Here is a 72,089-nt window from a genome sequence, read left to right on the forward strand (position 1 = left end):
TTAATGGCTTTACATGTTTTTTGATTGAAGATTACATCATAACCGTTATCACTTAATTGACTTATGGATAACAAGTTATGCATTAATCCTTCTACATAAAGAACATCAGATATAGAGGGAAGAGTACCATTACCAATAGTTCCGGAGCCTCTGATCCTTCCTTTCTGATCTCCTCCGAAGCCTACAAATCCAGCGTCTTTAAGTTCCAGACTTTGGAACATAGACTTTCTTCCCGTCATGTGTCGCGAGCATCCAGAGTCCAGGTACCATGACTGGTGTCTGAACTTTGCTGCATAGGATATCTGCAACATACACAATCTTATCTTTTGGTACCCAGAATCTCTTGGGTCCTTTCAGATTAGTTTTCCCAGAGTTTCTTATAACTTTGGGTTTTCTAGCATTTTTAAATTTTTGTTCTTGTGTGTGTGTGTAATGATATGAAAAGGGAGACTTAAGTTGGTTACTGGTAGAAGTTTTATCTTCCTTAGAATCATACCCAATTCCCTTTTTATTGTTTTGACTAACTCCATAAATCATGGATGCCATAATACTCCTATCTATCCCATTTTTCAGAAATTCTTGAAAGGCTTCTTCGTATTTATAAATTATTTTATTTGAAGTTTGTGGTGCTTGAGACAACGCTTCTTCTAATTCTAAGCTTTTTCTTTTCGCTCCATCTCTTTCTAGTGTTAAAGATCTGATTGTATCTTCTCGTGCTAGAATTGTCATCTCAAGTTCACTACATTCTTCAAATTTTGCTTTAAGACAGCCTTTAATGTTTTTAAACTTTTGTTTTAATTTCTGATATGAGCTAAGAGTTTCTGACAAGCAAGATTCTAGATCAGATCGAGAAAGTTCAGAAAATACCTCTTCAGATTCTTCATCTGAGCTACTCCTGGATGTGGTAGCCATAAGTGCCACATTGGCCTGTTCATCAGAGTCAGATTCTGATGATCCAGATTCACTATCATCCCAGGTAGCCATCAGTCCTTTCTTTGTCCTGAAGGTATTCTTCTTGAAGCTTTCTTTTCTAGGGTTGTCTTTCTTTAGCTTGGGGCATTCATTCCTGTAATGACCTGTTTCTTTACATTCATAACAGGTAATATCTTTGTTAGATTTACCTTTTGAAGTTGATTCAGATCGATCCCCTCTGGGTCTTGGTCTTCTGAAGTTGTTGTTTCTCTTTTTCCAGAGTTGCTTAACTCTTCTGGTTAGTAGGGACAACTCTTCTTCATCATCAGAGTCTTCTGGTTCAGAGTCGTCAGCATCTTCAGTTTCTGCCTGGAGAGCTTTGGTTCTGTCAGGTTTCCGTCTTTCAGATCTGGACTTTAGCGCTACGGACTTGTTCCTTTTCTGAGGCTCATCTTCCTCTAGTTCTATTTCATGGCTTCTGAGAGAACTGACAAGTTCTTCAAGACTGATATTATTCAGATCCTTTGACAGCTTCAGAGCAGTAACCATAGGTCTCCATTTCTTTGGCAGACTTCTGACTATCTTCTTAACATGATCTGCAGTTGTGTATCCTTTGTCTAGCACCTTGAGACCTGCAATAAGAGTTTGGAATCTAGAAAACATGGCCTCTATAGCTTCGTCATCTTCCATTTTGAAGGCTTCATATTTCTGGATAAGCGCCAGAGCCTTCGTCTCTTTGACTTGGGAGTTTCCTTCATGAGTCATCTTCAGAGAGTCAAGTATATCTTTGGCTGTCTCTCTGTTGGTGATCTTTTCATATTCGTTGTATGATATAGCATTTAGAAGTATTGTTCTGGCCTTGTGGTGATTTTTGAAGATACGTTTCTGATCTTCTGACATCTTATTTCTGGGAACTTCAGCTCCATTTTCTGAGATTGGAGGTGTGTATCCATCTGTGACAATGTCCCAGAGGTCAGCGTCATAACCAAGAAAGAAACTTTCGATTCTATCTTTCCAGTAATCAAATTTCTCTCCATCAAAAACAGGAGGCTTAGCATTGTAACTATCCCTTTCATTTGAGTGGGCCATGGTTTTTCTCGTACTGGATCTCTCTAGACTGTTAAGTGTTTGATTAGAAAATCAATAACAGAGCCGGAGCTCTGATACCAATTGAAGGTGAGAAAAACAAGAAAGGGGGAGTTTGAATTGTTTGGAAAAATAAGCGTTTTTTCAAAATGAAAACCACACAATGATTTTATACTGGTTCGCTTATAACACAAAGCTACTCCAGTCCACCCGGCCAAGGTGATTTCGCCTTCAACAAGGACTTAATCCACTAATCTTGAAAGATTACAAACAACGTCTAAGAGAAAAATCTCTTAGTCCTCTCAAGTATACAGACTTCACAGAGTCACTTGAGGAAATAAACAAACAATAGATAAAAGATTTATGTAATCTAGAGTGCTTCTAAGAAAGCAAATATTACAGTATTAAGAACAAGAGTTTTTCACGTTATAAGCAAAAGCTTCGTGAAGATCTTAGAGAGCAAGAGTGTTTTTCTTGAGCGTTGATGTTTCAGTATATTTTTGGCTTGTTGGCTTGCTGATACTTCAAAGTTGATTTGTAGCCCATTTTATATATCAGTTGAAGTAGTAGTTGAAACTGATGGATATTAAAATGAGATTACGCCATCACTTAAATAGCTTTTGCAGGATAACTTTCTCTCCTTGAAATGACTACTTACCACAAGTAGTATCTTCTTTATTGAAATTGGAGATTAACGTCTCTTTCTTAATTAGGAAAACCATTTGCAAATCTTTACTTGACTTTAACGTTACTCTTTCATGATTAGCAATTCCATGCTCAGAGTATTTGTGTTTCTGGAGAATCTTGGAATCTTGCTTCTGATGTTGATCTCTTGTGAGTTCAGATAGTTTCTTCAGATAGCGCTGTTCAGAGTCAGAACATCTAGAGCTTACTTCTTGTTCAGATGCTTCTGATACTTTGCTGTTTTGCTCAGAGTTAGACTTTTCTTGAACGTGTCTCCACTTCAGATGCTTCTGATCATATGATACTATGCTTCTGATCTGGTTCTGTATCTGATGACATCATCAGATTTCTTCCTTCTTTCTTTAGAATCCTGCACACTTAGAAACTTTTCGTTAGGGTGCCATTTTTGGTTTCATCCTTTGTTATCATCAAAATCAAGGAATCTGTTGTAGAACAATTTTTGTTCTTACATTAGCACCCCTACGCATCCGTCGTACTCGACGGGATCCACGCTCAGAAAGAATAGAAGAAAGGTTGCTAAATAACTGCTCAAAAACTGCATAAAACTGGAATAGAACATAGATGAAAGACGGAAGAAGGGATACGGGGAACGTGCTCGCTAGGATATCGCATCCTATGCATACATATCTTCTCTAACCAGAGGAAGAATCAGAGCACTCGTAGCTCGGCTAACGCACGCCAAACAAAACGCTAAACGGAGACGCTGAGACGTCAGAGCAAACACCCAAACACAAACTGGAAACGGAATGCCAATCGCTGGGCTTACAACCGACTTCACAAAAGAAACGCAAACAGGAAACCGACTGCCAATCACTGGACTTACGTCAGACTCCAAACAAGCAAACACACACAGGAAACCGACTGCCAATCGCTGGACTTACGTCAGACTCCAAACAAGCAAACACACACAGGAAACCGACTGCCAATCGCTGGACTTACGTCAGACTCCAAACACACACAAGAGGGTTGAAAAAGGAAAAGGGCGTCCGGAGAGATCAACTCATCTCCTGCCTACGTACCTCATCTGGTATGAGGATCAGGGCGACGTAGTTCCCCTTAACAGGGAAAAAACTTCTATCCTAACCAAATACTAGGGAGATAACAGACTACTAGGGAGACTACGATTCGAGCCTAGAAGTTGTCATGCATACGATCCCTATGTTGAGGTCTCTAATCCTAACCCGCACAAGAAACAAGCTAGCCTAAACAGCAAATAAGCAAACACAAACACAGGAGAGCAAGCACACACACTATATGCAAACAAGTGGCTCATACAAGGTTGGGCTTTAGTCGAGGGGTCAAATCAACCTCGACAAACAAGCCAGTTCTGTTATGGGTGTTTTGAGCTCTTAACCCTAACATTGAGAGTTAGGGTGAAGCAGATGAAATGGGAAATGAGGATCAGACCTCATAGCTCTTAACCCGGCCTGGGTGAGCTTGAATCAATGAAAGTGTGGGAGTCCAGAATGGGGAACTCTACTCCACATGACTGACTCGATATACAATGATCTTGGGTGTTTATTCAAAATGCATCAGCACGTAGTGCGAGCAAGATAAAAGACTCAACTGAATAGCAGGGGATGGATTGCACATCCCTTCTATCTGCCAATGCCTCTTCACTTAGGAGGTCTTTGAAGTACATGGCACAAACATAAACAACCACAAACATTGCCTCTTAAGGAGGGCTTCAGACAGGTTCCTGCCAAAAGAACATGACAGGTCTTCCAGACTACATGGAGAATAGGAAGTTACCTAGGTGGTATGCCAACCACAAGCAAAGCAAAGCAACTCAAACAATGAGTTAAAGCTACTAAAGTACCTGTGTAAACAACCAATCAATCAGTATGGTATTCAAACAAACTATTAACAGACAAACAGACAGTGGTTCCAATAGACACAACAAGTCAAGCCAACAAGTAAACAACTCAAATGAGTTCATCTCCAAGGAACCTACAACACAACAGATGTTAGTGGAACACATAATTTTGCATCTCAATTTATGAGATCAACATTATCCATCAAGTCTAGAAGCTTGAACCTGAATTGCACAACTCAAAAGATGAGTACAAACCACTAGCACCAAGGCTAGGGTCAAAGGTAAGGCAAAAGGTCAAAACAGCAGCTAATACTCAACATGAAGCATGTGTAATCAATCAAGAACATGTCCTAAAAAGGACCATGTCAAAATCATTAAGCAAGGTCATCATTCAACCAAGAGAAGGCAAGGCAAGCAAAAGGTGCATACAATTGGTCATCAAGAATCAAAATTCCATATTAAAACAGAAATGACTCAAACAATTCTGGAAATTTTTATGAGCAATCAACATGTCATACATAATCATCATGCCAAAAATTGTAAACAGAGGAGCTCAATTGGCAAGGCAATGAAAATGAATAAGATCAACATCAAATTGTGTGACACACATTGTCACACCATATTAGCACATGCCTAAAACAGAAATGAAAAATGATAAAAATGCACAATCAAGCCACAAAAATCAATCAACATGTTAGGAATCATCACACAAAATTTCATGGCAATTGGATCATTATTGAGCATTTCACAATAGGATGAATGAAACATGTCACATATGCACACAAGTCCAAAGAATCAATCACAAACAAAATTCCAGCAAGGCACAATTCCAGAAATCCACATCAAAAAATAGAATACATTCATATGATCATGTAGAAAAAAACTTGGAATTAATTGGATCATCAAGCTATTTTTTAGGATTTTTTGAATATCATGCATAAAAATGAAATAAACATTGTAAAAACATGAAAAATAATGAAAATGGATATGGCAATTTGGAAATGTACCAGGCCAGGATCGAAGTGAGGTGCGCGCTTCACTCAAAACGACGCCGTTTTGATGCGCTACAGTGTATTTCCAGAAAACCCTAGCGCTAAAGTGACCAAGGCCATGCACGGTGGTGCTCACGGTGGAAACCACCGTCTCCTACCTTGAGACGGTGGTGAACAGTAACAATGTAATAATTTTTTTTTTGCAGAATTCGCTCATGAGTACATCATTTGAAAGCTTACAACATGAGGAATTCAAATCTATCATTATTTCATCCTAACTACTCGTGAATCAAGCAAATCGATGGAAAGAAAATTTCACATCCAAACTTTAAACTCATATATCTCCATGAATATTGCACCAAATTTCAAGATCTTTATATCAGGAGAATCAGCAAGCAACGAACTACAAGTCTATGGCAATAAAAACAAGAATTAGGAGGTTCGAAAATCTGACCTCTTGAAGCTCCAACAATGGCAGTAGTAAATTCTGGTGATTCAAGGCTTGGCACGTGTGTAGATCTACTCCTGAGCACTTGTTATGAAGCTTTAGGAATGAATTGAGGCTTGGAGAGGCTTAGATCTAGCTCAAACAACAATTTCCATCTTCATGTTCTTGCTTGGAGTATGCACAAATTCTGGCCAAAATCAATGATCCAATGCTTGATTCTTCATCCACTACACTCAATGAACCAGAATATGGAAGAAAATTGCAATGCTATGTGGAGAATTTTCAAGTTTTGATTGAGAGAAAATTTTGGAGGGAAAAAAGTTTGAGATCTAGAAATGATGAATCATCAGAATTCTGTTAGGATTTACTTTTTATACCATGTGTTAATCCACTTGCTAATCATGCTTAGGCTTGGTTAATGGAATTTTAAGAAGAAAAGAGGTGTATGACCAAAATTGATTTTTCACCTCATGCATGGCAATCCCACGTGAACAGTAGCCAATGGCCATGCAATTTCACTTAAAACCATTTTATGAATATGTTGGAATGGTTACAAAGCTCCTATGATGCACCAAATTCAAATTCATGATTTTCCCTCCAAAATGAATATGAATGAGCATATGGCCATGTGATGAAATTTCATGCAATGTGATGAATGATTTGGAAAATACATGTCATGAGAAGAAATATGCAAAAAGAGGCACTCATTTTGGAGTTATGAGTCAAAAGTTATGGCTTGTTAAAGTTCCATGCACACTTTGCAATGATTTGATCATATATCCTCAACCATTCTTGGACTTTTTGGAAATGGGAGAGAAAGATCTTCAAATTTCATGTTGGACAAAATTTCATTTGAAGCTTCTTTGATGTTGAAAAGTCAAGTTGAAAGTGGTCCAAAAACTTGCCATTTTTGGAAACTTGAAATTACAGGTCACTTTCCATTTTGGGAAACTTTTGATCTGGCTTCAAAATATTCAATGTAAATGTTTGACATGATGAGTAGGCCTCTTTGGGACATGAATGAAGTGTCTCAAACCATTTCTCCACCTCATATCCCTCAGTTGACTTTCAGTTGACTTCTCTGGGCCCCAGATGACCTGAAACTGCACTATGGACTTTGAGCCTCCAACACTTGGTCAAGTTGCTTCAAAATGAACCCTTGGATCATATAAGCTCTTGTGAATAATCATGGGGCTTTCACCTCAAGGAAATACTTGGTCTCTTGCACAAATGAATCCTCTTGATGCCAGTCTTGACTGATAAGATGCAATGTACTATGCAATGTTAGTGTAATGTCAATGACCTAAAATGAAATGAATGCATGAATGGAGGGTGAAAATTTGAGGTGCTACAGCTGCCCCTATTCAATCAACTAGGAACCTGAATGGATGAGAGCAACGGCTGTCAGACCTTCAAGGTGCACAGGGATTGAATACCGAAGAACCGTAGAATTTGCACTCTGCAGGGGATGAACAAAAACAAACAGTCGACTTGATATACACTGATATCAAGGAATGCGGGGCCATTTACCGATGGCGGCTTCGACTGGGGGGACAAGATATTTACAACCGGAACCAGACAAGACGTTTACCGACGACTCTACTGGGGATTTTGATTTTTATCAAAGAAAGGATACACGACCAGACATCCACGGATGAATGGGAATAAAGAAACCATGACCAGACGCCAACGGACGAATGGGAAAGACTCAACCAGACATCAACGGATGAATGGGAGAAAGGAACCACGACCAGACATCGAAAGACGATGAATGGGAAGAGAAACCACGACCAGACGTCAACGGACGAATGGGAAAGACTCAACCAGACATCAACGGATGAATGGGAGAAAGGAACCACGACCAGACATCGAAAGACGATGAATGGGAAGAGAAACCACGACCAGACGTCAACGGACGAATGGGAAAGACTCAACCTGACATCAACGGATGAATGGGAGAAAGGAACCACGACCAGACATCGAAAAACGATGAGTGGGAAGAGAAACCACGACCAGACGCCAACGGACGAATGGGAAAGACTCAACCAGACATCAACGGATGAATGGGAGAAAGGAACCACGACCAGACATCGAAAGACGATGAATGGGAAGAGAAACCACGACCAGACGCCAACGGACGAATGGGAAAGACTCAACCAGACATCCACGGATGAATGGGAGAAAGAAGCCACGACCAGACATCGAAAAATGATGATTGGGAAGAACTCAACCAGACATCAACGGATGAATGGGAGAAAGAAGCCACGACCAGACGCCAACAGACGAATGGGAAAGAGAAACCACGACCAGACGCCAACGGACGAATGGGAAAGACTCGATGTTGACGGACATCGAAGGATGATGTCTACATATGTCAAGACAAGGCCAGACACTTGCTAGGGACTAAGTTGGGGATAATCAGGCTTTCTTTTCACGAGCTGGGGAGGAAATAAACCTCTCTGGGGATTACCAATCCTGAATGCTATCAAGAGCAACTGCAGCAAACGTGCCATACAAATGTTGAAAAATGATCCGCCTCTGCTGGGGATACGATCCAATCGGGCTTAACACATGTATGCATATGTTTGAGTTTTTTTATGGCGTAATGCTCCATATTGAATGGAAATGCTACGCGATTTGAAGATGCAAATGCAAATGATTACTATATGCAAGATGCAAAGGCTAAAAATCCCATCTGGGGAAAACTGGTCGCTCTGCTGAGCACACGATCCTGTTTTGATCTTCCAACTCTGCGGGGAGACGCAACAACTCTACTGCGGATGCTAACTGATCCGACACTCTGGGGACGGCAGAGAAACCAACTCAACTGGGGAGTCACCCATTGGGAAAAACACCAACCTTCCAATCATGCTGGGAAATAGCACTGCTGCCGGGGAAACGAATAATCCTCACTGGAGACGACCTCCACTAAACCCAATCCACTCGGGGACTCCGCTGGAGAAAACAACCAATGCCCACCTCCGCTGGGGATAACTACCAACCCATGGGCATAATTAACTCTATTGGGGATAATTTTCACCGAACTTGATCCGCTTGGGGGCCTCGCTGGGGAAAACCATCAAAGCACACCTCTGCTGGGGAGACTGCCCACCTGGAGGAAAACATTCACAACCCTGCTGGGGAAAGGCATTCACAATCCTGCCGGGGATTACAGTACTTCAGACCTGACTGCTGAGGAACAAACTACCCGCAGACACCTCCGCTGGGGAAATAGCAACCTTCAGGCTCGCTGGGGAACTAGCAGTCCTCAGACTTGCTGGGGAAAAGGCCGCCTGCAGACCTGGTTGGAAAAACATCCTCAACCCTGCTGGGGATTGCAATCAACTTCAGGCCTGGCTGCCGAGGAAACACTGGCCTCGGACTCGCTGGGGAGACAAGCTCTGAACTTGCTTTGGACAACCCAACTTCTCACACTACCGGACGGTGCTGAAACACCTTTGAACAAACTGTGGCTCATCTGCTTTAGCCAGCAATCACAAGACAGTGACCTGCAAAACAGCAAGACATACATGCCCCAGGGGATTGTATGGACAAGATACACCCAAGTGCAATCAACATTCAAAATGATTTTCAAATGTTTTATCTTTCTGCACGTTATTGTCCAGCCTTCATGTTTTTTAGATGCAATGTTTATCAAAAATTCGGACGTTTTTGCAAACAAAACAGTAAAATGAAAAACAAGAGAGCAATTTACTGAATAACGACTTTTATTGATTGAAAATGGCCCATAAAGGCGAATACATCAGGAAGCAATTCCTAGGAAGAGGTAATTGCGCCAAAACAAGGAAATAAACTATCCTATTGGCAATGTGAACACGGCATCCACTATTTTCCAATTCTGTTATGACTCGTATATCCTCAATTTCCCCCAAATTCCCTGCTTTCTGAGAAGAATGATTGGACCGATCATATCCTTCAGGATGGTAGACGATGAAGCGCGATGAAGTACAGATAACTCAGACTGTAGCCTTCGCTTTAATCCCTCTTTTGCCTGGATCGCCCTTTCGGGTTTTCAATCCACCGGGATACCCATTTTTGCCTAAGCCGCCCTTGCGGGTTTTCGACTTACCGGGTGTACATATTTTTTCATTCTTTATCCCTAACTTTTGCCCGAACCTTTTTTCTTTTTTCTGGTTTGCCGGGATGCCCTTTTTTGCCTGGACTCTTTTATTCTTTTCGTCCAGCGGGTCAATTTATGCGAAGTATTTTTTGACTACATCTGAGTTCATAGGGGACGAAAAATCTTCACCATCCATAGTTGTCAGCATCAAGGCTCACCAGAAAAGACCTTCTTAACAACATATGGACCTTCATAATTCGGAGTCCACTTGCCCCTGTTATCTGTACCGGGAGGAAGGATCCTCTTCAAAACTAAATCACCTGTCTGATAGCTTCGAGGACGCACTTTCTGATCAAAGGCTTTCTTCATCCTTCTCTGATACAGTTGCCCATGGCACACAGCTGCTAACCGCTTCTCTTCGATAAGGCTCAACTCATTAAACCTAGTCCGAATCCATTCAGCTTCGTCTAGCTTGGCATCCAGCAAGACTCTCAAAGAGGGAATCTCCACTTCAACAGGTAGAACTGCCTCCATACCATACACAAGGGAGTAAGGGGTTGCCCCGGTCGACGTACATACTGAGGTACGGTACCCATGCAAAGCGAAAGGCAACATCTCATGCCAATCCTTGTACGTCACGATCATCTTTTGCACAATCTTCTTAATGTTCTTATTTGCTGCCTCTACAACACCATTCATCTTTGGTCTGTAAGGAGAAAAATTGTGATGTACGATCTTAAAATCTTTACAAAGCTCTTTCATCATCTTGTTATTGAGATTCAAACCATTATCAGTCAAGATTCTCTCAGGAACCCCATAACGACAAATAATTTCCTTCTTAATGAATCGGGCAACCACTTGCTTGGTAACGCTAGCATAGGAAGCTGCTTCCACCCACTTGGTGAAGTAATCAATCGCGACCAGGATGAAGCGATGTCCATTAGAAGCAGTAGGTTCAATCTTCCCAATCATATCTATGCCCCACATTGCGAATGGCCAAGGCGAATTCATAACATTCAGAGGGCTTGGTGGTACATGCACCTTATGTGCATATATCTGACATTTGTGGCACTTCCGAGCGTATTTGAAACAATCGGATTCCATGGTTATCCAGTAATAACCGGCTCTCAACAATTTCTTGGCCATTGCATGACCACCGACATGGGTACCGAAAGACCCCTCGTGTACTTCTTGCATCAACATGTCTGCTTCGTGTCTATCCACGCATCTGAGCAGAACCATGTCAAAGTTCCTCTTGTACAACACATCATCCTGATTCAAATAAAAGCTTCCAGCTAGCCTTCTCAGGGTTTTCTTGTCATTCTTTGACGCTCCTTCAGGATACTCCTGACTCTTGAGGAAATTCTTGATGTCATAGTACCACAGTTTCTCATCAACAACAGACTCAGCTGCAAACACATACGCAAGCCTCTCGAGTCGATTCACAGCAACGTGTGGCACATGATTATGCCAATGGACTTTGACCATAGACGAAAAAGTAGCCAAGGCATCAGCCATCTGATTTTCATCCCAGGGTACATGATACAGTCTCACCGTCTTGAAGAAAGTCAGGATCCTTCTGGTGTAATCTCTGTAAGGAATCAAATGCGGCTGATGAGTATTCCAGTCTCCATTGACCTGGTTAATCACTAGAGCGGAATCTCCATAGATGTCTAGAGTTTTGATCCTTAGATCGATGGCTTCTTCAATCTCCATGATACAAGCCTCATACTCAGTCTCATTGTTGGTTACCTCAAAAGTCAATCTGGCAGAAAAAGGTAGGTGTGCACCTTTAGGATTGATGAGTACTGCCCCAACACCATTTCCATTCACATTAACCGCCCCATCAAACATCAGTTTCCACTTGTCATCAGGATCCGGTCCTTCCTCGACAAGAGGCTCTTCACAATCTTTCATCTTTAGATACATGATGTCTTCATCAGGGAATTCAAACATCATCGGCTGATAGTCATCAATCGGTTGCTCAGCAAGGTAGTCAGACAGAATACTATCCTTGATGGCCTTCTGCGACGTGTACTGGATATCATACTCTGTTAAAATCATCTGCCAGCGAGCTACACGTCCAGTGAGAGCCGGCTTTTCAAAGATGTACTTCACTGGATCTATCTTAGAAATCAACAAGGTAGTATGGTTCAACATATACTGTCTCAGTCGGCGAGCAGCCCATGCCAAAGCACAGCAAGTTTTCTCGAGCAGTGAATATCTTGTTTCACAGTCGGTAAACTTTTTGCTAAGGTAGTATATTGCATGCTCTTTTTGACCAGACTCGTCATGCTGTCCCAATACACACCCCATCGAATTCTCGGTTACTGAAAGGTACATATTAGAGGCCTCCCAAGAACTGGAGGTATAAGGATTGGAGGTTTATGCAAATACTCTTTTATCTTGTCAAAAGCTTTTTGACAATCATCATTCCACCTGATTGCTTGATCTTTTCTTAGCAATTTGAAAATCGGTTCACACGTGGCAGTTAGGTGAGATACGAACCGTGCAATGTAGTTCAATCTCCCTAAGAACCCACGAACCTGCTTTTCAGTTCTCGGTTCAGGCATTTCTTGAATAGCTTTCACTTTCGCTGGATTAACCTCAATCCCTTTCTCACTGACAATGAAACCCAACAGTTTCCCGGATCTCACTCCAAACGTACACTTGTTTGGATTCAGCCTCAGTTTGAACTTTCTCAGTCTCTCAAACAACTTCTGCAGGTTTACCGAGTGTTCCTCTTCTGTCTGAGACTTCGCAATCATGTCATCCACGTACACTTCAATTTCTTTGTGCATCATGTCATGAAAGAGAGTCGTCATAGCCCTCTGATAGGTAGCACCGGCATTCTTAAGCCCAAATGGCATCACCTTATAGCAAAACATGCCCCAAGGTGTAATGAATGTCGTCTTTTCCATGTCTTCTGGCGCCATATTGATCTGATTATAGCCAGAGAAACCATCCATGAAAGAGAAAACCGAGGATTGAGCAGTATTATCAACCAATACATCAATGTGGGGTAATGGGAAGTCATCTTTCGGACTGACTCTGTTCAAATCCCGGTAATCGACACACATCCTGACTTTGCCATCCTTCTTCGGCACGGGTACGATGTTGGCCACCCACGGGGGATAATTGGTAACTGCCAGAAAACCTGCATCCAACTGCTTCTGCACTTCCTCTTTGATCTTGACAGCTATATCAGGACTAGTTCTGCGCAGCTTCTGCTTTACTGAAGGACAATATTCTCTGAGAGGTAGCCTGTGCACCATAAGATCTGTATCCAACCCAGGCATATCTTGATACGACCAGGCGAATATCTCCACATATTCTCTCAGCATGTCAATCAGCCCTCTCTTGACATCTTCCTTCAAAGCAGCCCCGATTTTGATCTCTCTCCTGGCGTCCTCAGTACCAAAGTTAACGATTTCCAACTTTTCCTGATGAGGTTGGATGACCCTTTCCTCCTGCTTCAATAATCTGACCAGTTCTTTAGGGAGTTCACAATCTTCCTCACTCTCCTCTTCGGCTTGGTAAATGGGATTATCGAAATCATACTGAGCCATAACAGAACTGTTTTTAATGGAGTCCGCGAGATCGATTCTGCATGTTTAATGCTTTATTTTAGAAAAGAATTCAAGAAAGTCACAAAAAACAAAAACATTGCCATTTTTATTGTTTTGAAAAAAATGAAAATAAAAACAAAAAGACAGTGAGCACAAATTTGTTTGCAAAACGTCCTTTATTAATGATAATCATTTCAAAACATGATGTGGCCCTACAATGAACCACTATGCCCCGGGAAGAACATAGGGTTTTTGTGCAGAATGAAAAACAAAAGAAAATTACTCTATCTGAAGAGTAACTTGGACTATTTCTTCGGCTGTCCAATTATTCACCATCTCCCCTGGAGCACACGGGCGCACCCAGTTGTCCACATCATAATCACTGTCACCGTCTTCACTACTGGCTGCAAAGACGTCACCATGATTCATCAACCCAGCGCTGGTGAAGGTACACGACCCTTTCTGAACACCTTGCTCTACTGACTGAAGAGGCTGATAACCAATATCGAATTTGTCTTCCTTCACAGGCATGTCAACCATCTTACCCCAACCTTCTGCATTACCAGAGTTGACAACCTCCAAAGCCTGCTTGTATGATGCAATTGAGACCCCCGACTTCTTCTGCTCCACAAAAGCTACCTTCTCAATAGCAATGGTCTCGAATGCTTGGCACAGAGTTTCATGAATCTCGCCATCCATCTCCACATATTTGAAAGAGGATGGATGACTCACAAGAATGTCCTCCTCGCCACACACAGTCACAACCTGACCGTTCCATACATACTTCAGCTTCTGATGGAGAGTTGACGAAACTGCCCCAGCCCCATGTATCCAGGGACGCCCCAATAGACAACTATATGCTGGTTGAATATCCATCACATAGAAGACAATATCAAATACCTCCGGGCCAATCTTCACTGGTAACGTGACTTTTCCAAAAACTGACCGCTTGGATCCATCAAAAGCACGGACAATGAGATCACTCGGAGTGAGGACAACCCCTTCAACATCAATCTTGCTCAAAATCTTCTTGGGCAACACATTCAAAGACGAGCCAGTATCCACCAACACGTGTGACAACACTGCGCCTTTACACTCCATGGTGATATGTAAAGCTCTGTTATGGTTGCGACCCTCAGGCGTCAGATCCAGATCTGTGAACCCCAAACCATGTCGTGTGCTCACATTAGCAATAACACCCTCGAGCTGGTTGACAGAAATCTCCTGAGGCACGTAAGGCAGATTCAACATTTTCAGCAAGGCATTACGGTGTGCCTCGGAACACAACAACAGAGAAAGGATAGAGATTTTGGACGGAGTTTGGTTCAGTTGATCCACAATCTTATAATCACTTTTCTTTATGATCTTCATGAACTCCTCCACATCTTTCTCGAATGAACCCTCGGGCGCCTCCTTCTGCACAGGTCCTTCCTCAACCACAGCTTGCTTCCCCTTTGCCTTAGCAAGAGCTTCAGCATTATCCCTCAAAGTCTGTGGCGCAAACAGACGACCACTCCTTGTAAACCCTCCAGGTCCTCCCACATTGTCCACAGCCGGACCAACAGTTACAGGAGTTTTACTTGGCACGCCAATTGTTACTGGAGCTTGATTCACTGGTCTTGTCTGATTCTCCGACCTTCTGTTGCTGCGGAAAGTATTATCATACTTCCAAGGAACTGCTCTACTATTTTCAACATGTCTTCTATCAGAAGCAACTATAGTGACAGGAGTACCAACCGTTACTGGTGCAGATATAGTCACAGGGGTACCGATAGTTACGGGTGCATTTGGAGCACGTCCGGGACCCTCGGACTGTTTGAAGTAAATGGTGACAGTTGACACCACCCCACGATCTCTCACAGCCCGAGCAAACTGTAAGCAACCCTCATCCATCAAACCCTGGATACCTCTTCTCAATTGCATACAACCATTCTCTTGATTAGCACAATCTGAGCAACCTTCATCACAGCCCGGGAACACTCCCCCTTTCAACAGACGCTCTTTTACCACAATCAGCGACGTCTGAACCTCATCAACACTGAATACCAAATCCAAAGCCTCCACATCTTCCACATTGTTCACCCTGGGCCCCCCATGTTGAGGCATAGGGTTAGTCTCAACATTCGGCACAAGAGCAAAGTTGATCGTCTTAGCATCAATCAGATCCTGGACTTTATGGTGGAAAGCCCGACAATTCTCAATATGATGCCCCGGAGCACCAGAATGAAAATCACAATGAGCACTGGCATCATACCCAGCAGGAATTCTTATCAACGGAGCCATGGTGCGAAGCTCAACAAATTTTAACCTGAGCAGTTCATGAAGCAATTCAGCATACGTCATGGGCAACGAATCAAAATGACAGTCGGGCATTCTCTGCCTTGGTTGAAACGGGCGTTGCTGTTGTTGTTGGTGTTGTTGTGGAGCTCTTTGTTGTTGTTGCTGAGGTTGAGTTGGGATGGTCACTGCAACAACCTGACGATACTGTCCTCTGTTTACATTTCTCCTGTGTTGCACAACATTAGTTTCACCTTCCCTCCTCCTGGGTGCCCTAGAAAATGGCTTCTTAGAACTGGAAGATGAAGAACCAGAATCTTGAATCTTCCCTGCTTTAATAAGGCTCTCAGTCCTCTCTCCACATATAACAACATCAGAAAAGCTACCGAACGGGCAACTCCCCATACGGTCTATGAACACACCCTGCAATGTCCCGATGAACATGTCGGTCAGCTCTCTCTCCAACATAGGAGGTTGCACTCTTGCCGCTAATTCACGCCACCTCTGGGCGTACTCTTTGAAGCTTTCACCAGACTTTTGGAACAAGCTCTGCAGTTGGGTTCTGCTCGAAGCCATGTCCGTATTGTGCTTATACTGCCTCAAGAAGGCTTCCCCCAGATCTTTCCAGCTTCTAACAGATTCCCTCTTCAGCTCCATGTACCAGTCCAAGGAAGCTCCAGACAAGCTGTCCTGGAAAAAGTACATCCACATCTTCTCATCGTCAGTATATGCGGAGATTTTTCTGTAGTAGGCCTGCACATGGGTGCGAGGACAAGAAGTGCCATTATATTTGTCAAAGGATGGCGCCTTGAATTTGTAAGGAATCCTCAGCCCCTCAACTAATCCCATGTTGGTTACATCAAATCCCAAAGAGTTCTGAAACTCCATGGCTTTGATCTTCTCAGCTAGGGCATCAACCTTCCTATCCCTCTCTTCAGTTCTTACAACTTCGTCTTCATCACTAAGGAGAGTAAACATGTCCTCCTGTCTATCAACCAACGGAGCAGGATGGCAAACTGGAGCACGGGTTGCTCTAACCTTAGCAGTCTCTGGAGCAATAGGTTGTCCGTTGATTCTGATACCCCTCAACTCATCACCCACGACATAGTTGTTGATGGGAATAGCAGCAATAACAGTGTCATTGATTGGGCCTCCCTCTGGCAAAGTATGGTTGACAGGTGGAATCGCAGCTTCCTGTCTCTAGACCAGGGCTCGAAGTTCCTCTTGCCCTTGCGCAACCCCTTGCATCATATTCATAAACTGGGCCATGTTAGCCCTCATCTCTGCCAATTCAGCCTGAATTTGATCCATGCTTCTCTGTTGATTCAGTCTTGTCGCGTAGCGGTGCGGACGATGATTAGCAATCCTGCCTGAAACAGGAACCAGAATGAGAAGTCTTCTTCAAGAATACCTGTAATACAAGAATGATATGTGTATGATGCGCATGATGCGTATGGTGCATATGATATGTTTTATCATTTCTCAAGCATTCAAGAGCCTTATTCACTTTTTTGAAAAATGGCAACCTGCAACATAAACATCAAAGAAGCAACCTACACAGGATGATGAGCACAAGGTGAAACATCAACAATCTCATCTATAACCATGAGAAAATAAAGATCATACAAACATATTTCAATCACAAATTCAAATCATCAGAATAGCACAAGGAATCCAATCCAACAATCCTGGAGGTGATTCTCAAGGTAAACAACAAAACAAACTAAGAAGGTCGTCCTCCAGGAATAAGATTCTTCAGGTACTAGCACTGATCAATCAACCGGTCACATTCTGAACATTCGGGTAAAGGGGTGATCTTCTCCTTCAGTTGCCCCTTGAGTTCCACAACTTCTTCTCTGAGCTGGCTCTCTGATGCACGCCTCAGGTCTTCTTCCTTCTTCAACTGCATATCCTTGTCTTTAAGCTGCTTTTCCAAGTCTCGTATCTTCTTCTGGTAATTGGCTTCCGCTCTTTGCAACCTCAAGCGCTCACGGTGTTCTCCATCCAACATTGCTTTTATCTCCTCATAGGACCTCTTTTTGCTTCCCAATCTACTAGCACTTTCACCTTGCACTCCTTTGAGTTTATGGGCCAAACTCAACTTATCAGCTTTGGCTTTGTAAAGCTCCATCTGGATCTCTTGTTCCTTCTCTTTCAACTGGCGATTCTCCATTAAGGCTTGTTTGTAATACTCAGCAGACACATTCTCAGAAAGGATCAAAGGCGGTTGCTCCTGCAATGGTTCCATCCTATCATAGGGTAACAACAAGGTTCCAACTCTTTCCTTGACCCACTCAATGTAGGCAGGCATAGCAATGGCAAACTTCTTCCCCAAAACAGATCCATCCTTGACACCAATATGCTCCCAAGCTTTTCCCACTTGCTCCAATCTAGCTGGGTCACTCTGCTTCTCAAAGTACACACTCTCAGCTATCTCAGCATCAAACGGTCTTCCATTCATGACAAACCCCAACTGATGGAGAGAAAGATCTGGGTTGTAATTGATGCAACCCTTGGTTCCTATGAGTGGAACATTACGAAACCCTCCACAACTCATAATGACATTGCGCACATTCATCCTGTAAGCTTGCCACTTGATATCATAGGATGTGAGTGACATAATCCTCTGAGTCCACTTATGAGTGTTCTGAGTATCCACAAAAGGTCCACTGGTTGGTAGAAAGGACAAGAACCATCTGAGTAGCAAAGGGAGACAACACCTGATAGCTCCACCCTTACCATGCCTGCTGTGTATAGCATGATAAGTGTTAGCTAACAAGGTAGGAACCGGGTTTCCTCCAACGAAAATAGTGATAGCTGCCAGATCCACAAAACTAGGCATGCTAGGGAACAACACAACTCCATAGATCATGATAGCTAACTGGGCGTTGAAAGCTCCCCAATTTCCTTTCTTCACTTCTTCCTTAGCCATCCTTACCAGATACTTCAAGGACAAACCCACAACATCACCACTTGATCTCCAATTATCACTCACCTCCTTGATACTCAAATAAAGAGCCTTAGCAACAACCCTGAAATCAACCTCCTTTGGCATATCCCAGAAGGGCACCTGGTACTTGATCGGGACATTCATCAGGATAGAATACTCTTCAAGAGTGGGAGCTAACTGATAATCCTGAAAAGTGAAACAACGGAGCTCTGGGTCATAGAACTGCAGGAGGGTCTGCAGAGGTACTGGATCAACCACCATCTTCAACAAAGCCAGAAAATCCCCATACTGATCATCAAACACCTTCTGATTACAACCGGTTACCAGATTACTCAACTCTTCCAAAGATGTCAATGGCTCGCGGTGAAAACTGTAGGTGCAAGTCTTCCTCTTCAACTCTGGAATGGTTGTCATCTCTCACTGTGAACGGACTCCTGAATGAACCTGAGAAATGATATGCATGAGCAAATTAGCTTTTTTTTTTCTTTATTTTTTTTCTTCTTTTTTTTTGCATTATTTTTTTTTGAAAATAAACATGCTATGATGCAAATGATGCAATTATGACTGGTTGGCTGTGTATCACGAGGCACAGGATCAGAACTTCAGCATCGGAATCGGAAACCACAAATCAAGGTCATCTGAAACCCATACTTTTGAACCAAGTTACCAACAGGACCAAACTGAAGTCACCAACAGGATACGGTCACCAACAGATCAAATCACCAACAGATCAAGTCACCAACAGTACCTGTAATGATTCATTCCCTCTCCACTCACGGGTGTCATCTAGGCCAGGGTAAGGTCAAGAGAAACGCAGGATAAACGATCCTTTCAAGAATATCATCATATACACACCAGATGTATGCAACGATAATACCCCATCAGAATCTGAACTGCTCGTGATATCATGTTCCGCTAAGTGGCGCTATACCACCCGCTTCCCATGAATCACTCTATTCCTAGGTGTCCTAAAGTTCACTCATAGCCTGGGTATTGGGTCTTTTACCTCTTGTAACTCCCACCCCACAGAGAGACAGATACATAGCCAGCACAATGAAAACATGATGCATGCAAACATAGATGCAAACATATGTGCAAACATATACAAACACAACATAATAAACAAAATGCAATAAATAAAGCAGTAAAAGCAACCAAAACTATCCTAAAGAGCGCTAGGATTGACTCGCTTAGGGAAGATGGACCAGCAATAGGTCAACTTCTCTATTATCCCCAGCAGAGTCGCCAGCTGTCGCATTACGCGAAAAACCGGCGGGAAAAGACACAGAGCCGCCACCGTGCGTTATTTATCCCAAAAGAGGGAAAGGAAACGCTCGAAGTAAACCTGGAAAGGAATGGTCTCACGACCAGAGATTGATAGGATCGGGAGTCGGTTATGCGAAGGGAAGGTATTAGCACCCCTACGCATCCGTCGCACTCGACGGGATCCACGCTCAGAAAGAATAGAAGAAAGGTTGCTAAATAACTGCTCAAAAACTGCACGAAACTGGAATAGAACATAGATGAAAGACGGAAGAAGGGATACGGGGAACGTGCTCGCTAGGATATCGCATCCTATGCATACGTATCTTCTCTAACCAGAGGAAGAATTAGAGCACTCGTAGCTCAGCTAACGCACGCCAAACAAAACGCTAAACGGAGACGCTGAGACGTCAGAGCAAATGCCCAAACACAAACTGGAAACGGAATGCCAATCGCCGGGCTTACATCCGACTCCACAAAAGAAACGCAAACAGGAAACCGACTGCCAATCGCTGGACTTACGTCAGACTCCAAACAAGCAAACACGCACAGGAAACCGACCGCCAATCGCTGGACTTACGTCAGACTCCAAACACACACAAGAGGGTTGAAAAAGGAAAAGGGCGCCCGGAGAGATCAACTCATCTCCTGCCTACGTACCTCATCTGGTATGAGGATCAGGGCGACGTAGTTCCCCTTAACAGGGAAAAAACTTCTATCCTAACCAGAGACTAGGGAGATAACAGACTACTAGGGAGACTACGATTCGAGCCTAGAAGTTGTCATGCATACGATCCCTATGTTGAGGTCTCTAATCCTAACCCGCACAAGAAGCAAGCTAGCCTAAACAGCAAATAAGCAAACACAAGCATAGGAGAGCAAGCACACACACTATATGCAAACAAGTGGCTCATACAAGGCTGGGCTTTAGTCGAGGGGTCAAATCAACCTCGACAAACAAGCCAGTTCTGTTATGGGTGTTTTGAGCTCTTAACCCTAACATTGAGAGTTAGGGTGAAGCAGATGAAATGGGAAATGAGGATCAGACCTCATAGCTCTTAACACGGTCTGGGTGAGCTTGAATCAATGAAAGTATGGGAGTCCAGAATGGGGAACTCTACTCCACATGACTGACTCGATATACAATGATCTTGGGTGTTTATTCAAAATGCATCAGCATGTAGTGCGAGCAAGATAAAAGACTCAACTGAATAGCAGGGGATGGATTGCACATCCCTTCTATCTGCCAATGCCTCTTCACTTAGGAGGTCTTTGAAGTACATGGCACAAACATAAACAACCACAAACATTGCCTCTTAAGGAGGGCTTCAGACAGGTGCCTGCCAAAAGAACATGACAGGTCTTCCAGACTACATGGAGAATAGGAAGTTACCTAGGTGGTATGCCAACCACAAGCAAAGCAAATAAACTCAAACAATGAGTTAAAGCTACTAAAGTACCTGTGTAAACAACCAATCAATCAGTATGGTATTCAGACAAACTATTAACAGACAAACAGACAGTGGTTCCAATAGACACAACAAGTCAAGCCAACAAGTAAACAACTCAAATGAGTTCATCTCCAAGGAACCTACAACACAACAGATGTTAGTGGAACACATCATTTTGCATCTCAATTTATGAGATCAACATTATCCATCAAGTCTAGAAGCTTGAACCTGAAATTCACAACTCAAAAGATGAGTACAAACCACTAGCACCAAGGCTAGGGTCAAAGGTAAGGCAAAAGGTCAAAACAGCAGCTAATACTCAACATGAAGCATGTGTAATCAATCAAGAACATGTCCTAAAAAGGACCATGTCAAAAGCATTAAGCAAGGTCATCATTCAACCAAGAGAAGGCAAGGTAAGCAAAAGGTGCATACAATTGGTCATCAAGAATCAAAATTCCATATTAAAACAGAAATGACTCAAACAATTCTGGAATTTTTTATGAGCAATCAACATGTCAAACATAATCATCATGCCAAAAATTGTAAACAGAGGAGCTCAATTGGCAAGGCAATGAAAATGAATAAGATCAACATCAAATTGTGTGACACACATTGTCACACCATATTAGCACATGCCTAAAACAGAAATGGAAAATGATAAAAATGCACAATCAAGCCTCAAAAATCAATCAGCATGTTAGGAATCATCACACAAAATTTCATGGCAATTGGATCATTATTGAGCATTTCACAATAGGATGAATGAAACATGTCACATATGCACACATGTCCAAAGAATCAATCAGAAACAAAATTCCAGCAAGGCACAATTCCAGAAATCCACATCAAAAAATAGAAGACATTCATATGATCATGTAGAAAAAAACCTGGAATTAATTGGATCATCAAGCTATTTTTTAGGATTTTTTGAATATCATGCATAAAAATGAAATAAACATTGCAAAAACATGAAAAATAATGAAAATGGATATGGCAATTTGGAAATGCGCCAGGCCAGGATCGAAGTAAGGTGCGCGCTTCACTCAAAACGACGCTGTTTTGATGCGCTACAGTGTATTTCCAAAAAACCCTAGCGCTACAGTGACCAAGGCCATGCACGGTGGTGCTCGCGGTGGAAACCACCGTCTCCTACCTTGAGACGGTGGTGAACAGTAACAATGTAATAATTTTTTTTTGCAGAATTCGCTCATGAGTACATCATTTGAAAGCTTACAACATGAGGAATTCAAATCTATCATTATTTCTTCCTAACTACTCGTGAATCAAGCAAATCGATGGAAAGAAAATTTCACATCCAAACTTTAAACTCATATATCTCCATGAATATTGCACCAAATTTCAAGATCTTTATATCAGGAGAATCAGCAAGCAACGAACTACAAGTCTATGGCAATAAAAACAAGAATTAGGAGGTTCGAAAATCTGACCTCTTGAAGCTCCAACAATGGCAGTAGTAAATTCTGGTGATTCAAGGCTTGGCACGTGTGTAGATCTACTCCTGAGCACTTGTTATGAAGCTTTAGGAATGAATTGAGGCTTGGAGAGGCTTAGATCTAGCTCAAACAACAATTTCCATCTTCATGTTCTTGCTTGGAGTATGCACAAATTCTGGCCAAAATCAATGATCCAATGCTTGATTCTTCATCCACTACACTCAATGAACCAGAATATGGAAGAAAATTGCAATGCTATGTGGAGAATTTTCAAGTTTTGATTGAGAGAAAATTTTGGAGGGAAAAAAGTTTGAGATCTAGAAATGATGAATCATCAGAATTCTGTTAGGATTTACTTTTTATACCATGTGTTAATCCACTTGCTAATCATGCTTAGGCTTGGTTAATGAAATTTTAAGAAGAAAAGAGGTGTATGACCAAAATTGATTTTTCACCTCATGCATGGCAATCCCACGTGAACAGTAGCCAATGGCCATGCAATTTCACTTAAAACCATTTAATGAATATGTTGGAATGGTTACAAAGCTCCCATGATGCACCAAATTCAAATTCATGATTTTCCCTCCAAAATGAATATGAATGAGCATATGGCCATGTGATGAAATTTCATGCAATGTGATGAATGATTTGGAAAATACATGTCATGAGAAGAAATATGCAAAAAGAGGCACTCATTTTGGAGTTATGAGTCAAAAGTTATGGCTTGTTGAAGTTCCATGCACACTTGGCAATGATTTGATCATATCTCCTCAACCATTCATCAGATGCTCATGATCTTGGACTTTTTGGAAATGGGAGAGAAAGATCTTCAACTTTCATGTTGGACAAAATTTCATTTGAAGCTTATTTGATGTTGGAAAGTCAAGTTGAAAGTGGTCCAAAAACTTGCCATTTTTGGAAACTTGAAATTACAGTTCACTTTCCATTTTGGGAAACTTTTGATCTGTCTTCAAAATCTTCAATGTAAATGTTTGACATGATGAGTAGGCCTCTTTGGGACATGAATGAAGTGTCTCAAACCATTTCTCCACCTCATAGCCCTCAGTTGACTTTCAGTTGACTTCTATGGGCCCCAGATGACCTGAAACTGCACTATGGACTTTGAGCCTCCAACACTTGGTCAAGTTGCTTCAAAATGAACCCTTGGATCATATAAGCTCTTGTGAATAATCATGGGGCTTTCACCTCAAGGAAATACTTGGTCTCTTGCACAGATGAATCCTCTTGATGCCAGTCTTGACTGATAAGATGCAATGTACTATGCAATGTTAGTGTAATGTCAATGACCTAAAATGAAATGAATGCATGAATGGAGGGTGCAAATTTGAGGTGCTACACCAAGATCAGCTCAAGCAACTTCGAGAACAATTAGAGAGTTAAAAGAAGGAGCTGAGAGAAGAAAGAATCCATACTAAGCAGTTGAAAGTTTCTTTACCTCAACACCAGACAGAACTCGACAAGCGATTTGAAGAGATTCGAGGGTTGAAGGATCAAGCACATAAGATTAGAGAAGATATTGATCAACTTCAACAGGAAGCTACACAATGGGAAAGAAACAATCATCATTTGCAAGTTCTTTTGGATTAGAAGGAGGAGGTGCTACAAGAACTTCTGAGTAGGCCAACTCAGTCTATGTCCTCAAAGATACGCAGTGTTGGTTTACCTGATCGCAGCGGATGCTTAGTTATGTTTGAGGGGTTTCATTATAATCTTGTTGAACACACTTGATGTAGACCTTGGGGGAAAATTGTAATAATTATACTCATTGTTTCATTATTATGAATATAAGAGGGTTGATTCATTATTAGTTTTATCTTGTGCTTTGATTTCCTATTCTTTATGATTGCTTGCGAAAAATAAAAACTCGAGAATTCCTTGGAAAATAATGATAAAAAATATTTTTACATAAACATCCCATTCATTTATATGCACTTTTCTATCCGAAATGCAAAATGCTTACATCCGTCTTCATCCTCTTTAGAAAGACGACGACTCACCGATACTTCACCAGATCCCGCAAATAGAGAATTATGTATAATTTTGAACAAGAGAATGCTACAACAAGGGAGAATCTATCCCTTCTCCTAGGACAAATGGGTACCATCCTGTAACATCTACAAACTCAGAGGGACAATGTTGTTGTTATCAATCAGGTTGATGCTAGTATAGTTACTTCTTCTGCCGACACAACTTTGGCTGTGATGGATCCTACTGTTCTTGTTATTCAACCTACTGTTGTTAGCCAACCCCTGTCTCAATCTGGTCCTAGTAGGTTTGCTGCTACCTACCCGTGGGGGATGCCTCATACCTACAATCCTCAGTTTGCTACTGGAAACCCGTTCATGCTATACCAGTCCTTTGCTGCTGCTCTTGCCAACGTGAATGTTGTTTTCCTATGGGGGATGCCTAATCCTTATTCTTCTTAAGGGGTTGAAACATAAGAGATACATGCTACAAACATTGACAATATTGATGATCAGGAACCTGAGTATAGGGAACCTCCTCTCAATTTCCATATCTCTGCTCCTCATATTAAGCCAAATCCCTATGTTTCTGCAACTATGGTTCCACCTTTTCCTAACAACACTACAGTTCAGTATGCCCATTTTGGGGCACCTCTTTCTCCAAATGTGCAACTTGGGGGGAAGATTACTTAAGATGACACTCAAGCTGCCCAGACTTTGAATCCGACTATGATGTATCATATGTTTCCTCAATTTATGCGACAAGTGCCTGCTCAGGATACTATTCAAACTCCTCCTATAGTTTCTACTCAAAGGGTACCTGGGACCAATAAATCTAGGCCTACTGAATATCAACTTCTATAGGAGCGAATCCGTGCCAATGAAGGTTTCTCTGCTCTTGGGTTGAATGCAAAACAATTGTGTTTGGTACCCAATGTTGTGCTCCCTCAGAAATTCAAAGTACCTTATCTATCCAAATACAAGGGTTTGAGTTGTCCTTGCAGTCATATTATTATGTACTGCAGAAAAATGGCCTCTGACATTGTTAATGACGAGTTGTTAATCCATTGCTTTTAAGACAGCCTGTCTAGAGCATCTTTGGATTGGTATATGAAGCTAGAGTTGGGGAAGATAAGGTCCTAGAAGTATTTGTATGATGCTTTCTTGAACCAGTACAAGTACAATATAAACATGGCACCTACCAAATTACAACCTCATAATCAAGCTCAGTGGCTAACGAAAATTTCAAAGAATATGCGTAGAGATGGCGTGAAATGGCTTCAAGGGTCAGACCAATCTTGACAGACACTGAGCTAATGGACATTTTCATGGGGACACTCCAAAGCTTATACTATGAAAAGATGGTTGGAAGCTCATCTTCTAACTTTACTGATCTAGTCATAACCAGGGAGAGGATTGAAAGTGGTTTGAAGACAGGGAAGATTACCGATGGTGGTAGTCAATAATCTGCAGTAAGAAGACCTTCTGGTGGGTATGTAAAGAAGAAAGAAGGGGAGACGAATGCAGTAATGGCAAGTGATCCAGAATACCAAGTTCCTATGGTTCCTCCACCATACTATCCGTATCCGTATGTGGTCGCGACCCAGTTTCAACAACCGTTCCAGTATCAACCACAATATCAACAACCTCCTCAGGCTCAACAACAACAACAACAACCTCAAGAACAAGCTCCTCAATGGCAGAATACCAACAATAAAGGCCCTACTCCGAACCGTCGAGCTAATTAGGGAAGAATCAGAACCAGAATCAGAATCGCAACTAGAGACGCCCTTAGTATACCAAGATCCCAGTACCACACTTCAAATTGTTCCTTTATCTGGTGCATGTAGGAACAGTTGCTCCTAAGGAGATTCCACCATCAATATATCCATTTGGTCCACATCATAACCCAATATGTCTTACGCATTCCACGCAGGTTATATTGGGCATACAGTTGAGGATTATTTTGTGTTCAAAAACAGAATACAAGACCTCATTGATCAGAATATTTTATCTTTCACTGAAGACAAGTCGAATATGAAGGTGAGTCCTTTCTCAAATCATGGTAATCAGACAGTGAATACAGTTATTAAGGAGGATGGAATAGAGTTGGTCCATCTAGTTCAGGATGTGAAGATTCTATGGTCAAGTATCGCTTTGAGTATGCAGAAGAACTGTGCACTAGCAGATGTGCATGGTAATTGTAAGTTATGCAAGACTGAGCCTAAAAGATGTGAAGGATTCAAGGACTGTGTCCAAGAGTTGATGAATCAAGGTGTCTTGCAGTTCTCAAGAGGCATAACCATGGGGGAAAGTTTAAGTTATCGAGCCCATTGAGATTGTTTATCATAAGAAACAAGTTGAAGCTCCGGTAAAGAAAATTTAGCCCATTGTATTTCATGTTCCTTCACCTTTTTCGTATCAGAATTCCAAAGCTGTGTCGTGGAAGTACAATGCAACTGTGTCAGTTGGTGGTGCAGAAATCCAATTTCCTAAAGCATAGATTGTCAATATAGTCAGTCCAAGGGGATGACCTGCAGTGGTCGCATGTTCGCACAAAAATATACTCCAACAGTGGTTCACGCAACAGTTCCTACTCTTTAGATAAGGGCATCTGTTTGTGTTCCTATTACTCTAGCTGGGGCACCCGAGTCTTATGGTAAGTCAACAGAAGCATCAATTTCAAAAGGAAAGGAATTAGTTAGTAAGAAAGAGCAAGCTGAGAAGATTATTTTTACAGAGGAAGGACAAGAGTTCTTAAAATTGATCAAACGAAGTGACTTCGAGATTGTCGACCGGCTGGGTCAGACTCCGTCAAAGATATCAATCTTATTGTTATTGCTCAGTTCTGAAGCTCATTAGAAGGCTCTCTAGAAAGTTCTTAATACAACTCATGTGATGCAGGATATTTCAGTAGAACAATTTGATGATGTGGTAGCCAATATTTTTACAAGCAGGTATTTGGGTTTCAACAAAGCTGAGTTAACAGCTGAAGGTCATAATCACAACAAAGCTCTGCACATTTTTGTGACATGTGCAAACACTTTAGTCTCAAGGGTCCTAGTTGACACTAGCTATTCGCTTAATGTTTTTCCCAAAAGCACATTAAGCCAACTGCAGTATGAGGGACCAAAGATGATACCAAGCGTTTTAATTGTCTATGCTTTTGATGGATCTTAGAGGGAGGTTGTCGCTATCGGGGTTTCGAGGTAATGAGCAAACTGGACGGACTGAGCAAAAGAACTGCCTCCTCAAAGAGGAGAAGGCAATATCAGAAGAGTCACCACCGAATTTTATTTTATGTGCCTCCATCGGAGAAGGCAAGGGGAAATAATCGATAAAACCCTTAGAAAGATAAGCGCACGGGAAGCAATATAAAAGGATAGGGTATCGGTCTCACAATTGAGATTAGGGTTCGGGAGTCGGCTACGCAAGAGGGAAGGTATTAACACCCCTCACGTCCATGATATTTCATGGGAACCATTTGGGTTAATTTTACATACGTGGGATTTATCTGTCATTGTTTTATTTTTCAAAAGAATGTGTGAAAGAGGGATGTTTTTTGTTATTATAGTGCTCACCAAGGATTAAGGCCCTTGTGCCTACGTATCACTTATTCGGGGATGAGGAATTAGAGCTCTGTAGTTCGGAGTAGAAAATGTTTGCGTGTTTTTTGATTTTACCTTTGAGTAAAAGGTTTTCGGAGTGGTGCCCCAAGGCATAAAAATAAGGTTTGACGGGTTGTGTTGATTTTACCTTAAACAAGGGTTTATGAAAAGAGTTTGTGATTAGATTGCACTAAATTCTATGGGAAAAGGGGATTATTCCAGATAATAATCCAAGCGTCTTGCATCCAGAATAATCAGAGTGAGGGTAGGAATGCTCCATTCTCACTCATTCTCCACCACTTAAGGCTCGTGTCGCACAATACTAATCGTAGTTATTAAGTGCTTTAAGTTTGATTAAGAAAAATCCGCTTGACATTGGATCAAGGGTTTGTTTATTTGATTATGAAATTTGGCTAATGCAATATGAATGCAAAGTAACCGACAAGGAAATAAAGGGTCTCATTGTAAGATAGCCCAAGAGAAAGCCTTGTGTGTGCAAGAGTGACCTATTCTAAACAAAGGATAATGGTCTTACAAACATGTCCCCTAAGGTGGTACCATGATGCCATTCTTACAATCGGAATGTAAGTTACAGATGAAACCCAAATGTTTTAAAAATATCAAAAAGTAAATGGAAAAGGCCTCCAATCAACCCTCACCAAGCCAACATCATGACAAAAGATAGATTGCACTGGCTCTTAACTTCAAGACCCCATAGATCCAAAAATAATTGCTCAAATGAAAATAAATAAAGGCACATTAAATTCTAGAGGCAAAAATAGGGGGAATTTTTCCAAAATAATAAAAATAAAGGGGTTAAAAAATAAATTAAAAGATAAAAATAAAAGGGAAAAAATAAAATAAATAAAAATGACATAGAATATGCAAAATAATGGTCAGGGTGCACTCCAATTCCAAAATCGATGGGAAGGACAAGAATTAATTCAATTCCAAAAAATCCTTTTCACATTCCTCGGTCCACACGAATTCGGAAGGCTTCTTAATAGCTGCAAAGAAATGTATTGATTTACCACCAGCACAAGATGAAAACCGGGATAAGGCAGCTAGCCTCCCTGTTAGTTGTTGGACTTCTATTACTGATGTTGAGCGTCTCATGTTAATGATGGCATAACACTTCTTTGGGTTGGCTTCTATTCCCATGTGTCTCAGCATGAAACCGAGGAACTTGTCGGCCTGTACCCCAAAATTACACTTATCGGGATTAAGTCTCATATTAAAATTTCTTAAATATTGAAAAGTCTCCCCCAGATCATCCACATGCCTTCCTTCCTTTTGTGTCTTAACTAGCATGTCGTCCATGTATACTTAAAGGCTTCTTCCTATTTGCGATGAGAAAAATGTGTCCATTAATCTCTGATATGTAGCCCCAACATTTTTGAGCCCGAACGACATTACTTCATAGTAATAGTTGTTCTTGTCCGTCATAAAAGTTGTTTTGGGGGTGTCGGCCAGATTCATCCGTATTTGATTGTAACCCGAGTCAGCGTCCATGAAGCTGAGCAAACAGAAACCTGAAGCAACATCGGTTAATCTATCAATATGTGGTAATATATAATGGTCCTTTGGGAAAGCCTTGCTGAGATCGGTGAAATCCGCACACATATGCCATTTCCTTGTCTTCTTTTTCACCCTGACCACATTAGATAACTATGTAGGATATTTAATCTCTTGACTTTTCACTCTATTCTCATACTCTTTACTTAATTTATTGGATTTCATCCAACTACGATCCATAATCACACAAAACTTCTAAAGATAAAATAAAAATAGTACACAACCAGCAAAACAGTAAACGATAAGACAATCTCAAAATAATAACAACAACGACGATGACAACAACAACAACAAACAACAACAATAACAACACCAGTAATGGAGAAGTTGTACATACCAAAAATGTTAGAGACTTGTAAGAAAATGTTGGTTCAAGCTTCCTTCCTCCTTGGAGAAGAATGGTGTTCTGTCTTTTGCTAGGACTAAAAAAGTGAATGAGTTAGACTTAACATTAACTCTAAGGGAATACAAAATTTAGAGAGTATTTATCTCGGTTTTACTAAAAACCGAGGTAAAATCTCTAAAAAATAAAGGCATCTTTTTAAGTTCTAAATGGAATAAAATATTAGAGAGTTTTTATCTCGATTTATTTAAAATCCAAGGTGTAATATCTGACGTAAAATCTATAAAAAAAAGACGCATTTTGTTCTAAATAAAACATAAAATTGCAGGAGCTGGGAATCTAGTCTCAAACCCTTAGCAAATATTTATGTCGGTTTTTGTAAAAACCGAGGGAAAAGATTGATTATTTTTTTAAAAATAAAATATGGTGCTCCCAGGACCTATACCCTCGGTTGTTTATTGTTCGAGGTGTAAGCTTCGTCATAAAAAGCATTACTTGTAGTAGTGTGAACTTAAGTATCCAAAATTTAAAATGTATGATTGTGGTGATTAGGTGAGGCTTGAGCTTGGAATGACATTCACCATAAATCTACTTGTTAGAGTTGATGTTAAGACATATACAATAGAGATTAAAAACTCGCACTTCAATAAAAATGATAGTAAATGAATAGTTATCAAGTGTGACTAGGAATGTCCATTTTACATGATATTTAGTAAAAGGGTAAGCAACCAATTTTGGAAGTTGGTGATCCTAAATGATGATCATACATGTCATAAGACTGCCGAGAATAGGCAACCTAAAATTGAGTAGCTAGCTAAGAAGTTTATACTAGTCCTTAGACATACACCTGAAATGAAGCCAAAGGGATTGATTGCAGATGCACTTGAGAAGTGAGGTGTGAAGCTCTCACCAACTCAAGCATATAAGGTCAAACAAGAGAATTTGAACTAATTAAATGTGATGAGATTGAGACTATGCATAGGAACTGAGGAGCTATAATCCTAATAATACAATGATAATTAAGTTTAGTGTGTCTAATATTGGACATGTTTTAAAGAGAATATATGCATGTATTAAGGCGTGCAAATTGCAATATTCTCATATACATTCAGGCCTTTAATTGGTCTTGATGCATGTTTCTTGAAGGGTGAGTATGGCAGTCATTTAATGGTAGTAGTAGAAAAAGATGTAAACAATCAAATTTATTCGGTTGCATATGTTGTGGTGGAAATGGAGACAAGAGACTTATGTCAATGATTCTTGGATCTATTATTAGAATATATAAATAATTTGATACAAATGTCATATGTTTTCATTTTAGACCAACAAAAGATAACTCTTAAACATATGTATGTTTGTTAACTTTGCATATCCATTGTGGTTAAGTTATTAACTCTTTTATGTTTTATAGGGTTTGGTACCAACTACTGTTAACTTGGGACCGAATGTAGAACATAGGTTGTGTGTTAATCATTTTTATGGAAATTGGTAGAAGAAGTATCCTGGTGGACAAATGAAAGAATTACTTTGGCAGGCAGCTAGGTAAACTGTTGTGCAAGATCGAGAAAGAGCCATGCAAAAAATAAAATATATTAATGAAGATGCATAGAAATACATGATGGAACTTTGACCTTCCATGTGGATTAGGTTTGTATTCCACATTGAAAGTCATTGTGATTTGCAAGTGAATAACATGTGTGAGGTTTTCAAGATGGTTATATTGGAGTACAGAGACAATGCCATCATTACCTTGCTTGAAGGTATAAATCATTACATCACGGTTCAGATAGTGAAACAAAAGAATCCCATGAGTCATTTCAGAAGAAAAATTTATCCCAAGGTTGTACAAATAATAAATAGGTTGAAATGGGCAATTGGAGGTTCGACACCAACTTGGCATGGAGATGATGAATTCAACATTATTAGTGTCATAAGTGACATTGACACTTATGAGGTTAACTTACAATGTTAGTATTATGTTTTTCGTAAATGGGCTTTAAGTTTCATTCGTTGTGTCTGTGTGATAGTTTGTATTTTACACAACAAGGATGCAATTTATTTGTATGTTTCACAATATTCTATGTACTTCTTGAACTTACTGAACATACTACTTTATTTACTACTATACATTTGACTACTATGTATTGAACTAATATGTTATGAACTAGCATATACTGAATTTATATGTATTAAACTGATATGGTATTCTCATGTACTCACTGAACTGTTATTCTCATGTGCTGATTGATATGGTATTCTCATGTGCTGAATGAACTAATATGGTCATGTGTTGACTTCTATGTGATGTACTGAACTGAATTTCTACTTACTATGTGTGCAATATTATGTAAACATACTACTAATTACTATGTGTGAAATGTTATGTGAATATACTATATGTATTATACTGAACTGATATGGTAAACCAATGTTATGTAAAATGGTGTATGAAATGCTATGTAATATGTGTCAAATGCTATGAACTAATATGGTAAACTAATTCTATGTGTCTTACCCCAAAGTTTGCCCTATTTTTTATATAATTCGTCTGGCTTATGGTTTTGTTCATTTGCATACTTTTTTCTATTTGATCATGCATTCATCGACATTTGCATATGATAACAAATTTAGTCCAAAGGTTCGGTGATAATATATTTAATCAATTTAAGTGGATTTTCGAGGTGAATATTATTTGGTAATTATTCAGGTTTATTTTCCGTATTACTTGTGGTGGGGACCATCTCTTTATTTGAGATTTATGGTTATCAAGGGGGATTGGATTAATCATCACTTAATTCAGAGGTTTGCTTGGATTCAAAGGAAAGGGAAAAGTTGGAATAAAAAGAAGATTTCATTCATTTATTGAAAAATAATGGATAAAAAATTACATATTTTTGGCATAGTGGACTTTTTAGTTAAACCATTGACTTTTTGGTTAACTGTTGATTTTTGGTCAACTGTCGATCATTGACTCGGTTTTGACTCATGAATTTCCCTAGACCTATTCTATAAGCATTTGATCAAGGGATTGATCATCAATCATCACAAATGACTTATATCATAATTATGTCAAGTGCTAATTTCCAACAAATTATACACTTGTTTTTTTAACACTTTCCAACATTATTTCAAGCCCAAAAATTAAGAATTTAATTCAAGAGTGCTTATTTTCAACACAAAATCATTTCTAAAAAGCACTAAAAGTCATGGATTATGTCACTCAAAGTTCAAGGCAAAAGTGGTGAAAAACTGATCGCGTGACTATATAAGTTTGTCGGATTACTAACTACAAGTGCACAGTCTATCGCGTAGTTTTAAAAGATATCGAACCCACAGGGACTAATAATCAAACTAATGTTATCTATCGGTACTATGTAAAGCTAATATGAATGATTTCTTTGATTAAACGAATAAAAAATTAAACTAAAGTTAACTTAGAAAATATGATAATAATAAGAGAGAGAGAGAGAGAGAGAGAGAGAGAGAGAGAGAGAGATCAGAATATGGATTTCGTGCACCTCAGGGACTTTACAATGGATTGGCTCAGACTTACGGTTAAATCGTGTTCAGTAGAAAATATCAGTTTAAAGACTAAACCTCGCACTCTCACGCTATTGAATAAAGCCACGCTCCCTAACCATGAGATTTTGCTCTCGCTCTCCCATTTTAATTAAGAAACGTATTTTGAAAACTGAACAAGTCCTAATTGATGCCTAAAACACTCTCTCCCTCTTTAGGTTCGATGCCTCGTTCCAACTATCTGGTTCAACCCCCAGGCTCTCGCAGTGTCGGCTCAAACCTTAATTGATTCTCACTCTCGTGACAAATCGTATTAATTTAACTTAGAAACAAAGACCAAAATAGAATTTAATAAAGACTTTAAATCAATTTCATCACCGAGTCCCGTCGGAAACGACGGTCCTCACAAGCCAGACTCAAAATGGTTTAGCTAGACATGAACTTAATTGAAAACAACTTAAACATAGTAATTGAAATTGAAAACAACATGATTAAATAATTATAGAATGTCATAAAAATAATAATAAAGCAATATAATAAAGAACCTATAAATGCGGGACTGGAAGTAAAAGTGGAACTGGAATAAACTTCTATTATAACAGCAAGATTGATGATCCAAGAGTACAAGCAAATCCTAAGACTAGTTCGTGGTAATTTATCGATCGAGTGATTATCACTTGAAAATATAATTTGTTCTCAAACTAAACTGACAACGCTTCACCTATATCTCCGGATATCAAAAACTAGGTACAAGAGCGTCTTGTATAGGGCTACAACACTATAAAACTTCTTCATTCAAGTTCCAAGGTAGTTGAGGAAAAGTAGGGAAGTGGGAAGGAATGAGTCCAACCCACTTCCACATATTCTGTTTATGAAGGCAAATGGCGGTCACCCCAAGGCTCATGGCGGTCTCCATGAGCTTTAATGAGGAGGCTGACGTGTTTTTGGTGCCATGGCGGACTTCATAAGGCCATGGCAAATGCCATGCACCAAAATGATGCATTTTTACACATTTCTTCACCATTTTGCTCCCTTTTCCAATCCGTACATGCATATGCTTCGTAATTAATAAGTACCTAAAACACAGACATAACAAGACGTAACAGTGACAAAACATAGTAAAATAACGATAAATAACATACAAAATGAGTCTAAAAATATGATGCATTTTCACGCTATCAAACTACCCCATATTAGACCATTGCTTGTACTCAAGTAATAAACCAACTCGGATGAAAATGAATTAAGCACAGTTCGAAACAAAAACACATAAGACTCTATCGTATGCGATTTCTAGGCTATGTTAAATAAACTGGGAATAAAAGTCAAGACCAAGGATAGCGTAACGACACATTTTTTCAAAAACTCCCTTTTTATGCATACCAATCTGAATTATGCCGTTATAACTCAACCTATGTCCCTCGCTCTCTTTCGCTCCTTTTCATTCAAGTGCAATCACATTAAGCCCGTTATCCCTTCTCGTACATAGTAAGTTAACCTGTTAGTGTTTAATGATCTCATTTTGAAGTTTCTTCTCTTTTTTTTCCCTTTTTCTCGGCTCATTGAATTCAAAGATTCCGCTCTATTAGGCTAAGTGGTTGGGTGAGAACTACCTAACTTAAAGGGAACATATCCCATCGCTCTTTTTTTTCTATCTCAATTTTTTTTCTCAATTTCTTTTCAATTTGGCTTAGAGATCATACATATATTTGCACCGGTTACTTACGTAGTGCGGTGCATAAGGATGGTGATAACTTATATTATAACCTACTTAGGTGCTACTTTGAAAACTCAGATCCTAAGGTATTGGCATAATGGTTACTCAAATCGATATCACATAACGAGGGGGTTTAGGGTGTCAAAACGGTATCGGTGTTACTGAAACTTTCCCAAGTTTTTCTAACAAGCCTAAAGTGTGACAACCTACATACTTTAAAGTGTGTGCCATGAATCAAAGTGAAAAAAAATTGTTGGGGTTAAATCTAAGGGAATTCGATAACAAGTGAAACAAAATCATGCAAACAAGACTAAACAACACATGTTATGACTCAACTAGAAGCAAATAAAATGAAAATAGACATTAAACTAGAAAGCAATGACTAAAACAAATATAGAAAGTGATAAGAGTTCCTCCCCCACACTTAAACCAAACATTGTCCCTAATGTTTTAACAAAAGGTGGAAAAAGAACTAAAAACCTGGAAATGACGGCTACTAATGGCCTCTACCTCGTGCTTGTCCATGCCCACCTCGTCCATGATGGTAAGGCGTCATACCCATATGATGAATGTATTCTTTCAAATCCTCTAAACGTACCCTCATCTCCTCCATCTCGTCAATCAAGCCCGACATGTTGTGCTCGGTCCTGCCAACATAGTTGTGCTGGTGCAGCTGGATCTGCTGGATGTGTGTTATCATCTCATGCTGTTGAGCTTGTATGTCATGCATCATTTGATCATGTGCGGAATCTAGTGTGTTGCATTGTCTCATCTCAGCAAGGATATCATCAAGGGAGCTCCTGATATCGGCATAATCATCCCTCCTATGGGGCTGGTGTCCAGAGGACGTACCTGCAAAAGTATCAGAAGTACCATCTGCAGTGTGTGGGTGCGTAGAGGTTTCGGGAGAACCATGCTCCAAATTATTATAATCATCATAAGTTTCATGGCCCTCATTAACTTGAGCATCAATGTTATCGCCAGGTTCTGGGGCATTCAAATTAAAAGTCCAATTATGCTCATTTTAGACATCAATCCTTACGGAGAAAGGACGGATGATACTCCTAACATTGTTATTTCTAACCATCAAATTATACCTTCCATCTTGTTTGTTACTTATCATGCGCATACTATAGCAGACATCCTTATCAAGAAAGGGTGTGAGCAATGGCATTAGAATGGCCAGCTCAGCATGAAGATTCATCGCAGGGGCTAAAGAGGTGATCAGCCCTCCGATGCAGATAACACATGTGGTCCTGTGAGAAGTAGATTGTATATGTGCAAGCATAAAAGGTGTGGGATTAACCCGTGCTGGTGCGAGTGTGCAATGCAGAAAATAAAGCTCTTTGGAATTGACTTTACCATTATTTTCTCGTCCAAAACTTGTATAAGCTAGAATGCGGTGTAAATAACAAATTGTTGGGTTGTGAATGCAGGTGGATTTGAGACCTTCCCAATCAGTGGTGGTCTCACCAGATAGTCGCTTCCAGAAGCGGAAAACATCAAGTTCCCAATCGCTTTCTTGGGGCCCTTCGCAAGCCCAACCTTCCCCGCGAGGGAAATGAAGCAAATCAGCATTTTAGTCCTGGTTAAACTCGTAGCTTACATTGAACATCCTATATTTGACAGTACCCGAGATGCGAGCCGCGTTGGGTTGAGTGAAATAGTAGAAGAAACTTAGAAATTCATAAGTAAGACTAACACACATAGCACTTGTCCTAGAATAGAAATCAGACATTCTTAAGTTTCGTAACATCCATCTAACACTATTATACAACCCTAAGTCACGTAAAACAGTTTCGTGAGCATACCTAGTCGACGTGACTTTACGGTTGAATAATTTTACATATCTAGCTCTCTGGTTTTCTCCTTCCGTTCCTTCCGCGAATTCTATTCCCATAAAATCGATTTCCCTTCTCAGTCTAACGACTCTCTGAGGCATTTTGGAGATGAATTGAAATTTGATAAGGATTTATGGTGGAGAATGGAATGAGTTGAAGATGAAGGAAGTTGGAAAAATAAAGGTGAATTAGAGGTTTTAATGAGACTGGATGAGTTAGAGAGAAGTTGGATGGTCAAGGAGGTAGTGGAGAGGCAAAACAATGAATAAGTGGTGGTTTGTGAGAGTGGGATTGAAAAGAAATCGTGGGGGGGGGGGGGATTTTAAAACGTACTCTTCCTCTGAGGCACAATGGCGGACGCCATAAGGCTAATGGCGAACGTCATTGGCCTAAAATGCGTAGTTTTGTTTTTAAATGCTAATGGCAAACACCATTAGATTAATGGCGGGCGCTATGGGTGTTAAGTGTGTAGAAATTTGATTTTTGGCTGTGTCTAGGCTATGTAGATGTTCCTAAGGTTATTCCAATGTGATATTATTCATGTAAGATCGATAAAAAAATATTATGACGATGAGTAGATTATTTGGACTATGAAAATAAAGGAAAGCATATAAAAATAGACAAAAATAATTGATGGAAACTAGAAATATTGCATTAGTAAAATGAAAAGTTGTGGGTTTCCTCCCACGCAGTGCTAGTTTTGTGTCGGTAGCTCGATAAAATTTGAAAAATAAAAAGTGGAAAACAAGGAAATCCTAATTAGAAAGCAATTGAAATCCTAACTTAGTAAAAATGGGAAATAAATGTTTTCTTCCCCCACACTTAAACAACACAGTATCCTTACTGTTCAAATGGAAGGGTCAGAAGTGTGGTAGTATATAATGTGATTAGCCTTTACGGCGTCTGATATTAGGCTAAAAAAATATCTGAATGGAGCAAATTTGTTGAAAAATTTGATCAAATTTCTCATTGGCTACATCCATGAAGCCGTGGAAATCCACGTGCAAAGTGGTGAACTCGCCTCTAAGGCTAGCAACTTCCATCTGTAAGGCGTTAATATCAGCAATATAATCGGTAGGGGGAGTGACATGAGCAGCAGGAGTAAATGAAGCAACATCAGAGAGAGGGGCATCAAAGTTATCATAGATTTGAGGTGTTCCAAGTGGAGAGGGTGATTCATTTTGATCTTCTAAGTTATAAAGCCAATTGTCCTGGTTGTGCACACTCGTCCTTTCATGGTTTGGAAAAGTAAAAAGTTGTACTACCTCATTGTTAATTATAAATTCAAACTCATAAGGGCCTAAGTTTCTTATGATGCCGCAGTTAAAACAGAAGTGAAGGTTCATAGGTCGGATTCCTCCTAGAGGATTGATTCTAGCAAGAGGGTATGTAAGACCTATAACATCAACAATCATATTGACTAGGCCTCCTACAATGATAGGTCCATGTGCATCATATGCAATCCGATCCAGGTTGGCTAGCACAAATGTTGCAGCATTAACCTGCCTGGACTGGGAAGCACAAAATAAAATTAATAGCTCATCGTGGGACATAAAAGTGACATTTTCCTCTCTTTCAAATAAGGTGTGGGCTAGGATTTTGTGAAAGTAACAGATAGCCGGATTTTGGATGTTCACAAAAAACATGTTATTTGGCTCAGGGTGATGGTTTCCAGTAATACTACCCCAAAAGTAGTCAAGTTGAAGTTCCATAAGAACCAATTATTGTCTAATAGTAAAAACATTAGGGCCATTAGGAAATCCTAAAAGTTCAGCTAGTTCACGGTGGTTATAACGGTAGTCAATACCAAATAACCTAAAAGTGATAAGTCCTATGTTAAATCTCATTCCTCGGGTAGGGTCATAGGAAAGTGAACTCAAAAACTCGAGGGTCAGGCTACGGTAAGAGCTAAATCGTCTTCTCACAGCAAAATTGTCCCAATCTAACTGGTTAAGCAAATACATGACACTACCTCTGATTCCTAGTTTAGTTAGGCTAGGTCCATCAGGGTAAATAGTCAGTGCCACCTCTCTCTGAGCAAGAGTTTCAAAGTGCCTCCTCTAGGATCTTGTCCTGAAAGTGATATCCACAGTATCTACTTGTTGCATCTCTAAAGTTAGTAAGATCAATTAACTTATGCTATGTTATCCTGAAAATAGATAAATTATGTTAGTAGTGGTTAATACAAGAGAATATACCGCATAACATTCGGGGAAAAACTAAGAAAAAGTTAAAATTTAAAATCTAAAATTGTGGGTTGCCTCCCACACATTGCTTCATTTAATGTCGGGAGCTCGACATTAATTCAAAGTCCATTCTTGTGAAAGAGAGGGAAACTCTTCAAATTTGTAATTGAAATAATAATCCTTATTTTCTATGTTGTGATAATGCTTAAGGCGTTGCCCGTTTACAATGAATGTCTCCTTTGGTTTACTTTTTATTTCTACGGCTCTGCTTTGAAATACTTTCATAACCTCGAAAGGGCCGGGCCATCTAGAACGAAGTTTGTCTGGGAAAAGTTTTAGTCAAGAGTTAAAGAGAAGTACTACATCTCCTTCATTTAACTCTTTCATTGATATACGTTTATCATGCCACTGTTTAGTTCTCTCTTTGTAGATTTGAGAATTCTCATAGTCATCTAGTCTAAGTTCTTCTAATTCATGGATATCTAAAATCCTTTTTTCGCCTGCAGCAGTATAGTTCAAGTTGAGGGTCTTAATGGCCCAATAATCTTTATGTTCTAATTCTACCGGTAGATGACATGATTTACCATAAACTAGTTTAAATGGTATGGTTCCTATCAGAGTCTTGTAAGCTGTTCTGTAAGCCCACAGAGCTTCATGAAGTTTTTAAGACCAATCTTTCCTAGAGGTTGTAAGGATTTTCTCTAATATTTTCTTAACTTCTCTATTACAAATCTCTACTTGATAACTCGTTTGAGGGTGGTAAGGTGTCACTACTCGATGTCAGACTCCATATTTGAGCAACAGTCTTTCAAAGATATTTGAAATGAAATGGGAGCCACCGTCGCTAATTACAAGTCTCGGCACACTGAATCTAGGAAAAATTATATTTTTTAAGAGTTTAATCATTACCCGTGCATCATTTGTAGGAGAGGCTACCACCTCGATCCATTTTGATACATAAACGACAACAACAATTATGCATTTATTATCGAAAGAAGATGGGAAAAGGCCCATAAAATTTATACCCCAAACAACAAATACTTCTACTTCTAAGATACCTTTCAGTGGCATCTCGTCGTGTCTAGAGATATTGCCAGTGCGTTGGCACCGATCGCAATTTATAACCGTGGTGTGGACATCTTTCCATAGATTAGGCCAAAAGAGGCCATATTGTAAGACCTTTGCACAAGTCTGTGGAGTGCTTGCATGCCCTTCATAAGGTGCAAAATGGAAATGGGATATGATATTATCTACTTCTTCTTTGGGGCACATCGACGGAAGATACCATCAATGCCTATTTTGAAAAGAATGGGCTTATCCAAGTAGTAATGTTTTAGATAATGGACTAATTTCTTCTTTTGTTGGTAGGTTAGATCTGGTGGGAGTACTCCAGTTGCTAGGTAGTTGACAAAGTTAGCATACCTTGGCAGTGTGGTTTTGGTATAAACTGATTCCACAACTTCATTAGTTTTTGTATCATTATAAGTTAAAGAGCATTCGGTTATGTTATTTCCTAACTGGGCTACAAGTCGATCATAAGGGAAAACTTCCTTGATAGACACTTGTTCATGTTTCATATCCTCAATTCTAGAGAGGTGGTCAGCTACTACATTTTCGGTGCCTTTCTTGTCTTTAATTTCTAAGTCGAATTCTTGTAGGAGCAGAATCCATCTTAAGAATCTAGGTTTAGCGTCCTTTTTACTTAATAAGTACCTAATTATGGCATGATCAATATAGATAATTATTTTTGCTCATACTAAGTAAGAACGAAATTTATCTAACACGAACACGCCGGTTAGGAGTTCTTTTTCTGTTGTGGTGTAGTTCATTTGCAAATGGTCTAAGGTTCTACTTGCGTAATAAATTGCATGAAGCTTTTTGTCTTTTCTTTGTCCTAGGACTGCACCTACGACATACTCACTAGCATCACACATTATTTGAAACGGTGTACTCCAATCAGGTGGTTGCATAATAGGTGCGGTAATAAGAGCATTTTTCAAATGTTCGAACGCTTCTAAGCATTTTTCAGCGAAGATGAATTCATTATCTTTCATTAATAAGCCAGATAGCGATTTGGTTATTTTAAAGAAATCCTTAATGAATCGTCATTAGAAATTGGCGTGTCCTAGGAAACTATGTATTTCTCTAACGGTTTTCGGAGGTTGAAGGTTTTCTATGATTTCTATTTTAGCTTTATCTACTTTAATCCCTTTATCGAACATGATATGTCCAAGCACGATTCCTTGTTGGACCATGAAATGGAATTTTTCCCAATTTAGTACAAGATTAACTTTCACGCACCTTTCAAGTACCATTTCTAGGTTCGATAGACATCCTTCAAAACTCTGCCCATAAATAGAAAAGTCATCCATAAATACTTCCATTATGTCATCTATAAAATTAGCAAAGATCGACATCATGCATCTTTGAAATGTTGTGGGAGAATTACATAGTCCAAATGACATTCGTCGGTAGGCAAATGTACCATAAGGACATGTGAAGGTAGTCTTTTCTTGGTCATCAGGGTGAATAGGAATTTGAAAAAAAATCCTGAATAACCATCTAAATAGCAGAAGTGAGAATGTTTAGCCAATCATTCAAGCATTTGATAAATAAAAGGTAGAGTAAAATGATCCTTACGAGTGGTTTTATTTAACTTCCTATAGTCAATGCACATTCTCCATCCAGTTTAAGTACGTTTTGCTACTGATTCTCCCTTTTCGTTACTAGAAACTATAACACCTCCCTTTTTAGGCACGACAAGCACTGGGTTGACCCATTGATTATCAGACATCGGGTATATAATTCCTACTTCTAATAGCTTTTGTACCTCACTTTTTACTACATCACTCATGATGGGATTGATTCTCCTCTAGTGTTCTCTAGAGGTTTTGCAACCTTCTTCTAGCATAATATGATGCATACATATAGAGGGACTTATTCCTTTAAGATATGAGATGTTATAGCCTAGATCTGTATGGTATTCTCTTAAGACATGTAGTAATTTCTCGGTTTCTCTCTATCCTAAGTCCGCGTTGACTATTACTGGTCTTTCAAGCTTTGTGTCTAGGAATTCATACCTTAAATCTTTGGGTAATGTTTTAAGTTGCACGTCATGTTTCTTTGGGCAAGGCATAGGATTAGGAGTTAGTGCTAAACATTCCTTTAGAATGTCATCTACGTATGGTTCACGCTAATTTTCCTCTTCAGATATAGGAGTTACTGGAATCTTTAGTACTTCAGTATACTTAGATCGTCCCATCTCCATTTCTCTAATGCATTCGTCGATAACGTCTCGGAAACAAAATGAATATTCTATAACTGGTGCCTTTAAGAAATATGATAGAATAAATTCAAAATTTTCTTCACCAACCTCAAAGGTTAGCTTTCCTTTCTTCACATTTGTGATAGCTTCAGCAGTGGCCAAAAAGGGTCTTCCTAAAATGATAGGGATGTTGGAATCCTCCTTTATGTCCATTATTATAGAGTCGGTGGGAATATAGAATTGACCTATACGAACAGGAATGTTCTCTAGCATACCTACTGGAAATTTAATAGAACAATCAGCTAGTTGAAGAGACATTCTCGTCGGTCTTACTTCTCCTAATTTGAGTTTTTCACATATGGATAAAGGCATTAAACTAACACTGGCTCCTAAGTCGCATAGAGCTTTGTCTATGACAAACTTTCCGATTATGCAAGGTATAGAAAAACTACCTGGATCTTTTAGCTTAGGAGGCATGTTATTTTGGATTATAGCGTTGCACTCAGCAGTAAGTGTAACAGTCTCATTATCCTCGATCTTTTTCTTATTAGATAAGATCTCTTTAAGTAACTTAGCATATGAGGGCATTTGTGTAATAGCTTCTGTAAAAGTTATAGTGATATTCAGTTGTTTCATAAGTTCTACGAATTTCTTAAATTTCCCTTCATTTTTAGACTTAGCAAGTCTTTGAGGATAAGGTATAGGTGGTTTGTATGGTGGCGGAGGCACATAAGGTTTTTCTTTCTCTACCGCCTCTTTGTTTTTTTCTCCCTCTCCTTTATCCTTTTGTTCTTCTGGTTGATCATCGGTTGTTACTGTTTCAGTTGCTTTACCAGAGTTCTGATACATGGCTGGATTTTGAAGTCTTGGGTTAACTGGGCCATCTAATTTTGTTCCACCTCGTAGCGTGATAGCGTTAGCATGACCTTTTGGATTTGGTTGAGTTTGACCAGGAAATGCTCTAGCTAGGGATGCTGTTGCTGCTTGTTGTTGGGCTACTTGAGAAATTTTGGTTTCTAACATTTTGTTATGGGTAACCATAACATCAAGCTTACTCGACATTTGTTTCATCAGCTCACTCGTGTGGGCATTTTGATTAGTGAAATCTTTGTTTTGTTGAACTTAGGCGTTCATAAAGTTTTCTATCATGAGTTTGATATTTGACTTTCTAGGTGCTTATGGAGAAGCAGGGGTCCTTTCTGATAACCTGGAGGTACAACAGGTGTTGGGTTTGGTGAAAACAAAGCATTTTTGTTTTTATAAGAAAAGTTTGGATGATTTCTCCAGCCAGGATTGTAGGTGTTGGAATATGGGTTTCCTTGGGTGTAGTTTACTTGGTCAGTAGGAATACCAGCCAATAACTGACATTCAACATTAGTGTGCCCAGGGGTTCCGCATAATTCGCAGTTGGGTGCCACAGTAGCTATGGTAGCTACTAGGGTTATGGTTAAGTTCTCAATATTTTGAGTAAGAGCATACACTTTAGCATTGACGTGGTTTATGCCATTGACTTCGTATGTTTTGGTCTTCATAGTTGGTTTTTCTGTAGAAGTTCGCTTACCTTCCCATTGGAAATGGTTTTGCGCCATGTTTTCAATGAGTTGAGATGCGTCTTCATAAGGTTTGTCCATTAAAGCACCGCCAGCTGCAATGTTTAAATTCATCTTAGTGTTGTATAGAAGACCATTATATAAAGTATGGATAATCATCCATTACTCAAGTCCATGATGTGGACAAAGTCTCATCATGTCATTGTATCTCTCCCAAGCGTCGAAAAGAGATTCATTGTCTTTTTGCCTAAATCCGTTGATTTAGGTTCTTAGCATAGTAGTATTGCTTGGTGGGAAATATCACGCTTAGAAAGCTTTCTTCAACTCGTCCCATGTAGTGACAGAGTTGGATGGTAGAGACTGGAGCCAAGCTCTAGCTCTATCTCTTAAAGAAAAAGGGAAAAGACATAGTCTTATTGCTTCGGGGCTGACACTGTTCGCTTTTACTGTGTCTGCGTACTGCATAAATACTGATAAATGAAGGTTCAAATCATCTGTAGGACTAATAGAGAACTGGTTATGTTGTACGGATGACAATAATGAAGGTTTTAATTCAAAATCATTTCGTTCGATGGCAGAGGCAACAATGTTGTTGTGTGGTTCCTTCTGCAAAGGAACAACATAATACTTAAGAGGACATTTTTGTGGTCCTTCAGCCATAACCAATTAAGATTTTGATTTTGATTTTGGAAAAGGAAGATTGTACTTAATTCATAATTTGTGAATTCGGCGTTGTAAGTTGATAAAACGCTCGACTTCGTCAACTGGTTATTCTAGCTCTTCACCTTGTGAGTGAGTGTGTGGCATACAATTGATGATTTAGAAGGGTAAATAAAATAAAAGTTGCCTTAGTCTATACTGCACAATAGCAGAATCACAATATTGACTTAATTAGTCCCCAGCAACGACACCAAAAACTTGATCGCATAACTATATAAGTCTGTCGGATTACTAACTACAAGTGCACAGTCTATCGTGAAGTTTTAAAAGATATCAAACCCACATGGGCTAATAATCAAACTAATGTTATCTATCGGTTCTATGCAAAGCTAAGGCGAATTATTTCTTTGATTAAACAAATAAAAATTGAAACTAAAGTTAACTTAGAAAATATGATAATAGAGAGAGAGAGAGAGAGACACTAGAATGTGGATTCCGCTCACCTCAGGGACTCTGCAACGGATTGGCTCAGACTTACGGTTAAATCGTGTTTGGTAGAAAATATTTGTTTAAAGACTAAACCTCACACTCTCGTGCTATTGAATAAAGCCACGCTCCCTAACCATGAGATTTTTCTCTCGCTCCCCCATTTTAATTAAGAAATGTATTTTGAAAACTGAACAAGTCCTAATCGATACCTAAAACGATTTTGCTTTCTTTAGGATCGATGCCCCGTTCCTACTATCTGGTTCGACCCCCACGCTCTCACAGTGCTGGCTCGAACCTTAATTGATTCTCACTCTCATGACAAATCGTATTAATTTAACTTAGAAACAAAGACCAAAACCTAATTTAATAAAGACTTTAAATCAATTTCATTACCGAGTCCTGTCGAAAACGACGGTCCTCACAAACCGGACTCAAAACGGTTTAGCTATACATGAACTTAATTGAAAACAACTTAAACATAGTAATTGCAATTGAAAACAACATGCTTAAACAATTATAGAATGTGATAACAATAATAATAAAGCAATATAATAAAGAACTTGTAAATGCGGGAAAATAAATGCGGGGCTGGAAATAAAAGCGGAAATGGAATAAACTTCAATTATACCAGCAAGATTGTTGATCCAAGGTAATTGCTCAATCAAGTGACTATCTATTGAAAATATAATTTGTGCTCGAATTAAACTGACAGTGCTTCACCTATATCTCTGGATGTCAAAAACTAGGTACAAAAGCGTCTTATATAGGGCTACAACACTGTAAAAATTCTTCATTCACGTTCCAAGATAGTTGAGGAAAAGTAGGGAAGTGGGAAGGAGTGAGTCCAACCCACTTCTACGTATTCTATTTCATAAGGAAAATGGAGGTCGCCGCAAGGCTCATGGAGGTCTCCATGAGCTTTAATAAGGAGGCTGACGTGTTCTGGTGCCATGGCGGACACCATAAGGCCATGGCGAACACCATGCACCAGAATGTTACATTTTTGCACTTTTCTTCACCATTTCGCTCCCTTTTCCAATTATTGTCAATATGCACAAACCGGCTTTGAGCACATCCCCTAGATTTTATGGATTTCAATTTTCATTTGCCTTGCACGTTCTTATGTTATGTGACTTTGATTCGCATCCTCACATCCCAATTTTAATCCGTGCCCGTCCCGATTCTGCTTCTTTCAATTTAATTTTTGAATGTCTTGTAAATATAACTTGTTGTATTTGTTATTTTCTTCATATGGCCTACTCTTGGGCCTTCTTACAATGAGACCATCCTCTTGCACCTACACTCATGCATTGCTTGTTCGTTGATTGGGCCCAATTTATTTGTTTCATTATTTCGAATCCCCATTCAGCAAAATGTACCCCCATTCCCATGATGTATAATAAGTTTACTGTTTTTTTCTTTATTGTTTGATTGTTTAGTTAGTACTAACATAAGAATAAAATCAACTTCTTTTCAATAAAAATCAAAATAATGACTCGATCCAACGTCGAGTATTTTCTTAATAAACAAATCAATCCATTCCGCTTTCATTCAAACCATTTCTTTTAAATCTTGTCCTTCAAATCTTTCTCAATCGTTCATCAAATGCTTGATCCAACGTCAAGCCAATTTTACAATAAAAACTCAAAAATACTTAATACTTATCAAATATTTTTTTCAATAAAGATAGAAATAGAACATGGTGGATACCACAAGCTCCTGAGACTAAGATTCGAGATGGATATCTCGCCCATCTTAGCTCTCGCCATCATTCAAAACTATCAAAGCGGTTTCTTCAAACCCTTTCTCAATCAAATCTCAAAAACACATAAAAATATCAAACCCTTTTTCAAATAAGATGGAAATGGAACGTGGTGGATACCACGAGCTCCTGAGACTAGGATTCGAGATGGATATCTCACCCATCCAAGTTCTCACCATTACTCAAAATGCATTCAAACCAATCAAACACTTTTTTTCTCCGCCGTGCGATTGATCCTTAAACCATTTCTCAAACGAAAGGTATTTTGTTTCAAGATGATGCAAAGCAATGTTTCATCCACTTGAACGTGTGAGTAAGCTTGCGACGTTACCCACGAATGTTGATTTGTAATCCCATTCGGCTGTGATGCAAACACCCCCTTCTCCACTTGTTTTGGGTAGTCTAACAATGTTTTTGTCGATTGACACTAAGTAGCTTTTGCTAAAGTCGACCAACAAAGAAACATTTTTCTACCCAGAACTACGTAAGCCTTGAGTTCTCTATTGCACCTGGAGATACATAGGAGCAGGATTTGTCAATCTTGTCAGGCCCATTATGAAAAAACATAGGTTCAGTCTCATTCGTTGCGAAAATCCAAAAACATTCTTCTCTCTTCTATTCTTTCTTTCCCACCTAATAACTTGAGAAGCCTAACATTTCAAACTAACACTAACGCACAACTAACCTAACGGTTCCCATTGAGTACAAAGGACGTGAGGGGTGCTAATACCTTCCCCTTACGTAATCGACTCCCGGACCCTGATATGGTTGCGACGACCATAATCATTTTCGTTTTTTCTTGGGTTTTATCGATATTTCCCCTTTCCTTTTAGGAATAAATAAATTTCGCTGGAGACTCTGTTTAGTCCATCATTGTGAGGGTGCGATTGCGCTTCGCTAGGTCGTGTTCTCATTTTTTTGAGGTACGACAGATGGCGACTCTGCTGGGGACTCTGGGGGTCCTTTATAATAAAACCCTAGATCATACCCAATAAGAACCCCGTTTTGGAAAGCAATCAGATTCATCTGTACCTCGGACCTTTGAACCTGTACCAAAAAACATTGCATTCATCCATTAATTGCATAAAAAGCAAAACTCTTAGTTTGTTTCACATTGTTTCAGGAATTCAAGACTTGTTAGAAAAATGAATCCTGAGAGAATAAGCACTTTTCAGTTCAAATACAAGAAAGTGGACTTGTCAACATGCAGAAGTTGAGTGCCAAAGTGACGCTGGTCAAACTCACCAGATTCGTGAAAGACTATGGAAGAATTTTGTACATCTTAGATGAGAAGATGAACATGATGACTGCTGTGACTATTGCCCAGTTCTATGATCCGCCTTTATGTTGTTTCACATTTTTTGGCTTCTAGTTGGCTCCTACCTTTGAAGAATTCGAGAGGATTATAGGTCGGAGTTTGAGGGATCATAATCCATTTCCTAAGTTTGATGAAGGTATTCCTCCCAATAGGATAGCTTTAGATTTAGGTCTGAAGGTTTCTGAAGTCGTAGAAAATTGGGATGTGAAAGGGGCCTTCAATGGTTTTTCTAGAAAGTTCTTGGAAGATCAAGCTTTGAAGATGAAGAAAGATGGGAATTAGAAATCTTTCTATGTCGTGTTAGCTATGTTGGTATATGGGATAGTTCTCATCCCAAATATTGACCATTTTGTGGATCATCTTGCCGTGAAGATCTTTTTCTCTGGTGACCCTATACTGTTTCTCCTAGCTGACCTTCATTATGATCTCCATGAGCGTCATGAGAAGAAGGGAGGAACTATCTTATGTTGTTTGTAGTTTTTGCACGCTTGGTTTAGATCTCACATGCCCGAGGAAGGCCCATTTGTCTCAAAGGAACCCAATCCCTCTCAGAAGTTAGCTTTTCTTACCTCCAATCATGTTAAGTGGTATATCAAGGATTGGGAAACCGAGGATGTTATTGTCGGTATTGGGGACTTCCCCAATGTACCTTTGATATGAACCAAGGGTTGCATCAACTACAACCCCATGTTATCCTTGAGGCAACATAGTTACCCCATGAATGACCCTCTAAGAGCTGAAGCTTTAGAGCCTTTTATCTTGGACAACATTGAAGCAAATCACCCCACGGTGAAGAGGATCAAGAGATCATGGCAAGCAATTATTAGAAAGGGTAAAGAATTGGGTAAAAGAAATGTCATTTCTCGAGAGCCTTATACCTATCGGGTGAGAGAGAGGGTTCAAATGGTTAAACTTCCCTTTCCATTTAATCCTTCCATCTATCCTTTGGTTCGTGAGCCAGGACCCATATTACATGAAGATGTGGAAAAGCTTAATGCCCGAATTAAGGAGCTTGAATTGGAGAATAATGACTTAAGGGTTAAGCCTGGCCGAGTCTCAGTGGAGAATAGAAATATGAAAGATAGTCAGTAGAAGAAGGATAAATAACTTGAAGGTTCCAACAAAAGGGATAGGGAGTATGATGCAAGGAAATAAAAGTTCGGACAAGCACTCCAAGGTACTAAATCTGTGTTCAAGACGAAGAATGAAGAGTTGGATCGAGCTCTACTCCAGATTTAGAAGCTCAACAAAACTCTGGAGTTGACCCTTGAGATGAAGAGGGAAGCACGTTTGATTTTTGAGATCCGTACTTGTAAGCTTGAGAACACCATTAAGAGATACAAGGATGCTTTAGATCGTGAGATGTTGATGACTGAAGAGTCGGAAAGAGCTTGTACACATTTGAATTATCAGTTGGAGCAAGCCGATATCAGGATCCAAACACTTGAGGATATGGATCAGGATGCTGCTTATATGCTGTTGACAAATGAGTGCAGATACTGGAGAAACCTCTATAGAGACATAGAAGTGACCAAGGCTGAAGACTTGCGTATCATTCAAGACCTCCAAGGACTTTATGCTGAGTGGAAGGGCAAAATTTATGAGGTTGTCCAGATTTGCAAATTCCATCATGCAAGAGTTACCTGGGAAATTGCAAGAAGCTGATTGGTGCATGTGTCCAGAGAACACTCTGCATCAAGTTTGTAATTTCATCAAATTTTGTAAGATGATGTTTTTAGGGGCTGACCACTGACCTTGCTACGGTTCGGAAGGCCCATATGCCGTAGGCATTTGCTTGTATTTGAACCTTGTTCTAAATTAATGAAAGATCTCTTTTGGGATTCACTTTATTGTGTTTTATTGCTTTATTGCTTTGAATACTTACGAACAAATGTTGTGGCATTTCTGAAATGAATAATTGAAACTAACTAAGAGTTTTGTAAACAAAAATGCATCCATACATTTTCAAACTAAAGTCCCACTCCGTCCTTTCTTCCTCCAGTTTCAAGCTGAATATTCAACACCTGTACAATACTCGCACCAGAGCAAGGCAAAGGATGGCTGAACAAGAACAAGAAAGCGCTCAAGTTAGAGCTGAATTAGACGAAATTAAGGGGGGCATGTCCCAAATGAGAGAAATGCTCCAATCTTTGACTTTCAGATTTGAAGCTCCACAAGCGACCGTGATTTCGGAGATCATGGGCCCAGCAGTCGAAGTCCAACTTCAAAGGTCTTTACCTTTAACCCTACCTCCATATAGGTTTCCTTACGACTTCATCCCTCGAGCAGAGGTATTGCCTGATATGGGGCAATCTGTCATACAAGATGTGCCATTTCCAGTCTATACCGATGCACACCCAGTCATCCACATTGTTGCTCCACCAGCTGCCTATGTTAGGCCTATTCCGCATTTTGAAGATCAACATCACCTATATCAAACTACTGAATCAACTGTTAGTGGTGATGAAGTGAGATATGAATATTTTAGAGAAGTAAAGGAGAACACGCAACTCCTTGAGAAGAAGTTCTGAGTATTGGAAGGAGACCACATCTTTGGTTCTGCTGCCAAAGAAATGTGCCTTGTATCTGGGTTGGTGATTCCGATTAAGTTCAAAACTCCAGATTTTGACAAATACAAGGGGCATACTTTCCCAAAGAGCCATCTCATTATGTATTACTGTAAAATGGCTGCGCACTTGGAAGATGACAAGTTGATGATCCACTGTTTTCAAGATAGCTTAAGTGGGGCTCCTTCCAAATGGTATTTGAGTATGGATTAGAGTAGGATCAGATGCTTCCAAGACCTATCAGAAGCGTTCATCAAACACTACAAATACAACATGGACATGGAACCTGATAGAAGACAGCTGCAAAGCATGTTCCAGCGCGACAAAGAATCTTTCAAGGAATATGCTCAGAGATGGAGAGAACTAGCTTCTCAAGTTGAACCACCTCTTGCCAAAAAGGAGCTTGCTGAACTATTCATTGAAATTGGCCAACCCCAATTCTATGAGAAGATGGTTGAAAGTACTTCCTTGGGTTTCTCTGAGCTTGTTGCCAAAAGAGCTCGCGTCGAATACGGTTTGAGAAATGGTAAACTTGTAGCTGTTGCCGGAACTTCAAGTGCTAATTCGAAGAAGGTCTCTGGAGGGTTTCCCCAAAAGAAGGAAGGTGTGACTAATGCGGCGTCTATTGTCCAAGGAAGAGATCCTCCAAGAAGAAGACATCAACAACAATATTCACAACAACAGTATGTTCAACAACCTTTTCCATATCAGCAACATGTATATCCTGCTCAGTACGCCCCACAACCGTACATAGCCGTTGTGACGCCCACTTTCAATCAACAACCTGCTCAGGCTTATCAACCAGCTCAGGTTTATCGACCAGTTCCCGTTCATTAATGTTCTCCTGTTCCCCCAGTTTATCAGCAAGCGCCAGAATCTCCTGCCTATCAACAACCAAGAGCTCAAACTCCAAGACAAAATGCTCAGAATCAAAACATGAGACAGAGGGATAGGGCAACCTTCAATCCAATGCCAATGTCATATACTGAGCTTTATCACTCTTTGTTGCAAAAAGGTTTGGTGGTTCCTAGACCTATGGGACCTCCACCTGATCATTTGCCTCCATGGTACAACCATAATGCAAAATGTCCTTTTCATGAGGGTGCCCCTGGGCATGACATAGAGGGTTGCTATACTTTGAACCATCGGGTTCGTGAGCTGATTGATAGTAAGATTTTGTCTTTTAGGGATATGAGACCAAACATGAAGAATAATCCTATTCCCCCCATGGAAACCCTACTGTAAACGTGATTGAGAATGCCTCTGATGGTGTTGTGGTTGAGAAGGTTGATAATGTTAAAACTCATATGGTAGCATTCCATGCTCGATTGGTGGAAGCTGGCCTGATTAATAATTGTCACGACCGTTGTGAAGAGTGTGCCATGCATCCAAGGGGGTGTCAGATGGTACGTGATAATATTCAGGACTTGATGAACAAAGGAGTGCTTCAAATATCCAGTGCTGCAAGAAATGAAGTTGTGTTAGTAATTGAACCTTGTTTCAATTTACCTGAACCAGTTGAAATCCCTTACTATAGTAGGACAATTGTGCCTACGGATAATCATCTGTCACCTGTTGAGATCTGTATGCCTATGCCGTTTCCATATGAGAATTCCAAGGTTGTGCCTTGGAAATATGAGATTACTGTTATGGATAAGATCTTTGAAGGACGTAAAGATGGTAAAGTTTTAGAAGCTGTGAATGAAGACGTCACCAATATTGCAGGAATAAGTAGAATGACCCGTAGTGGTCGAATTTATACTCCTGAATTCAATGTGACTCCTCGAGTACCAGCAAAGGAATCTACAATTATAGCTCCTGCTAAAGAACCCGAAATGGTCCAATCTGAAGATCCTGTTGAATTTTTGAAGTTGATCAAGAGAAGTGATTACAAGGTTGTGGATTAGCTGCATCAAACACCATCTAAGATTTCTATCTTGTCTCTACTATTGAACTACCAAGCCCATAGGGAGGCTTTGTTGAAGGTGCTTGCCCAAGCTCATGTAATACAAAGCATAACAGTAGACCAATTTGATGGGGTGGTTGCAAACATTATAGCTTGCAATACTTTATGCTTTAGTGGAGAGGTATTACCTAAAGATGGACAAAATCATAACCGTTCTCTCCATATCTCAGTAAAGTGCAAAGATGATGCTTTGGCAAGAGTGTTGGTTGATACTGGATCTTCTTTGAATGTGATGCAAAAGAGAACACTTGCTAAGTTCTCTTATCAAGGACCAGCCATGAAGGCCAGTGCCTTGATAGTGAAAGCTTTTGATGGTTCCCGAAGAACCGTGATTGGAGAGGTAGAACTGCCCATATTGATTGGCCCTCATATATTCCTGATTACTTTCCAAGTTATGGATATTAATCTGGCGTATAGCTGCTTGTTGGGGTGTCCCTGGATTCATGTTGCAGGGGCAGTTACCTCCACTTTACATTAGAAAATGAATTTTGTAGTGGACACTCAATTGATCATTATTTTTGGGGAGGAGGACTTTGTGGCCAGTCACCTTTCATCCTTTAAATATATCGAGGCTGATGAGGACGCTTTGGAAACTTCTTTCCAAGCTCTTGAAATAGCCAACACCACTTTCATGGAGATGAAGGACCCTGTTCGGAAAGCTTGTTCATCTTTCGCTTCTATGAAAAGTGCAAAGTCTAGCATTGAAGGAGGAAATCCTGAAGGTTGGGTTCAGCTTATTGATGTTTGTGAGAAGCATGATCGCTTTGGTCTGGGATATGTGCCTTCCATTGCGAAAGGAGCCTGGGTCCTTGCAAAGGACAACAATCAAAGCATCCAGGAAGTATTCCTCAGTACAAGATTCATCCATGGAGATCAGGTCAACACAATTGAAGACAACATCAAAGATGAAGATGTGCCATGTTTGGTTTATCGATGTGAGACAACTTTGAACAATTGAAAGGTGGTTGAGATCTCCGAGATTTTTCCTTTGTCAAATTAATAATTGTTATTTTTCCTTTCAAATCCTTAGCTCTGCCCAAGGCTAATGGATCATGTTGTAGGTCCCCTTTTCATTTTCAAATAATCATTATCAGTTAAAAAACATTTTGTTAAATTCTTATTATTCATCTATTCGCTTTCTTTTAAGAAAATGGCAATCTTTTCAAAAACAATTTTTTTTCCATTTGTGCATCTTTTATTTTTACTTTTCTAAAAAAACCAATCATTCAAACATGCAGAATAAATGATAACTCCGTTGAATCCAATGACTCTACTCCCTCTCATAACTTTGACTCCCCTATCTACCAAGCGAAAGAAGAGGGTGAAGAAGATTGTTACATCCCCGACGAATTGGCAAGGTTGCTCGAGCATGAGTCTAAAGCCCTTCAGCCACATAAAGAACCGATGGAAATAATGAACCTTGGTATAGAGGAAGAGAAGAAATAAGTCAAAGTCGGAACCACACTTGAAGCAAGTGTCAAAGAGAGATTGGTCAAGCTTCTATAAGAATATGTGGATGTATTTGCATGGTCATACCAGGATATGCCAGGCCTGGACACCAATATCATTGAACACAAGTTACCACTTCAGCCAGACTGCCCGCCAGTAAAACAGAAACTTCGAAGAACAAGACCAGATATGGCTCTGAAGATTCGTGAAGAAGTCAAACAACAATTTGATGCCGATTTCCTTGTAGTGGCGAAGTACCCATAATAGGGTAGCTAATATTGTACATGTGCCTAAAAAGGATGGCAAGGTAAGGATGTGTGTTGACTATAGGGATCTAAACAAGTCTAGTCCAAAGGACGATTTCCCTCTACCACACATTGATACTCTGGTAGACAACACTGCAAGTTTTGCTGTATTCTCCTTTATGGATGGATTTTTTTGGATACAATCAAATCAAGATGGCTTCAGATGACATGGAGAAGACCACTTTTATTACCCCTTAGGGCACTTTTTGCTACAAGGTGATGCCTTTCGGTATCAAAAATGTTGGGGGCAACTTACCAAAGAGCTATGGTCACTATTTTCCATGATATGATGCACAAGGAGATAGAGGTCTATGTCGATGACATGATCGCTAAATCTCAGAATGAAGAAGATCATATGGACCATCTAAAGAAGCTGTTTGAATGCCTAAGAAAGTTTAGACTACGATTAAACCCTGGAAAATGCACATTTGGGGTCCGCTCAGGGAAGTTACTTGGTTTCATCGTTATTCAACGAGGAATTGAGGTGGAACCTAACAAGGTCCGAGGTATACAATAAATGCCCACTCCACGCACCGAGCGAGAAGTTAGAGGGTTCCTTGGATGTTTGAATTACATCTCAAGGTGACGTGTAAGCCTATCTTCAAATTGCTTCGAAAAGATCAAGCAATTGAATAGAATTCTAATTGCCAAAGAGCTTTTGAGAAGATCCGTCAATACTTGCAAGAGCCTCCTATTCTAATTCCATCTGTCCCAAGAAAGCCATTAATCATGTATCTAACTGTGCTTGAAGAGTCAATGGGATGCGTACTGGGGTAACTTGACGAAACCGGTTGAAAAGAACATGTTATTTACTATCTGAGCAAAAAGTTTACCAATTATGAAAGTCGATATTCACTTTTGGAGAAAACTTATTGCACACTAGCATGGGTCGCTCGCTGTTTGAGGCAATATATGATTTGCCACACTACTTTGTTGATCTCGAAAATGGATCCAATAAAGTACATCTTTGAGAAACCTGCCTTGACTGGAAGACTTGCCCGTTGGAAGATGCTTTTTTCTGAGTACAACATCCAATACGTAACCCAGAAAGCAATAAAGGGAAGTGTGTTAGTAGAGTACCTCACTCACCAACCAGTTGAAGACTATCAACCATTGAAGTTCGATTTCCCCGATGAGGATATAATGGTGATAAAAGATTGTGAGATCCCAGGCCCAGATGAATGACCAGAACCAGGATATCGATGGAAGCTCCCGTTTGATGGTTCCTCCAATTATAGTGGCCATGGTGTGAGAGTTGTTTTGATGAATCCAAATGGTGTCTTTACTCCTTTCACAACAAGATTGTGCTTTGATTGTACAAACAATGTCGTAGAGTACGAAGCTTGTATCCTTGATGTGCTCATGTTGTAAAGATAATGGAATACTTTGATGATATCACTTTCCATTACATCCCAAGAGCAGAAAATCAAGTGGTCGACGCTCTGGCAACATTAGAATCAATGTACCAAGTCAGGTTCCATGACGAAGCTCTGATTATTCGAATAGAGTAGAGAGATAAGCCTACCTACTATCAACTGATTGAAGGAGAAACTAATGGTAAACCATGGTTTCATGACATCAAGCACTATCTACTAAGTCAAGAGTATCCAGAAGATGCTACGTTGTTGGATAAGAAAACTCTGAGGAGCTTATCGCCCAAATTCTTTTTGAGCAATGATGTGCTTTATAAGAGAAACCATGACATGGCTCTGCTCAGATGCATGGACAGACACAAAGCAGTTATGTTGATCAAGGAGATTCATGAAGGACCTTTTGGAACCCATGCTAATGGACATGCCATGGCCAAGAAGATTATGCGAGCTGGTTATTAATGGTTGACCATGGAGTCTGATTGTCTCAATTACACTAGAGAGTGTCATAAATGTCATATTTACGCTGACAAACTGCATGTACCGCCAACAATGCTGAATGTTTTAACATCTCCTTGGCCTTTCTCAATGTGGGGAATCGACATGATTGGTGCTATAGAGCCTAAAGCTTCCAATGGTCATCGCTTCATTCTAGTTGCCATTGATTACTTTACTACATGGGTAGAGGATGCTTCCTACACCAGTGTGATAAGACATGTGGTCGCTCGCTTTATCAAGAAGGAGATTATTTGCCACTATGGAATCCCAAGTAAGATCATCACCGACAACGGTTCAAACTTGAACAACAAGATAATGACATATTTATGTGAGAGTTTCAAGATTGACCACCATAACTCTTCTCCATATCATCCAAAGATGAACGGTGCTGTTGAAGCTGCCAACAAAAACATCAAGAAGATCCTACAAAAGATGGTGAAAACTTATAAGGATTGGCACAAGATGCTACCCTTTGCTTTGCATGGATGTCGGACCTCGGTCTGCACTTGAACAGGGGAAACCCCATTCTCCTTGGTCTATGGGATAAAAGCAGTTCTCCCAGTAGAAATAGAGATACCTTCAATGAGAATATTGATGGAGGCCAAGCTAGATGAAGCTGAATGGATCCAAAACAGTTATGATCAACTTAACCTCATTAATGAGAAACGTATGACCACTCTGTGTCATGGACAATTGTACCAGCAACGAATCAAGAAAGCGTTTGAAAAGAAGGTCCGTCCTCAAGAGTTCAAGGAAGGGGATCTCGTGCTCAAGAAGATCTTGCCAGTGCATAGAGATTCACATGGGAAGTGGACTCCCAATTATGAAGGCCCATACGTTGTATAGAGAGCATACTCTGGAGGTGCTCTGTTCCTCACAACTATGGATGGAGAAGAGCTCACTCATCCTGTGAACTCTGATGTAGTTAAAAGATACTACGCCTAACAAAAACCCGCTAAGTCGAAAGCCTGAAAGGGCGACTTAGGCAAAAATGGGTATCCCGGTAGACTGAAAACCCGAAAGGGAGGTCCAGACAAAAGTTAGGGATAATAAAAAGTGGTAGCTCGCTAAGTTGAAAACCTGAAAAGGAGACTTAGGAAAAAAAGAACACCCCGATGGATTGAAAACCCGAAAGGGAGGTCCAAGAAAAAATTAGGGACAAAGGGCATAGACTACATCAGTTGTCACTGATCAACACAAAAGAGCCAAAGGCGGAAGATCAATCCAGCTGCTCCTTTAAAAAGTGAGGTTTTGTGGAATCATTCTTATTAGGGATAATAGTAGTCATTGTGATTCAATGTAAACCTTTTCCCGTTTCCATTTTCAAATTTGTAATGTTCCATGGAGCTACACCATTTGTGTGCTGCCATTCTTGAATAAATACAAGTTTGCCTATCAATTTCTATCATTTGCTATTTTTCTCTAATTTTCTTTGTTATGCAAAATGCCATTTATTTGTTAATAATAAAATTTTGAACTTAAAAAGAATTTTTCAACATATTGAGAAACACAATTTTTGCTTTGAGATGTGTAAATATTTAAAAGGTAATCTTTCGTCTTTCCCCACAAGTCTCAAGTTGCAAGATTTCTCCTAGAATAATCAACATATCTCTCTAGAGAGCATAATTCATCATTCTCCGAAAGGATTATTGGGCCAGTTGTAACTGTTCAGCTAGATAGATCCCCCTTTGATGCATATATCATCACTCATTGTTTGAGTTGTTGGTGTTGAGGATTCAGTACCTCCATGAAGCCTTCTCTAAACTCCCAGTCTGCATATTTTCAGCATTTGCATATCATGATCATTCATATATCATGCATAACCCTAAGTACTTCGTGCTCATTTGCATAATCTCAGGTCTCATTGTTGATTGTTATCCCTTGACCTCTAAGTCCAGTTGTTACTAGCGTCATTAGTTAAGTCTGGTTGTCACCAGCATCTTTGATCAAATCTACTTGTAACTGATATCTCTTTAAAGTATGGTTGTCTCCAACATCTTATCTCAAATCCAATTGCAATTGGTATCTCAAGTCCAGTTGTAACTGGCACTATGTTTAAATCCATTTCTAAATGGTACCTTAAGTTTGGTTGTAACCAACATTTGTTTGTAAGTCCAATTGTTATTGGCATTATCTCTCAAGTCCAGTTGTAACTGGAATTTAACTTTTAAAATCCAATTGTAATTGGTATCTTAAGTCTGGTTGTCACCAGCACCCTTGAAGTCCAGTTGTAACGGACACCAATCCGTTTGAAGTTGGTTGTAAACTATGCTTCTAGTCGAAGTCCAACTGTTGTTGGCACCTAGAAAGAGTTTTCTATCCTGTTGGCTATGGTGTTTTCCTCAAAAGTTATCGTTAAGACTCTTTCATTGATAGGAATTTCCAGAATTTTTGATCGGATGATTTTCTTGTGAGAAATCTTCGGATTTATCAAGAATGTTCAAGTTGTCATCAGGTCATGTATGAACCTGTTGATATATTCTCTTTGAATTTTCTAGTGTCGTCAGGTCATGTATGAACTTGTTGAAGAAATCTCTCTATTTACTCCCCAATGTGTGTCTGATTGTCCATTAGGATTGTTATCCCCATCAAATTTCTACCCTCATTGTTATTTCCCGTGGGTCACTAGTACCTTGATGTCCATCATTCCCCATATATTTGTCTATCTTGCATAACGTCTCCTGTTAGGATTCATCATATCCCTAGCGTATAAAAATCACAAAAAATAGTCTTGTATCGTATCATATCATAGCATTTTCATTTCAGGGTCAAAATTGGGTCTTCTTAGTATTTAATTATCTCCCACTATGATCATATGAAGAGTGTCCTGCTTCATATTCTTTGGTTGAAGATACTTAAATAGGGGCAACTGTTACACCCCAATTTTGACCCTGAATCGCTGATTCAATACATTCATCATAGTTGTTGCATCTTGGCATAGCATAACATGCATTCCATACCGCATAGTGCCTAAAATATCAGCCAAAATAATATTTCGGTTCTACAAGCAAACCGATTGAATTAATTGATAGATGTGCGTCAAATCAGCGGACGAAATTTTTTATAATCAAGCTTGCAGACATCAGTTTCATTAATCTATGTTTCACATAATTTAATCTGGTATGCTCGATTTATTTTTTTGGACACTTTTTGGCTGCATTTTGATCCGCCTGAGCGTTTAAATCGGGCGTTTTCCATTTTAAAATTTGATAAAAAGTTGTATGTTTCTGAGTCGTTTATTTTGCATTGATCATCGTGGTGCATTCATTTTAATTTTTCGAGCACTTTTGCACCCGATTTTTATTTATTTATTATCCTTTTATTTTTATTATTTTAGTCAAGATGATCGACATAATTAATTACAATTATTCGATCATGCGTTTTGAATCTTTGTTATGTGTTTTCTATTTTAATTTAATTTTTCAAAAAAAAGAAACACAAATCTTATTGTTCAAATAATTAATAAGAGGATTAGAGAAACTCAGTTTCTTTTTTTAAGTTGCAAGCAGGAACGAAATGCTTGGCGTTTTATCATTGGAAGCTTTCTTCAGGATTCCCACATTTTACCACTTTCCAGCTCATTATGTGTCCTTTTAAGGGGGAAAATTGGAAATTGTTATTTCACGTTGCTGAAACCTTAACAACTGGCTTTTTAGTGTTGTGTTTCCACTTAAGTGAAGGATGTCTCCATGCGGGCGACCAACTGTAGCTAGAATTTGATTTTTTAGGAGCATCCCAATAAGGTGATGACACGTATCCTGGATATGAAAATTATTTTCACTCCCATTTACTTTGGATAAAGACGTTTGGGGTGGTGGTATGCGAAAAAAAAGGGACTATTTTTCAGAAGGAAAAAGGTCATGCTTTGGAGTTTGTTCGAAAAGATCAGTAAAAAGGAAAATTTTCAACACAAAAGGATTTCTTCTAGCAGATCCACTAACATTTTTATGGATCACTACTCACCACGACGACCTTCCCTCTATTTTCCCTTTCCAAACCTTCGCCCTCAGGGGAAACAAGAAAACTTTAAAAAAAAAAACTCAACACCTTCACGCAAACGAATCCACCGTCGCAACCGCTCAACATATTCAGCTCACAACTCAAGGTCGTCGTAGATCTAACTCAGTTTTGGTTCGATAGTAACTCAACATCTTCAATCATTTCAGACTCAACCGATTCTGAACGATACCGCAGAAGGATTCAAGTTCCATTTCGATGGAATGATTGTCATCTGTTTCTTTGCTTCACGTTAAATCGCTCAAATCCGCGGTTCTCGATGTCAATAATCCACCTTTACTTCGGCTTCGCAAAGGTACCACGAGTCTCTCTCTTCGACGAATAACAATGGTGTTTGCCTTTGACTCAGAGTTAACCTTCAGTATGATATTTTCTTTTAGTACATTAACATTTGATTTATTGGTTATATGCATTCATTTTCCATTTTAAACATCGATGCGTTTAGCTGATTTTGGATGATGAACGATGTTCGAGAAGAACATGTTCGGACGATGAATGAATGATTTTCAATTTTTGTTGCATTTCGACCACTATAGCTTGCGAGTTTTCATTTTTTGTTTTGTTTTGTTTGTTGTTGTGAATTTATTTTATGGGTAGAGAAGAAGAGAACTGGTATTGGGATGTTGGTTGATGGGGGAATTTATTCCTGAACAAGGTTAAGCGCCTTGGAATGTGATTCTGCTATTTTTTTCAATCATCATATCATTGTATATTATATGTACGATGTGCCTAAACAACACCTGACTATCCATGTGCCTAAACAACACCTAACTATCCTTACAATGAGACCATCCTCTTGCACCTACACTCATGCATTGCTTGTTCGTTGATTGAGCCCAATTTATTTGTTTCATTATTTCGAATCCCCATTCAGCAAAATGTACCCCCATTCCCATGACGTGTAATAATTTTACTGTTTTTTTCTTTATTGTTTGATTATTTAGTTAGTACTAACATAAGAATAAAATCAACTTCTTTTCAATAAAAATCAAAATAGTGACTCGATCCAACGTCGAGTATTTTCTCAATAAACAAATCAATTTGTTCTGCTTTCTTTCAAACCGTTTCTTTCAAATCTTGTCATTCAGATCTTTCTCAATCGTTCATCAAATGCTTGATCCAATATCAAGCCATTTTTACAATAAAAACTCAAAAATACTTAATACTTATCAAATATTTTTTTCAATAAAGATGGAAATGGAACTTGGTGGATACCACGAGCTCCTGAGACTAAGATTCGAGATGGATATCTCGCCCATCTTAGCTCTCGCCATCATTCAAAACTATTAAAGCGGTTTCTTCAAACCCTTTGTCAATCAAATCTAGAAAACACATAAAAATATCAAACCCTTTTGCAAATAAGATGGAAATGGAACATGGTGGATACCACGAGCTCTTGAGACTAGGATTCGAGATGGATATCTCGCCTATCGAACTTCTCACCATTACTCAAAATGCATTCAAACCAATCTAACTCTTTTTTCACCGATGTGCTATTGACCCTTAAACCCTTTCTCAAACGAAAGGTATTTTTTTCAAGACGATGCAAAGCAATGTTTCGTCCACTTGAATGTGTGAGTAAGCTTGCAACGTTGCCCACGAATGTTGATTTGTAAATCCATTCAGCCGTGATGCAAACATCCCCTTCTCCATTTATTTTCGGTATTCCAACAATGTTTTCGTCAATTGACACAAAGTAGCTTTCGCTAAAATCGACCAAGAAAGAAACATTTTTCCACCCAGAACTACATAACCCTTAAGTTCTCTATTGCTCCTGGAGATACATAGGAGCAGGATTTGTAAATCTTGTCAGGCCCATTAATAAAAACCTTAGGTTCAGTCTCCTTCGTTGCGAAAATCCAAAAACATTCTTCTCTCTTCTATTCTTTCTTTCCCACCTAATAACTTTAGAAGCCTAACATTTCAAAATAAAACTAATGCACAACTAACCTAACGGTTCCCGTTGAGTACAACGGACGTGAGGGGTGGTAATACCTTCCCCTTACATAATCGACTCCCGAACCCTGATTTGGTTGCGACGACCATAATCATTTTCGTTTTTTCTTGGGTTTTATCGATATTTCCCCTTTCCTTTTAGGAATAAATAAACTTCGGTGGAGACTCTGTTCAATCCATCATTGTGAGCGTGCGATTGCGCTTCGGTAGGTCGTGTTCTCATTTTTTTGAGGTACGACAAACATATTCAGACCAATTTCAAAAGACTTAAAAATGCATAACCCACTCAAATTATTTTGTGCCCTTTGTGCACTTTTCCTTTTAATTTTTTTCTCAAAGATTTATACATGAGTCATTTCCATAGTTGAGATATAATTCTCCTATACCCATAGTATTGATTTTCCATATGTGTGAGCTAGTGGCATGCTTGTTGATTTTTATCCAAGTTGGAGTCCTTCTCATGATGATGCAGAGTTCTATTACTTGTGGGTGACTAGTTGAGTATTCTCCAAAAAGTGACAAAATATCTTCTCATTAAAAATGAATCAAAACAAAAATCTTTGTTATTTTTACTAAGAACTACGAGGTTTTGATCCTCCATTGCACTTTGTTGGTATGTAGGCATGAGACTTCAAACGGTCTTAGCAAACACCAAAAATCATAAAAAAAATTCTTTTCCATTCTCTCCAATCTTTTACAAACAACACCCTTTTCAAACTAAAATGTACATATTTTTAGAGAGGTTCCCATGGAGTACCATGGATGTTTAGGGTGCTAATATCTTCCCTTTGCATAACTAACCTTTAGACCCTCATCTCTTTTTATTAGTTTTGTTTTAAAACTGCTTCGAGTTTTGTTCATACTTTTTCCCTTTTCCTTTGGAAACAATAAAAGCGTGGTGGTGAATCTTGATTTAGAGTTAAGTTAATCAATAGGTTAATCTCAAATTTTTTACCGCTACAGAAAAGTGGCGACCCTGCTAGGGAGTAGTCCCTAGTGGGTTAAGCCCGTCTTTGTTTATGTGTATATATTTTGTTTGATGTTGTTTGTTATTGTCTGTTCTGTCTGGTGCTTGGTGATCTCTATATCAGAAAGTATGGGAATGGGTTACCCAAGAAGAAGGAACATGATGCCAATGCTATCTCGCAGGAGAAACGTAGGAGATTTTCGAGGAAAATTCAACATCATCAGTATGTGGCATCAGTAACTCCATTTATTAATTCTACTCCGGTTGTTCAAGTAGCACTGAGTTATTAACCGTGTTTTCAAGAACATACAAATCAACAGAATCAACAAAATCGTGGCCAGAGGCCCGCACAATTTGATCCTATTCTAATGACCTATACAAAATTATTTCCTTCTTTAATACATAATAATTTGGTACAAACAAGGACTCCACCAACTATTATGAAAGAGCTTCCGTGGATGTATAAACCTAATCATCATTATGCATTCCATCAAGGAGCACCCGGTAATGATATTGAAAATTGTTTCGCTTTGAAAGCTGAGGTGAGAAGGTTAATGCAAAATGGTATTTTGTCTTGTGAAGACTTTAGTCCCAATGTACAAGCTAATCTGTTGCCCAAACATTGTGGTGCAACTGTGAATATGGTCGAAGGATGTCCTGGAAAATACCGAGTTTTTGATGTCAATCTGATTAGAAGATCCTTGGTAGAAATGCACACAACTTTGTATGAGTTTAGCTATTATGAGCATGACCATGCTTCTTGCCACATTTGTTCCAGAAGCCCCCTAGGGTGTGCTGTGGTGAAAAGAGACTTACAAGAGATGCTGGATCAAAATCTTATTCAAATTATGAGGGACCTAAATGAAGATGAGCATGAGGTAAACGTCATAGTTCACCATTACAATCTCCCAGAACCACTTGTGATTGCATATAATGGATAGAATCCTGTTGTTTCTCCATTGGTCATTCGTTTGGCGGGACCTACTGTAAGACCCCAATTTTTACCCTAAGATCCCTCATGTTATCTCATCATATGCATTATGTAAGACCCCAATTTTGACCCTAATATCTCTCATGCAATTTCATCATAAGCATTAGCATTGGGATCATACCTTGGCATCCTCCTTACCCCTCTTTCAAAACTGGGTCTACCTAGAGCTGTTTTTGCTTGGAAAATCATTTTCTATGTTGAAACATTATAGGTCATTTTGTCTAAACCCTAATTTGAAAGTCAACTTCCCAAGGCCATAACTTGCTAAATTTTTATGATATTAAAGATTTCCAAGTTTCAAAATCAAATTCAAGATGTCTACTTTAACTTTGATGTTTAGAGTAAGAGAAAATTCAACTTTTATGAGAATGTGATATGAGGTTACATTATAGGTCACTTTTGACCTATACTTTGAACAAGTGATTTTTCCAAACTTCAAAAATGCATAACTCTATCATTCCAAATACGAATGCCATGAAATTGGTGACCATTTTGAAGGTCTTTGAAAGAGCTACAACTTTGATGAAGACACGTTTCTCATTTTAAGCTCACATAAAAAGTTAAGCAAGGTGGAATATTGAGATATATGGCTTGATATTTAGAAAAAATTTCAACATGTTGAAATTTCCAAACTTCCACCTCAAAATTCTCCATGTTCCAAGCTCCAAATCAAAAAGTGTTGAACATCAAACTTGTTCCCCTTGATCCAAGATTTCTAAAGAACCCAAGTTCATGCATTATAGATAAGGTTTGCTAGGTCTGCGCATGGCTTTAGCAGAGCTGTATCTTTGGCAAGAATCAAGCTTCAAAACTTCAGTTCACTTTGCCTTGCCAATCAAGCTTCCATTCAGACTTCATTTGGATTGATTTTGGACCTTTTTACATTGCATCATGGGCCTGCACATGCCCATGCACTCGTGCCATCAACATTGCTAAATTTAGACAAAATTTGAAGTGTGAAAATATCATTCATTCATGCTATAAATACATGCTCTCTGTGCTCATTTGAATCACACCTTGCGCGCCAGCTTTGCCCCCCATTGAAACCCTCTCATTCCAAAGGAAAACCTGATAAATTTCAACTTGAAATTTGAGTTTGAATCTCAACTGTTGGAGATTCAAGAACTCCAGGATCCAAAGCCTTGAAACCTCTCTAATCACTTCCTACTAGCTTCTCAAGTGTGATCAGATCGTGTTTGGAGCAAGCAACATCAAGAACTGTATAGAATTGAAGGTAATTTTCAGAAAACTTCATCTCTTCGATTCTCTCTTAATTCTACTCAATTCTCTTGGATCTTTGGTTGTCTGAAGTCCTACCAATGTAGGAAAGAAGATTGAGTTGCTTAGAGGTCAAATTGAAGCAACTCAGTTGACACACCTCAAAATTCAACTCCTTATATCTTTCTATATATGTGGAGTTAGTTAAAATTGAGGTCAAATTCGTGCTCTACGCCATTTTTTCTTTCACATCATGTCCTCCTTTTTTATTTTGGTGATGGTTGAATGTGGACCAGTCCGGTGAGGTCCACCGGAGAAGAAGACCGGAGCTCCAACTCCGGCCGTGTGTTGGCACGCCTCCAACCATAGGATCCATTTAAAATGATTTAATCTCACGCGTTGGTTCTGATTACCATTCCTGTGACGCATTGACTCAAGTCCACGATGGAAATCGCGCTGAGAACCACTTGATCTGCCACCTCAATTAATGAGGGAGATCAAGTGGTCCACGTTTTTTTGTTATTTTCTGATTTTCTTTTATTCCTTTTATTTTCATTAATTCATATTAATTTTAATATTGATCCAAAAAATATGAGAGTTTCACCAAAAAAATTCAAATAATTTCCTCTTCCATATTCTGAATTAAAATTATTTTTTAGATCATTATTAATATTTTTCATGATTTAATTAATTTTGCATTTGTTTTTAATTATTTAAAAATACTTTTAAGTGTTTAAAAATTCTGAAATTTTTTCTCCAAGGTCCTTTGACCTTGTTTGACCTATGATAAATCTCATGGCCATTTATTTGGTGTTTTGATGAGGTTTTAGGAATTTGACAAACCATATTTAATTTAAATGCCTTATTTTAGTATTTTTAATTTGAATAAATGACAAATAATTTTGTTGACCAATTGTGATGGCTTGTTTGTGTTTGACTCTTGTTGTTGGGCCTTGGTCAAGGTTGATTTGACTTTGTCAAGTTAATATTATTTGATTTAGGGGATTAATGGAATGTGCATTCCATCTCCCAAAATGAATGGATGATATTACTTTGGTAAAAGTCCTCCTTTGATCAATTTGAGTTTTGATCCATCCCCCTCCCTCTTCATCCCATTCCCCTTCTTTATGCATTCATCTCATTTGGCCTATGATATCTCAAAGTCCTAAAGCTAGTTGATTGAAAAATTGACATGAGTATGGATGAGATTAGGCCACCTCTTTTGCATATTCTTTTTGTGTGTGGTATGTTTCATGAGCGTAGTCTATTATACTATGTCTCTAACATGCATTAACACCAAAATTCTATTGCCCTGCCTCAGATAGTTGTGACTTCTACATAAGTCCAATTACGATTGCTTAACATAGCACTAAATTTGTGACATAAAAGGCATAGCACTCTAGTTAGTGAGATTGTAAGTCTCCTCTCTTTCATGGTATTGCATGGAAACTTGGCATTTTTTCCTTCCTTTGGAAGATGTCTTGGCTCAAGGATCCATGCTTGTGATAAGTGGGTTGAGTGTTCTCCAAAGAATGTCTTAAAATGAAAAGCAAAAGCAAAACAAAATTAACTTCTAACTCATTAACAACTAACTTTTAATTTCAAGCCATTTACTTTAATGTCATTTAATTCTTGCCTTTATTCATTTGCCATTGTTCATATCATTCTAATTGTTTATGTTAATGCAATTTTCACTTTGTCCACTTGGACCATATTGTGTGATATTTTTTGTTTGTATATACTTTGCTTGTTTGTGTGGTCTTTGACCATTAATGTACATAATAACCACAAAAAACCTAAAAAACTTTTGTGTGGACTGTTGGCTTGATCTTGGACAAATTGACTTAGAACTTAGGCAACATTCCTATGCTAAAGGACTTGGCCAATGCCAAATTATTGAGAAACCCAGTGCTTGCAATTTGAATTTCATCTGATACATCATTCAAGATCCCTTTGAGTTCATCTGCAACATGATCATTGTGAAGCTGTTATTGTGAACGTGTGACTTGTGGAATTCATCTGTTACATGGGCTATCTTTGAAGAAGATCATGGAGTGATTAAAGCTTTGATGTGGCTATCTTTATTTAATGCCTTTGCTCTTTAAGATAATATAATTGTGCATTTTTGTGTTGCTTGATTCTAAATGTCCAAGGGAATTCTGGGTTTTTATTGTCATTCTTGTCTATTGGATTGCTACCCATTTGGTCAGATCTTTTCAACTCTCAACTTTTAATTTTGTAGATAGGATTAGTCTCTTCATCTTCTCCCCATTTCTTTAATTTCAAAATCTCTCCCTCCCTTTTCAAATTCTTCTTTGATTGAACTTATTTTGTTCCAATTTTTTACCATTTTGCAAAAAGATAGAAACTTTGGCCTTATGCCATTGCATTTGTAAACCTCTTTTCTTAAATCAAACTTGTAAATAAACTTAACTATACTTAACTTAAACTTTCAAAAAGCCAAAAAGAACTAACTCATTCAAACCATTTTTTAGCCTTTGTGCCTTTCAAACTTATTTTTTGTTAAAAGCAATGCATCCACTTTGAAATTTGTATCACGAACTACGAGGTTTTGATCCCTCATTTTTATGTTGGTACGTAGGCACAAGTCCAAAGGTCTTGTCAAACACAAAAATATAATTAATGAATTCTTTTCTCATTCCCCCATTCTATTTTGTTTGTAAACATCATTTTGTACCAAATACATATGCACACAAAAAGGGCTCCCTAGGAGTACCTAGGACACTTTGGGTGCTAACACCTTCCCTCTGTGTAACCAACCCCCTTACCTGTAATCTCTGACATTTTATTAGTTTTGATTTGAAAACTTCTTACTTTTGGGTTTTGTTCGTACTTTTTCCCTTTTCCCTTGGAAACAAAAAAAGCGCGGTGGCGACTCTTGTTATTTGATCTCTAGTTTATCTATAGCTTGATGGTCATGAATTTACCGCTACAGAAATTAAGTGGCGACTCTGCTGGGGAGTAGTCTCCAGTGGGTTTAGCCTACTTTTTGTGTGTATATATTTGTATATATGTGATGTTTGTATATATGTATGTGTGATATAATCTGCTTGTTGTGCTTGGTGATCTCTAAGTGGTGAGATAATTCTAACCCGAACTTGAGCGCAATTAAGATAGGAGGATGGTATAGTCATGTTCGACTTGTGTGGAGTAGTCCATAACAAGTTGGCTTGAGATCCGTCTGCTCAGTGGAGACTCTTTTAGATTTGGAAATGTCACACAGGTATTTATTGTTAGGCATTACAATCTCCAATTTGGGTCTGAGAAGATGAGGACCGTAGAACATTTACCCCTCTTAGCCTATTTAGGACGTAGTGTGGAGACTGTTCAAGTGTAGACTTGATAACAATTGTTACGCGATACTACACTCAGACGAGTTTCTCTTGAGATTATTATGGGTCGATGAGTCAGTCATCTTAACCTGTAATATCCGATAGATGGAATTAAGACTCTGGGAACTTTTTAGAACATGATCTACAGGTTTTATCCTTAGTTTACTCCTTTGGGATGGTTCTTACCCAAACTCCATGCTCGTGACTTACAACAAACCCTTGATTCTTGGTTGATCCAATCAAGTATTATCAATATCAATGGAACTTGGGTGTTAATAAGGTGTAAACCATAATCCACAAAAATGGATGATTGATCTTGACAATGACTTGATTCATCCCTTGAACTTTGTTTGTTTGCCTTGTGTCTGATCCCTTATTTGTGATTGTTGCATTCATGCATTCATGCGCATCATAACATTCATCACACGAAAATTTCAAGGAACTAAGGTATCATTTGCAAATATTTTCAGACCATGAATTATGGACGAAGGAACACTAAGAAGTACAGTTTCAGATGTCCCTACTTGAAAGAGTTAAAGAAGCTAGCATCTTTTGTATTAGATCCCTTGGAATTCAAACAACGTCATGGGAATTTTTTGTCCATCTTGTCCGCTGATGTGGTTGAAGGACTTTTGAGTGTATTGGTGCAGTTTTATGATCCTCTATACCGTGGTTTCACTTTCCCAGATTTTCAGCTTGTGCCTACATTGGAGGAGTATTCTCATCTTTTGGGGATACTTGTTTCTAGTAGAGTGCCTTTTAGTGGATTGGAGGATATTCCCCGATCTAGTATTATTATTGAAGCTCTTCACTTGAAGAAGTCTAAGATAGAGGCTCATTGGGTGAAGAAAGGAGGATTGTTTGGGTTGGCATCTGATTTCCTCATCAAGGAAGCTACTGCCTTTGCTCAAGCCGGTAGTGTGGATGCTTTTGAAGCTATCTTTGTGTTGCTCATTTATGGATTAGCTTTGTTCCCTAACATTGACGGTTTTGTTGATGTTAACGCCATTAGACTTTTCTTGATTGGGAATCCTGTGCCTACTTTGTTGGGTGATATGTATTTCTCTTTGCATCTATAGAATTCTAAAGGTGGTGGAACTATCGTCTGTTGCATTCCTCTTTTGTACAAGTGGTTTATTTCGCACTTGCCTCAGACACCTGCTTTTGTGGAGAACAAACAATGTCTAAGGTGGTCTAAGAGACTTATGTCTCTCACTAATGATGATATAGTTTGGTATGAACCGTCTTTAAGAAGTTTGGAGGTTATTGATTGTTGTGGTGAATTCTATAATGTGTCTCTCATTGGTACACAAGGAGGAATTAACTAGAACCCTGCTTTGGCTCGTCGTCAACTTGGGTTCCCCTTGAGAGACAAACCTAATAACACTTTATTAGAAGGTCTTTTCTATCAAGAGGGTAAAGATCCCCAACATTTGAAGTAGAAGATTGTGCATGCTTGGCATAATGTGCATAGGAAGGGAAGATCTGAGCTTGGTCCGTGCAATTGTGTAGCTTTGGAAGCTTACACTCTTTGGGTGAAGAAGAGAGCTTTGGAGTTGAAGATGCCTTATCCTTGTGAAAGACCTATGTCTATGGTTATGGTTGAGCCATTAACTCTCCCTAACTAAGATGTAGCGGAGTTGTAAGACGCGCTCATCAAGATGAAGCAAGAGAAGGATATGTGGGAAGAGCATTTATGTGCTTTGAGCAAGAAGCATGAAGAGTTGCAGTTGGAGTCTAAGGACAAGGATGCACTCATTGAGCTATTTGAAGACCGAGTAACAAAGAGACAGAGAGAGCCAGAGGTTTTATCTTCTAGCATGCCTCAGCCTTCCGTTGCTTGGAGAAAGATTGTTGACCAGCTTGTCCTCGAGAAGACTCAGATGAAGGCTTCTTTTGAGAGAGAGATTCGTCGCATTCGAAGGAAGTACGCGCCTTTAGCCAGGTCTTCTGACGTTGTTAGGGATCCTTAGGATGACTAGTCTCCTTTTCTCTTGTATTTTTCATTTGGTTTCTGAAATTGTACTCAGTGTAATCCTTCCAATTATATAAATGAAAAAGAGACTTTTGGTCATATAAAATTATTGCATTTGTTGATATATATGTTTGCAAATGATATAGTAAGTTCCTTGAAAATAAAAATAAATAATTAAGCATTGCATTTCATGCATCATTGCATTTCATGCATCATTTGCATAAGCAGGTTTCTCTTTTGCCAGATGTCTCATTGGTGTTTCTTCTGTGCTTTAGCCAAGCTGGCTCACCGGTACAACACCCGCGCCAATTATCTCAGAATTATGGAGCATCTAGAGCAAGAGAATAGAGAGATGAAGGACGAGATCGCCCGTCTGACTGCCATGATGGAGTCAGTTCTTGCTGCTCAGAGTCAATCTTCTCCAATGCCTGCAACTCCTCCTGTGAGGACAGTTATTTCAGAGGTGGCTACCTCTACCATGCCTGCTACTGCCGCTCATTTTGCACCCACTATGCCTGTCGGATTCCCGTGGGGAATGTCGTCTAACTTTGTGCCTGAAGGCTTTGCACCTGCATTTTCTTCCATGCTGACATCTAGCCCGGTCATGCCCGTGCCACCTCCCGTTGTGCAGA

At 39.3% G+C, this 72,089-nt stretch overlaps 2 protein-coding genes and 1 non-coding gene across 3 annotated transcripts; 1 reads left to right on the forward strand and 2 right to left on the reverse strand.

Moving 5' to 3' along the window:
• Positions 1-42,974: 42,974 nt before the first annotated feature.
• On the reverse strand, positions 42,975-44,108 carry LOC127080089 (uncharacterized). Its single transcript, XM_051020417.1, has 3 exons — positions 43,880-44,108; positions 43,499-43,648; positions 42,975-43,384 (listed from the first exon to the last, which is right to left on the reverse strand). Exons 1-3 carry the CDS (start codon positions 44,106-44,108, stop codon positions 42,975-42,977), a joined length of 789 nt encoding a protein of 262 aa, XP_050876374.1.
• Positions 44,109-44,191: 83 nt separating this feature from the next.
• On the reverse strand, positions 44,192-44,710 carry LOC127080090 (uncharacterized). Its single transcript, XM_051020418.1, has one exon. The coding sequence runs from the start codon at positions 44,708-44,710 to the stop codon at positions 44,192-44,194; it is 519 nt and encodes a 172-aa protein (XP_050876375.1).
• A 55-nt stretch (positions 44,711-44,765) lies between these two features.
• LOC127089117 (small nucleolar RNA R71) lies at positions 44,766-44,872 on the forward strand. Its single transcript, XR_007790893.1, has one exon. It is a non-coding gene; the product is annotated as a small nucleolar RNA R71 (small nucleolar RNA).
• The last annotated feature ends 27,217 nt before the right edge of the window (positions 44,873-72,089 follow it).

Source organism: Lathyrus oleraceus, chromosome 5 (genome assembly GCF_024323335.1).
Source record: "Lathyrus oleraceus cultivar Zhongwan6 chromosome 5, CAAS_Psat_ZW6_1.0, whole genome shotgun sequence".
NCBI lineage: Eukaryota > Viridiplantae > Streptophyta > Magnoliopsida > Fabales > Fabaceae > Lathyrus > Lathyrus oleraceus.

Bases quoted from the DNA above. Each gene is read 5' to 3' on its own strand.
- LOC127080089 (XM_051020417.1), bottom strand. From the start codon at position 44,108: ATGTCGAGTAAGCTTGATGTTATGGTTACCCATAACAAAATGTTAGAA. The intron at 43,649-43,879 runs GTAAAGCAACTG...TAACTTTTACAG, and splicing joins AGCCATGTATCAGAACTCTG to AAGCTATTACACAAATGCCC. The intron at 43,385-43,498 runs GTAGTTTTTCTA...AACTCAAATTAG, and splicing joins TCCTAAGCTAAAAGATCCAG to GAGAAGTAAGACCGACGAGA.
- LOC127080090 (XM_051020418.1), bottom strand. From the start codon at position 44,710: ATGAATTTAAACATTGCAGCTGGCGGTGCTTTAATGGACAAACCTTAT.